Source organism: Nomascus leucogenys, chromosome 9, assembly GCF_006542625.1.
Source record: "Nomascus leucogenys isolate Asia chromosome 9, Asia_NLE_v1, whole genome shotgun sequence".
NCBI lineage: Eukaryota > Metazoa > Chordata > Mammalia > Primates > Hylobatidae > Nomascus > Nomascus leucogenys.
Window position 1 is genome coordinate 65243530 of NC_044389.1, and position 71217 is coordinate 65314746.

General features: G+C 42.8%; 2 protein-coding genes and 1 non-coding gene across 4 annotated transcripts; 1 reads left to right on the forward strand and 2 right to left on the reverse strand.

Annotated features, from left to right (window-relative positions):
• Positions 1 to 20372: 20372 nt before the first annotated feature.
• HNRNPDL (heterogeneous nuclear ribonucleoprotein D like) lies at positions 20373 to 27386 on the reverse strand. The gene is made up of 8 exons (XM_030819066.1): positions 26419 to 27386; positions 25450 to 25618; positions 25190 to 25351; positions 24609 to 24740; positions 24348 to 24462; positions 23628 to 23798; positions 23180 to 23272; positions 20373 to 22031 (listed from the first exon to the last, which is right to left on the reverse strand). Exons 1-7 carry the CDS (start codon positions 26859 to 26861, stop codon positions 23202 to 23204), a joined length of 1263 nt encoding a protein of 420 aa, XP_030674926.1. The 5' UTR covers positions 26862 to 27386; the 3' UTR covers positions 20373 to 22031; positions 23180 to 23201.
• A 261-nt stretch (positions 27387 to 27647) lies between these two features.
• Positions 27648 to 57613, forward strand: ENOPH1 (enolase-phosphatase 1). Of its 2 annotated transcripts, none has more exons than XM_003265815.4 (6): positions 27648 to 28081; positions 44769 to 44870; positions 47510 to 47712; positions 51202 to 51334; positions 53436 to 53559; positions 56509 to 57613. In XM_003265815.4, the coding sequence occupies exons 1-6, from the start codon at positions 27998 to 28000 to the stop codon at positions 56646 to 56648; spliced, it is 786 nt and encodes a 261-aa protein (XP_003265863.1). In that variant the 5' UTR covers positions 27648 to 27997; the 3' UTR covers positions 56649 to 57613. The 2 variants fall into 2 exon arrangements, with proteins under 2 accessions (XP_003265863.1, XP_012354884.1); XM_012499430.2 differs by having other exon boundaries at positions 27733 to 28052.
• Positions 57614 to 69015: 11402 nt separating this feature from the next.
• On the reverse strand, positions 69016 to 69088 carry TRNAK-CUU. Its single transcript has one exon. It is a non-coding gene; the product is annotated as a tRNA-Lys (tRNA).
• Between the last annotated feature and the right edge of the window lie 2129 nt (positions 69089 to 71217).

Genomic DNA, 71217 nt, shown 5'->3' on the forward strand with positions numbered 1-71217 from the left:
TGGCCAGGGGTTCGTGGCTGTAGTGTACTGTAATCACACCTGTGGATAGCCACTGCACTCCAGCCTGGGTAACATAGTGCAACTCTGTCTCTTTAAAAAAAAGAAAGAAAAGAAAAGAAAAAGCAGGAGTCAGCTATAGATACATATACAATTATTGGAGAAAAGCTAACAATCTTTCTGCTCTAAGGAGAGGGAAAACGTTTAGATATAGAAAAACCCATTTCAGGATACACATGCACACACACAAGTTGTTACACCTGGTTGAAACAGTAACTTGGGCCCTTGACAATTTTGCCAACTCATAGAATAAAGCAGCCAATATTTATTAAACCTCTAAGAATGGAAATGAAGGATGTTTGGGGAGGGAGGGAGTCTTTCATTAAACTAAATGATCTCTCTTTCAGAAAGGTAAGACAAAAAAGAAAAAAACATTTAAAAAAGAGAAAAAAAATTTAATAAAAAAGAAAAAGAATAGAGAAGACAGTCCCCTCATGAGACTTGGGGTTTTTTTTTTCCTTTTTCATTCTAAGACATGTCTAAAATGAACAACCTTATTTGAGCCAAAGTTCTCCAGAGTAGCCTCTACAATTCACTGTCCTCTGTGAAGTTATGCCAGGAAATAGTGCAAGTATCTTAGAGGCAAACCACAAGAGATTGGCTGGCGGTCAAAAATAAAAATATTACTTTTATAAATAATATAAAAGAAACTGTTTTTAAATAAATTATCTCTCTTTTTAAAATACACAATATAGAAGAAAAACTCATGAATTTGGGCCCTAACCCCAAGGATAAATTGCTCTGCCTGCTGACTCAAGAAATCAGCATGACTCTAAGGGACCAAAGAGATAATAAAAGTCCAGATTCAATTCAAAACCCATGTAATCAAGGACAGAGAGGCCTAATGCAGGGGAGACTCAAGAAGTCTCAGATGCGCATATTATTACCAAGGTTCTGGTTCATGGCAGCGAGGATCTTGGCCATACCTCCATGATACTGTTCCAGCCCAATCAGCCTCAGACCATCAGGGACAAACCTGTAGTTGAATGAAGTACGGTTTACTGACTTGCTGCAACAAGAGAGACTGCACATCAGAGAAACTATGAGATGCCTCACCAAACAAAAGAAAAGATAAGATAAGGGGCTGGGCACGGTGGCTCAAGCCTATAATCCCAGCACTTTGGGAGGCCAAGGAAGTCTGATCGCGTGAGCCCCAGGAGTTTGAGACCAGCATAGCAACGTGGTGAAACCCTGTCTCTACAGAAAATACAAAAATATTAGCCTGGTGTGCTGGCATGCACCTGTGGTCCCAGCTACTCAGGAGGCTGAGGTGGGAGGATCACTTGAGCCCAGTAGGTGGAGGCTGCAGTGAGCTGTGATTGCACCACTACGCACCACTACACTCCAGCCTGGGCTACAGTGAGACCCTATGTCCAAAAAAAAAGAAGATAGGGACTGGGCATGGTGGCTCGCACCTGTAATCCCAGCACTTTGGGAGGCCAAGGCAGGCAGATCACGAGGTCAAGAGATCGACACCATCCTGGCCAACATGGTGAAACCCTGTCTCTACTAAAAATACAAAAATTAGCAGGGCATGGTGGCACATGCCTGGAGTCCCAGCTACTCGGGAGGCTGAGGCAGGAGGATCACTTGAACCCAGGAGGCAGAGGCTGCAGTGAGCCCAGATCACGCCACTGCACTCCAACCTGGCGACAAGAGTGAGACTCTGTCTCAAAAAAAGAAAAAAAAAAAGATAGGATTTGGGGAAGAGAGACATTTAGGTGAAAATTAAAGCAGTATTTTGATAGGATCAAAGCAAAATAGAGTTGTATGTAATGGGACAACATCAGACCTGGACTGCAAAGGAAAACAGGTTCTTGTTTCTTTTCTTTTTTTTTTTTTTTTTTTTTTTGTTGAGACAGAGTCTCACTCTGTACCCAGGCTGGAGTGCAGTGGCACAATCTCAGCTCACTGCAGCCTCCACCTCCTGGACTCAAGCGATCCTCCTGCCTCAGCCTCCTGAGTAGCTGTGAACACAGGCACCCGCCACCACACCCAGCTAATTTTGTTATTTTTAGTAGAGACAGGATTTTGCCATGTTGGTCTCGAACTCCTGACCTCAGGTGATCTGCCTGCCCCGGCCCCTCAAAGTGCTGGGATTACAGGGGTGAGCCACCACGCCTGGCCATGGTTCCCGTTTCTTCGGGTACTCAAAAGTTAAGGTGGAATGTTGTTTTCAGAAAGTCCTTCTCTGAAGCTTTGCGCCTGGATTGGAAATTAAAGTTGCTTCTTTGTGCCTTAGATGTTCCAAGTAAGAGTGGGATATTTCATTTTTCCTGACATAATTTCAGTGGTTTCTGGTCTATCATTTCAGGGAACCAAGCTTCTCAGTCAGAGAGAAAACAGTAGTCACTCCAGCAAGGGGGTTGTTTTTATGCTTTACAGCTGCAGCATGTTCTTGAGAGAAACATTATTTCTCTTTAACTTTGCAGCTAACTTTATTTGTATGTGTCCTCCCAGATTCATGCATAGCAGGGCATATTTTTATTTTCTCAGTCCCAGCTAATTTATTTTCTCAGTTTTAAAGCCTGCAGAAAGCTGGCTTTAAGCCGCGGCCAGGCACCGCGGCTCACTCCTGTAATGCCAGCACTTTGGGAGGCTGAAGTGGGTGGATCACTTGAGGTTAGGAGTTCGAGACCAGCCTGGCCAACATGGTGAAACCCTGTCTCTACTAAAAATACATAATTAGCTGGGTGTGGTGGCAGGTGCCTGTAGTCCCAGCTTCTCAGGAGGCCGAGGCAGGAGAACCGCTGGGACCCGGGAGGCAGAGGTTGCAGTAAGCTGAGATCATGCCATTGCACTCCAGCCTGGGTGGCAGAGCGAGACTGTCTCAAAAAATAAAATAAAATAGCCTGCAGAAATGGTGAGATAGTGTTCTCTCTGACACCACTCAGGACAGAAAGAAAAAAAAGAAAAAGAAAACGAATAAGCATTGAGATTTTATAGATCAAATCTTACTAGTCTAATATAGTTAAGGGATATGCACTATTATATAGATGGTCTTGATAAACTTTTCCACAGAAATCCAAGCTAGGGAAAACACCTTTGAACACAATACTGGCATGCAGGTTGATGTACAGAAAAGGGCACAGGCTTTCTAGCCAGTCAGGTTTGAATTCTGTCTCTAACAGGACAAGACATGGGCAAATTATTTGTCCTTGCTGATGTTTTCATTAACAGATGTTCATGGAGCAAGTTATTCTGCAAGACTCTAAACTGGATTTCTCTCATCAGGATTATTGTGAGAATTAAGTATGTTAGCAGGCGAATATATTTAGCACTGTTCCTGTCCCCCAAAATATGCTACCCTGAGTTTTGAAATGTAAAGAAAAGTCTGGAGGAGGAGACTGTCGACTCATTGGCGGTCAGGATCCTAACAAATAGGGGCAGAAATGATTGCAGCTTGCACAAAGGGAGCAGGAGTCTAAGGATAATCTTTAAGAACCAGAGACAGCCGGGCGCGGTGGCTCACGCCTGTAATCCCAGCACTTTGGGAGGCTGAGGTGGGTGGATCACAAGGTCAGGAGATCGAGACCATCCTGGCTAAAACAGTGAAACCCCGTCTCTACAAAATATACAAAAAATTAGCTGGGTGTGGTGGCGGGCACCTGTAGTCCCAGCTACTCGGGAGGCTGAGGCAGGAGAATGGCGTGAACCTGGGAGGCGGAGCTTGCAGTGAGCCGAGATTGCGCCACTGCACTCCAGCCTGGGCAACAGAGGGAGACTCCGCCTCAAAAAAAAAAAAAAAAAAAGAACCAGAGACAAGGCCGGGCGTGGTGGCTCACTCCTGTAATCCCAGCACTTTGGGAGGCCAAGGTGAGCAGATCACGAGGTCAGGAGATCGAGACCATCCTGGCTAACATGGTGAGACCCCGTCTCTACTAAAAATAAAAAAAAAATTAGCTGGGCGTGGTGGCGGGCGCCTGTAGTCCCAGCTACTCGGGAGGCTGAGGCAGGCGAACGGCGTGAACCCGGGAGGCGGAGCTTGCAGTGAGCCGAGATGGCGCCACTGCACTCCAGCGTGGGTGACAGAGTGAGACGATGTCTCAAAAAAAAAAAAAAAAAGAAGAACCAGAGACATATGGTATGTTATTTTTCCTAAAATGATCTTTTTCATATATTAATATTCCTGAAATCAGGATACAATTTAAAATCTATTATGTATATTTAATAGGGTATTTCTTTTTCTTTTTTTTGTTTTTGAGATGGAGTCTGGCTCTTTCGCCCAGGCTGGAGTGCAGTGGCGCGATCTCGGCTCACTGCAAGCTCCACCTCCCAGGTTCACGCCATTCTCCTGCCTCAGCCTCTCGAATAGCTGGGACTACAGGCGCCCCCCGCCTCGCCCGGCTAATTTTTTGTATATTTAGTAGAGACGGGGTTTCACTGTTTTAGCCAGGATGGTCTCGATCTCCTGACCTCGTGATCTGCCCGCCTCGGCCTTCCTAAGTGCTGGGATTACAGGCGTGAGCCACCGCGCCCGGCCTAAAATTTCTTTTTTGAGACAAGGTATTGCTTTGTTGCCCAGGCTGAAGTGCAGTGATGTGATCATGGCTCACTGCAGCCTCGACCTCCTGGGCTGAAGCTATCCTCCCGCCTTAGCCTCCAGAATAGCTGAGACTACAGGCACACACCACACACTGAGGCGGGCGAGGCTGAGGCAGGAGGATTGCTTGAGCCCAGGAATTTGCAGCTGCAATGAGTCGTGAATGTACCACCGCACTGTAGCCTGAGAAACAGAGCGAGAACCTGTTAAAAAAATAGATAGGGCCGGGCGTGGTGGCTCACGCCTGTAATCCCAGCACTTTGGGAGGCCGAGGCGGGTGCATCACCTGAGGCCAGGAGTTCGAGATCAGCCTGGCCAAACATGGTGAAGCCCCGTCTCCACTAAAAATACAAAAAAATTAGCCGGACGTGGTGGCAGGCATCTGTATTAGCAGCTACTCGGGAGGCAAGGGAGGAGAATCGCTTGAACCCGGGAGGCGGAGGTTGCAGTGAGCCGAGAACGCGCCAGTGCACTCCAGCCTGGGCAAAAAGAGTGAAACTCCATCTCAAAATAAAACAAAATAAAATAAAATAAAATAAAATAAGTAGATAAATTACAAAAAAACTGATTCTGATTAAATAATTTCAGAGAAATAAAAAGAAAAATTATGGCTGGGTGAGGTGGCTCACGCCTATAATCCCAGCACTTTGGGAGGCCAAGGCAGAAGGATCACTTGAGCCAGGAGGTTCAGACTGCAGTGAGAGAGAAAAGATGTTCATGAGAGAACATGAACCAGAAAAGAAAATAAGTAAGTAAAAATTTAAAAAAGAGATGTTATTTTTAAAATAAAATATGTATATCACCAATTTTACCGTGTGCAGTTTTAGATAAAATCATTTTTATTTGATGCCATTACTAACAGTAATATTCATTTTGAATTTGATAAAAGACTGATAATTTGCATTTTTTCTTTTTCTTTCTTTCCTTTTTTTTTTTTTTAGTGATGGAGTCTTGCTCTGTTGCCCAGGGTGGAGTGCAATGGCGTGATCTCTGCTCACTGCAACTTCTGCCTCCCAGGTTGAAGCCATTCTCCTGCCTCAGCCTCCAGAGTAGCTGGGACTACAGGTGCCCGCCACCACGCCCGGCTAATTTTTTGTATTTTAGTAGAGACGGGGTTTCACCATGTTGCCCAGGCTGGTCTCGAACCCCTGAGTTCAAGCAATCCGCCTGCCTCGGCTTCCCAAAGTGCGTGAGCCACCGCGTGCCCGGCCAATAATTTGCATTTTTTCTTAGAAAATCCATGAGAAATAATGAGTAATTCCTTTTTCATCATTCAGGCTTCATCCATTGTAGTAGATGCTCTAATATATTACTAATCTAATTTTCCCACATACTTAGTCAGTTTCTGTATAAAGTAATAACTGTCCACACTGTGACGATTACAAAGAATAAATCGTGGTATATTAAATATTCTGAATGGTCAAATTGACAGTCAAAATACCCTGCTTCAATGACAAACTTATAAGGCAAATAATCCAAATTTTTTTTTTGCGTTTTGGGAATTACTAATTAGTTCAGTCATATTAAAAGGTAAAGAAAGAAAACTAGGCCGGGCACATTGGCTCACACCTGTAATCCCAGCACTTTGGGAGGCCGAGGTGGGTGGATCATGAGGTCAAGAGATCAAGACCATCCTGGTCAACATGGTGAAACCCCGCCTCTACCAAAAATAGACAAATTAGCCAGGCCTGGTAGCAGGCGCCTGTAATCCTACCAATTCGGGAAGCTAAGGCAGGAGAATCGCTTGAACCTGGGAGGCAGAGGTTGCAGTGAGCCGAGATTGCGCCATTGCACTCCAGCCTGGGCAGCAGAGCAAGACTCCCTCTCAAAAAAAGAAAGAAAGAAAACTAAAGGAATTTTAAGTTACCATTATGTCTGTCTTAAGCTAAAAAAAAAAAAAAGGTAAGACCAATGTTGGCAAATATAACAAAATCAAATTAATTAATACAAAAATTTTGTAAGTAGCTCCGTAGATTATTCAGTCTTTTTGGAGAGCAATATGGCAATAGTGATAAATTATACTACTTTGGGAAATGTACAACAATTACCGCAATCCAAAGGAATAAGGAATATTGTACAATGAGGTTTATAGTCTTCATAACAATAAAACTCTGAAAACTAAATTTTATCCATGATGTTATAAAACTGGTGGCATGTATACAAAAATATATACTCCTCTGTGAACATTTAGTTTTATACAGTAGTCAATGTCATTTACATTTTCCCACGTTTATACCACCTTCTTTCCCTTTCATTCCTTTATGTATCCCTGGGGGATCACTTATCTTCTATAATTAGTACTAGCTTTAGAATTTCCTTTGGTGACAGCTTTCTGGTGATTATGTGTTAATTTTTTTCTTGCAGAAGATTAGAAGATGTCTTTTATCACCCCAAATCTTTTTTTTTTTTTTTTTTTTTTTAGAGACAGGGTCTCACTCTGTCTCCTAGGCTGGAGTGCAGTGGCACCATCATAGCTTACTGCAGCCTTGACCTCCTGGGCTCAAGTGATCCTCCCACCTCAGCCTCCTGAGTAGCTGGGACCATAGGCACACACTACACTCAGCTAATTTTTTAACGTTTTGTTAAAACAGGATCTTGCTATGTTCCCCAGGCTGGTCTTGAACTCCTGAGCTCAAGCAGTCCTCCCCTCTCAACCTTCCAAAGTGCTGGAATTACAGGCATGAGCCATTGCACCTGGAGTCACCTCCAATCTTAAAAGAGTTTTGACTCATTGGCAATTCTCAGTTGTAGTTACCTTCAACACATTGAGCACATCATTCCACTGTTAACTGTTTTTCACAGTTTCTATTCAGAAGTCAAAAGAGTAAAAAATCAGCTGTACTGTTGCTTTTTCTTTTCTTTCTTTCTTTTGTTCTTTCTTTTTTTTTTTTTTTTTTTTTGAGACAGGATCTTGCTCTGTTGCTCAGGCTGGAGTGCAATGCCATGATCACGGCTCACTACAGCCTCGAACTCCTGGGCTCAAGTAATCCTCCCATCTCAGCCTGCAAAGTAGCTGGGACTACAGGTTCGTGGCCACCTTGCCCTGCAATTTTTATTTTTATTTTTTAATAGAGATGAGGTCTCCCCGTGTTGCCCAGGCTGGTATTAAACTCTTGGGCTCAACCAATCCTCCCACTTTGGCCTCCGAAAGTGCTGAGATTACAGGCAGGAGCCACCGCACCCAGCCAGTTGTGGGGCTTTTTTTTAGACAGTCTTTATCAGGTTGTGGAAGTTCCTTCTGCATTAGTCCGCTCAGGCTACCATAAGAAAATACCACAAATTGGGTGGCCTAAACAGCAGACATTTATTTCTCATAGTTCTGGAGACTAAAATCCAAAGATCAAGGTGCCAGCAGGATTGGGTTCTGTTGAGGCCTCTTTTCCTGGCTTATAGATGGCTGCGTTCTCACTGTGTCCTCTCATGGCCTTTTCTCTGCGTTTGTGTTAGTGAAGTGGGGGAGATTTGATGTCTCTTTCTTTTCTTATAATGAGAGTAGGCCGGGCGCAGTGGCTCACGCCTGTAATCCCAGCACTTTGGGAGGCAGAGGTGGGCGGAACACGAGGTCAGGAGATCAAGACCATCCTTGCTAACACGGTTAAATCTGTCTTTACTAAAAATACAAAAAATTAGCCGGGCGCGGTGGCAGGGGCCTGTAGTCCCAGCTATTCGGGAGGCTGAGGGAGGAGAATGGCGTGAACCTGGGAGGCGGAGCTTGCAGCGAGCCGAGATCGCGCCACTGCACTCCAGCCTGGGCGACAGAGGGAGCCTTCGTCTCAAAAAAAAAAAAAAAAAAAAAGAGTAGTCCCCTCAGATTAGGGCCCCACCCATATGACCTCATTTAACCTTTCTTTTCCTTTTTTTTTTTTTTTTTTTGAGAGGGAGTCTCGCTCTGTCGCCCAGGCTGGAGTACAGTGGCGCGATCTCGGCTCACTGCAACCTCCACCTCCTGGGTTCAAGCGATTCTCCTGCCTCACCTCGTGAGTAGCTGGGATTACGGGCATGCGCCACTACGCCTGGATAATTTTTGCTTTTTTTTTTTTTTTGAGACGGAGTCTCGCTCTATCGCCCAGGCTGGAGTGCAGTGGCGCGATCTCGGCTCGCTGCAAGCTCCGCCTCCCAGGTTCACGCCATTCTCCTGCCTCAGCCTCCGGAATAGCTGGGACTACAGGCCCCTGCCACCGCGCCCGGCTAATTTTTTGTATTTTTAGTAAAGACAGATTTAACCGTGTTAGCAAGGATGGTCTCGATCTCCTGGCCTCGTGATCTGCCTGCCTCGGCCTCCCAAAGTGCTGGGATTACAGGCTTGAGCCACTGCGCCTGGCCTAATTTTTGTATTTTTAGTACAGACGAAGCTTCACCGTGTTGGCCAGGCTGGTCTCAAACTCCTGATATCAAGTGATCTGCCCGCCTCAGCCTCTCAAACTGCTGAAATTATAGGCGCGAGCCACTGCGCCCGGCCTCATTTAACCTTCATTACCTCCATAAAGACCCTGTCTCCAAATACAACCACATTGGAGGTTAGGGTTCCAACATATGAATTAGAAGGGGCAACACAATTTACTTGATAACACCTTCTATTTCTAGTTTGTTGTTAGGGTTCCAACATATGAATTTGAAGGGGCAACACAATTTACTTGATAACACCTTCTATTTCTAGTTTGTTGTGTGTATTTGTTTTTATCATGGAAGGGTATTATATTTTGTCAAGTGCTTTTTCTGTATCTGTTAAGGTTAGCATGTGGTTTTCTTTATATTAATACGTGTGGTATATTGATTTTCAGATGTTAAACAAACTTTGCATTCCTGGGATAAATCCCATCTGGTCATCGTGTATAATCCTTTTTATATGTTGCTGGATTCAGTTTCCTAAGTTTTAGGGTTTTTTGCTTTTGTTTTTGTTGAGACAGAGCCTCACTCTGTCACCCAGGCTGGAGTGCAGTGGGTGATTTTGACTCACTGCAACCTCCACCTCCCGGGTTCAAGCAATTCTTGTGTCTCAGCCTCCTGAGTAGCTGGGATTACAGGCATGCGCCAACGTGCCCGGCTAATTTTTGTATATTTAGTAGAGACGGGGGTTTCATCATGTTGGCCAGGCTGGTCTCGAACTGCTGACCTCAAGCAATCCACCCGCCTCAGCCTCCCAAAGTGCTAGGATTATAGGCATAAGCCACCATGCCCAGGCTTGGGGTTTGTTTTGAGAATTTTTGTGTACGTATTCATAAGAAATATTGGTCTGTAGTTTTCTTTTCTTGTTATGTCTATGTCATTCTTTAATATCAGAGTAATACTAGCCTCATAGAATGAATTGCAAAGAGTTCCCTCTTGTTTTTTGGAAGGATTTGTGAAGAATTGGTGTTAATTCTTCCTTAAACATTGTGATAAAATTCACCTTGGAAGCATCTAGTCCTGGACTTTGCTTCATGGAAAGTTTTTCTTTTTAAATTATTAATTCAATCTCATTACTTGGTATATATCCATTCAGATTTTCTTTTTGTTTTAGTTTTTATTTTACTTTATTTTTTTTGAGACAGGGTCTTGCTCTATCACCCAGACTGGAGTTCTTTAGATTTTCTATGTCTTCTTGAGTTAATTTCAATAGTTTTTGCTTTCTAGGAATTTACTCATTTCATTTGGGTTATCTAATTTGTTGCTATACAGTTTTTCATTGTACTTTCTTATATTCCTTTTTATTTCTGTAAGGTCTGTATTGATGTCTCCTCTCTTATTCCTGATTTTAGTTATTTAAGTCTTCTCTCTTTTGTTATGGGCCAATATAACTATTGGTTTGTCAATTTCAATGATTTTTCAAAAACCAATTTTTGGTTTTGTTGATTTCTCTATTGTTTTTATATCCTCTATATCATTAATTTTCACTTTAATACTGTTAGTTCATTTCTCCTGCTGGCTTTGAGTTTGATTTGTTCTTCTTTTCCTAGTTTCTTAAAGTGGAAAATTAGTTATTGATTTCACATCTTACTTTTTATTTTATTTTGTTATTATTATTATTATTTTTTGAGACAGGATCTCACTCTGTTGCCCAGGCTGGAGTGCAGTGGTGCCATCTCAGCTCACTGCAACCTCTACTTCCCAGGGTAAACTGGTCCTCCCACCTCAGCCTCCTGAATAGCTGGGACTATAGGTGCAGGCCACCAAGGCCCTGCTAATTATTGGTATTTTTTGTAGAGACTGGATTTTGCCATGTCACCCAGGCTGGTCTCAAACTCCTGGCCTCAAGTGATCTACCCGCCTTGGCCTCCAAAGTGCTGGGATTACACGTGTAAGCCACCATGCCCAGTCCCAATATTTTATTTAAAAAGCAAGATGTCAGGCCGGGTACAGTGGTTCACACCTGTAATCCCAGCACCTTGGGAGGCCGAGGTGGGTGGATCGCTTGAGGCCAGGAGTTTGAAACCAGCGTGGGCAACATGGCAAAACTCAGTCTCTACAAAAAATACCAAAAATAAGCTCACATAGTGGCATGGTGGAACATACCTGTAATCTCAGCTACTTGGGAGGCTGAGGCAGAAGAATCGCTTGAACCTGGGAGGCGAAGGTTGCAGTGAGCCAAGATTGTGCCACTGCACTCCAGCCTGGGCAACAAAGTGAGACTCTGTTTCAAATAAATACATTAATTAATTTAATTAAATATAGGCACTTACACCTATAAATTTTCCTCCATGAACTAACTTAGCTGGATCCCATAGTTTCATATGCTGTTTTAGTTTTTAATCCATCTCAAATTACTTCTCGGTTTCCCCTGTATTTTTTCTTTGACTTACTATTTTGGAGTTTGTTGTTTAATTTCCACATACTTGTGAATTTCTCAAATTTCCTTTTGTGAAGTCCTTATTTGATTTCATTGTGGTCACAGAAAATACTCTGTATGACTTCAATCTTTCTAAATTTATTCAGGCTTTTTTTTTAAATAATGTATCATACAGCTTATGCTGGAGAATATTCCATGTCCATTTGAAAAGAATATGTGTTCTGCTATTGTTGGGAGAAGTGTTCTATAGATGTCTATTAGGTCTGGTTGTTTTATAGTGTTGTTTGAGTCTTCTGTTTCCTTGTTGATTTTCTGCCTGGTTGTTCTATCCATTATTCAAAATGAAGTTTCATTGTTTACAACTGTTGTTCTTGAATTCTGTGTTTTTCTTAAATGCTTTGAAACAATAAGACTACAAGCCTTTGCCGAGGGACTCTCTGAGTGTATTGGGGAATGACTTTGATGCTCCAACAGGCTGGTAACAACTCTGAGTTAGCTTTCTCTTCCTGCTTGTGCAGACCCTCAAGGTCAGGCAGCAGTGAGAGATTAGCCCTTTTTCAGCTGTTCCCTGGGCATGTGCACAGGTCTGCCTATAAGTATGGCCTTCTAGAGTCTCAAGAATGCGTTGGAGATTTTTAAAGCCCTCAATGGATCATTTATTCCCCAGTTTTTATTTCTTTTTTTTATTTGTCAGTCTCTAATTAGCCCTAACTCATATTGCCACCTCAGATGGGTGTGATGTTAAACAATTGCCATCGAATGTTTTTGAGACTCAATCTAGGGCTATGGCTTTTTGCACAGAGTGAGCTCTGAGATGAGATAAGGACAAATTTGAGTATTTAGCTTGTTTCAGTGAATTACTAGGTAGGTCAAATAGTTGCAATTCTATAGGAATTGGTTTTTGTGGGGTGCTCTAAATCTGTTGTGTCCCAGTTGTTCCTAAGCATCTGGTTTTTGTATTCACTGTAGTTGCAGAGATGTTGGTTTTCAAGGCTACCATGGAGCTGGAGAGAGGAGGATGAGAATACACAGAGCTCCCTATTCTTACTGAAATAAAACCCCCTTTTTTTTAGGGCGGGGGGTGCGGATAGTCTCATTCTGTGGTCCTGGCAGGCTGCAGTGCAGTGGCACGATCATTGCTCACTGCAGCCTCTAACTTCTGGTCTTAAGTGATCCTGCCTCAGCCTCTTGAGTAGCTGGTACTACAGGCACGTGCCACCATTCCCAGCTAATTTTCTTTTTTTAGACGGAGACTCGCTCTGTCACCCAGGCTGGAGTGCAGTGGCACGATCTCGGCTCACTGCAACCTCTGCCTCCCAGGTTCAAGCGATTCTCCTGCCTCAGCCTCCCGAGTAGCTGGAACTACAGGCACGTGCTACCACGCCCGGCTAGTTTTTTGTATTTTTAGTAGAGACGGGGTTTCACCGTGTTAGCCAGGATGGTCTTGATCTCCTTACCTCGTGTTCCTCCCACCTCAGCCTCCCAAAGTGCTGGGATTACAGGCGTGAGCCACTGTGCCGGGCCAATTTTCTTTTTTTAAATTTGTTGTAGAGACAGGATCTCTCTATGTTGCCCAGGATACTCTTGAACTTCTGGCTTCAAGCGATCCTCCTGCCTCAGCCTCCCAAAATGCTGAGATTATAGGCATGAGCTACCACACCCGGCCTTGAAATAAAGCCTTTTAAAAAAAGTACTCCTTGGATTGTTGCAAGACTATTATCCAGAGTTCTGAAAATGTTGATTTTGACCATTTTTGCCACTTCTCCTCATTGCTTTTGACAGGTGAAGCCAGCTGGGCTTCTGGGTGGGGTGGGGACTTGCAGAACTTTTCTGTCTAGCTAAAGGATTGTAAACACACAAATCAGCACTCTGTGTCTAGCTAAAGGTTTGTAAGCGCACCAATCGGCACTGTAAAAACGGACCAATCAGCACTCTGTAAAATGGACCAATCAGGAGGACATGGGCGGGGCCAAATAAGGGAATAAAAGCTGGCCTCCCAGTCAGCAGCCGCAACTCGCTGGGGTCCCCTTCCATGTTGTGGAAGCTTTGTTTTTTCGCTCTTCACAATAAATCTTGCTGCTGCTCACTCTTTGTAACACTGACTGTGAAGGTCTGCAGCTGCACTCCTGAAGTCAGTGAGACCATGAACCCACAGGGAGGAACAAACAACTCTGGACGCCCGTCACCTTTAAGAGCTGTAACACTAGCTGTGCAGGTCTGCAGCTTCACTCCTGAAGTCAAGCGAGACCACGAACCCACCACAAGGAAGAAACTCGACACATGTGAACATTTGAAGGGACACACCGTCTTTAAGAACTGTAACACTCACCACGAGGGTCCGCGGCTTCATTCTTGAAGTCAGCGAGACCAAGAACCCACCGGAAGGAACCAATTCTGGACACACTTTGACAGAGCAGATTTTTGGATGTCCTTACTCTGCTATTGTGGAAGTGCTTCTGATTAATATGTTTGTTAAATATCCATTCTTATTTCCCATGGGTTTTTTGTTTGTTTTAGCTAAGAGTGATTTTAATAATGACTATTTTGGTATCTCAGGCTCTGCAGGGGAGTTGGAAAGCCACACTTGGAAATGCTCATCTGGGAAATATTTCCAAAATCACACAAGAACTGGATTCATAAAGACACCTGTTTCTGCTGCTGCTGCTGCTGCTCTTGCTAAACACAGATGCTGCTCCTTTCACCATTATCAACGCTAGATACTGGATGTTGTTGCTAGAACCACTGCTCCTTCTGAAAAGTCATGGCCACCGTGGCTGCCCCCTGTCCCAGCATTGATTCCACAACATTCCTACCTCTTTTGATTCACCCTTCAGCCTCAAAGTCCAATGCAAGAGAATTCTGATCGATAGAGCTAACATGTCTATGCTCTGGGTATAAGGGAGCCTGGGAAAGTGATTTTTAAATTTCTATATTGGGTGGTACTCTTGGTACACCACGACTCACAGGATGGGAATTCTTCAAACATGGGAAATAACTGTGTATATTCCATAAAACCTGTACAATGTCATAATAAAAATGACGTACTTAATTTTTAAAAAGTTTTACTTGACACAATAATTGTACATATTTATTGGATACAATATGATGTATCAATACCTGTATACATTGTGTAGTGATCAAATCAAGGTAATTAACATATCCATCATCTCAAACATTTATCATTTCTTTCTGGTGGGAACATAAAAATCCTTTCTTCTAGCTATTTTGAGATATACCTTATTTTTGACTATGGTCACCCTACTGTAAAATAGGATACCAGCATTTAATTCTTCCTAATTGTAACTTTGTACCTGTTGACCATTTTCTTCCCATCCCCTCCTTCTCCCTACCCTCCCCAGTCTCTAATAACTGCTATTCCATTAACTATTTTTGTGAAATCAACTTTTTTAGATTCTACATGTAAATGAGAACATGTGATATTCATCTTTCTGTGTATGGTGTATTTCCCTTAACATAGTGTCTTCTAGGTTCATCGATGTTGTCACAGATTTTGGGATTTTCTTATTTTTATCTTTTTTTTTTTTTTTTTTTTTGAGATGGAGTTTCACTCTTGTCATCCAGGCTGGAGTGCACTGGCACGATCTTGGCTCACTGCAACCTCCACCTCCTGGTTTCAAGTGATTCTCCTGCCTCAGCCTCCTGAGTTTCTGGGACTACAGGTGCACACCACCACATCCGGTTATTTTGGCCAGGCTGGTCTCAAACTCCTGACCTCAGGTGATCCACTCCCCTTGGCCTCCCAAGGTGCTGGGATTACAGGTGTGAACCACCTCGCCTAGACCTACCATATTTTTTTTATCCATTCTTCTGATGGTGGACACTTAGGTTGATTCTGTATCTTGACTATTGGGAATAATGTTGCAATAAACATGAGAGTGCAGGTATTTGTTCGACATATTGATTTCATTTCCTTTGGATATATACTCAATAATGGGATTGCTGGATCATATGGTAGCCCTGTTTTTAATTTTTTGAGGAGCCTCTATACGGTTTTCCATAATGGCTGTACTAATTTACATTATCACAAACAGTGTGAAAGGGTTCTCTTTTCTCCACATTCGTTGCCCACACTTATCCTTTTTTGTTTTTTTGAGACAAAGTCTGGCTCTATTGCCCAGACTGGATCCTTTGTCTTTTTGATCATTAATTTGCACTTTATATTCTTGCTTACTATAATAAATGTTGCTTACCATAAGTCTCTTTTAATCTTAGATCCACCTACATTTCCCACTTCTTTTCATGTCATGTACTTGTTGAAGAAATGGGATATTCTTACGAATTTTCCACATTTTAGATTTGGATGGTTGCATCTTCATGGTAGTTTAACACGTGCCTTTATTTCTTTTCCTGATTACTGGTAGTTGGATCTAGATGTGGCTGCTTTTAAGATTTTGTTTGTTGTTGATTTTTTTGGTTTTACCATAGTGCATCTTCATGGAGATTTTTATTTTCCCTAATTGCAATTGCAATTTGCAGGGTATATTGAATTTATAGATTCATTTGTCACTTCTGGAAAATTTTAAGCCATTACCTCTTGAAATGTTGCCTCTTATTCTCACTTCTAAAACTCCTTTGTTTTTTTTTTTTTTGAGACAGAGTCTTGCTCTGTCGCCTAGGGGCTGGAGTGCAGTGGCATGATCTTGGCTCACTGCAACCTCTGCCTCCCAGGTTCATGCGATTCTCCTGCCTCAGCCTCCCGAGTAGCTGGGATTACAGGCATGCACCATCACACCTAATTTTTTGTATTTTTAGTAGAGACAAGGTTTCACCATATTGGCCAGGCTGGTCTTGAATTCCTGGCCTCAAATGATCTGCCCGCCTTGGCCTTCCAAAGTGCTGCGATTACAGGTGTGAGCCACCATGCCCAGCCAGCGTTTTTGATATTTTAAAAGCCTATTAGACATTACATATCATTAAAAGATGTACACAAGTTAACAGAAATATTCTTGATTTGGCTGCCATTAAATTAACTTGGTATGATGCGGATTATCACATTGTAGTTCTGACAGCTATATATCTTTAATAGAAATGTTATTACATAATGAGAGCAATACATTTGACAAGCCATTCAAAACACGTTGTCTATGGGGAGAAGAAATTTAAAGGGTTTCCTGGTGATGAAATATTGAAACTATTCTATAATACCACTTAACCCCCACTGCTCCCACCCTCTTGTCATTCCTCTGCTTGCAGGTTCTATGAAAAACATATATGCCCCAGATGTTTCATGGTTCAAGGGCAATCTAAATAGTGAGTCAATTTCATAGGCCATGTCTTTCATGGGAAAAGTAGTTGCTCCAGATTATCCAGGCTCAAATTCCATTAGAGGAACAAGAATGGATCAATTGTAATATAATCCTACGTTGCTACAATAGATCTCAACACTCAGCAACCAAGTGTATTAAAGATTACTGACCAATCTTAATGCTTAAAGTCAAGTATGCCTGATAGGAGTTTTATAGTTTAATAGACTGCAGAATGTAATCAGCATTGGTGCATTCAATTAGCTGACTTCCCCATTTTAAAATCAGGGGATTAAAGCTAAAGCTGGGCGTGGTGACACATGCTGGTAATCCCAGCACTTTGGGAGGCCTAAGCGGGAGGATCACTGGAGCCCAGGAGTTCCAGACCAGCCTGGGCAATTTAGTGAGTCCCTGTCTCTAAGACAAAAAAAAAAAAAAGCTTTAACTTGGGCAATATAGGAAGACCTCATTTCTACTAAAAATAAAAAAAAATTAGCTAGGTATGATGGCATGTGCCTGTGGCCCCAGCTACATGGGAGGCTGAGGTGGGAGGATTGGTTGAGCCCAGGAGGTTGAGGCTGTAGTGAGACATAATGGCATCACTGCACTCCAGCCTGGGTGACAGAGTGAGACCCTGTCATCAATAAAACAATCCCCTATGAGTGTTCACCAGCCAATACAAATACGCAGGTGGAAGGTGGAGAACATATGAAGAAACTCCCTTTGTGGAACCTCATCAATTACAACAAATTCAATCAATTTTAGTCAGTTTGTTACCATAAAAGCCAAAGCTTCAAGAGCATTTTAAAACAGTTTTCTAAGTCTCTAGTTTTCCTGGAACTACATTGAAAATATTTATAGACATGCATTTTTTGGGTTTGAAGAGAATTAACTTTTGGTCAGACTCCCAAAAGGAGATTACCATTGGAAGAGTATGAGAAAAATTTGCCTGCAAGTAAAGTTTCTCACATTTTCTAGCTTGTGCTGGTCTTTAAGAAACCAAAATTAGCCTTTTGGGTTATTTGGATTTTAAGTGACAAGATTATGTTGAATATACTTTTTTTCTTTTTTTTTTTGAGACGCAGTCTCACTCTGTCGCCCAGGCTGGAGTGCAGTGGCGCTATCTTGGCTCACTGCAACCTCTGCCTCCCGGGTTCACATTCTCCTGCCTCAGCCTCCCGAGTAGCTGGGATTTCAGTCGCCCACCACCACACCCTGCTTTTTTGTATTTTTGGTAGAGATGGGGTTTCACCATATTGGCCAGGTTAGTCTAAAACTCCTGACCTCGTGATCCGCCCGCCTCGGCCTCCCAAAGTGCTGGGATTACAGGCGTTGAGCCACTGCGTCCAGCTGAATATACTTTTTCAAACTACACTTTAGTCTCACTCCTCTCCAAGATTATGATACAGCTCCCCGAATGGGTATATCTCTTTGAGTGGTCTCTTTGAAGTGGTACATCTCTTTAAAGGGTAAAACCAGAGATTAAACTGACGCAAGAATAGCACAATTCCGGCGGGGCAGGGTGGCTCATGCTTGTAATCTCAGGACTTTGGAAGGTCGAGGCGGCTGGATCACCTGAAGTCAGGAGTTCGAGACCAGCCTGACCGACATGGCAAAGCCCTGTCTCTACTAAAAATACAAAAATTCTTGCCAGGCATGGTGGCAGATGCCTGTAATCCCAGCTACTTGGGAGGCTGAGTCAGGAGAATCGCTTGAACCCAGGAGGAGGAGGTTATGGTGAGCCCAGATCACGTCACTGCACTCCAGCCTGGGCAACAAGAGTGAAACTCCGACTCAGGGAAGGAAAACAACAAAAAAAGCACAATTCCAAGCTCATTCTTGTTGGGGCGGGCAAGGGAAGAGCAGCAGAAGTTAAGGTCTTCAGAATGTTCAGCATTACTCTGTAATACCCAGAACATCACTATATCCTTTCCTACCGTTTATAAAAAGTAGTAAAGTCAAAGGTGTATTTTTATTTTTTTGCTATTAACCGACAAATGTAAGACCCCAACCAATCCTAAAAGAACAGCCTATATTTTTATAAACAATATTTTCTAGTGACTATAAAAAATATATAGAATTTAGATAGTTTTTGCTTAAAAGTTGAAACCACAGATTAAATGCCAACTCTATTTGGCTGCAAGTTTAAGGAAAGAGAGGGTTTTCTATAAATGACCCTTTCTAACTACTCAACCCAAGGATCAATTCAAATGGTATACACACATCTATAACTAAAAATTATTCATACACTTACATGTTTTTGAATCACCTTTTAAAAAAATCGAGACAGGGTCTCACTCTGTTGCCTAGGCTAGATAGAGTGCAATGGAGCGACCATAGCCCAACTGCACAGCCCAACACACCTGGCCTTAGTCAACTGTTTTTTTTTGTTTTTTTTTTTGAGAAGTTCTCACTCTGTTGCCCAGGCTGGAGCACCGATCTCACCACAACCTCCACCTCCTGGACTCCAGCGATCCTCTCACCTGAGCACAGCACCACGCCCAGCTAATTTTTGTATTTTTAGTAGAGCTGGGGTTTTGACATATTGGCCAGGATGGTCTTGAACTCCTGGACTCAAGCCATCCACCTGCCTCGGCCTCCCAAAGTACTAGGATTACAGGGATGAGCCACTGCGCGTGGCCAGCTTAGTCAACTTTTTAATCGGTGAAGTTTAGCATCCTGTGATTTTTTGAGACAGGATCTCACTTTGTCGCCCAGGGTGGAGTGCAGTGGCGCGAACATGACTCACTGCACCCTTCACCTCCCTGGCTCAAGCAATCGCCCCGCCTCAGCCCAAGTAGCTGGGACTACAGGTGTGCACCATCACATTGAGCTAATTTTTTAGTTTTTGTAGAGACGGGGTTTTGCCATGTTGCCCAGGCTGGACTCAAGTAATGTACTTGCCTTGGCCTTGCAACGTGCTTGGGATTACAGGCATGATCTACAGCACGCAGCCTAGCATCCTGATAGACATTAAATCAAATCTTGGTACTGGAAAGTAGCTTAATTATTCAGATATGCCCTTGTATTAAGTTTTGTGAAGATTAGTGAGGATCTCTGCCATTATGAAAATAAAGATCCACTGAAGAGTAATGGAATAAGCTCTGCTTATCCATGCTAGCATCCCAACAGACATCTCATTTTAAGTCCTCATCTTATAAAAGTGAGATTACAGATTATCATGTTAACCAAAGAAATTACTAAGGTGTTTTGTTAGGGTAACAGCACACAGAATTTGGTCTAAACAACGCAAAAGGCAAATACGATGTATAAAAACATACACAAACCGAGTATTTGTTATAGGTACTTTAGAATTAATTTCCATCCCCTTCCCGAGGATAACATCACAGAATTTGGTCTAAACAATGTAAAAGGCAAATACGATGTAAAAAACATACACAAAGAGTATTTCTTATAGGTACTTTAGAATTCATTTCTATCCCCTCCCCAATAAACTTGTGCAATTACTTTGTTCTAAATTAATCCTTGGGAACGAGATCTTGATACTAGCTTCACAGTTCATCCAACCTAGGACACTTAGCCTTAGAGTTACCTATTCAAATTTACATCAGTTGGTGAACTGATAGACCCCGACATCTGAATTAAATCTAGAGTTCAAAGCCCCTGCAAGAAAAACCAAGTAAATTCTCACTCTCCCTTCAATTCTTTGTAAGACATCTCCATCATCTCTAGATGTATTTTTTCTCAGTCATACATATCAAGACTTGATTAAAAGTTTGGATTTTGTTTAAAAAGGCTTTATTCATTTTTTGATCAGGGAAAAGGACAATCTCAATGTCAACTTGTCACCTAATCATAAATTTGAACTTACAGGATTCACTACCCTAGACACCACACCTACTGACAACACAACTTAAAAATGAACTTCCTTCCATTCCCTAAAGTTGCATGTTGAATGAACAGAATCCCTTCCAACAGCCAACACTGGTACTTGGCCTAGGTGTAAGAATAGCAAAACAGCAGCAAAAAAAGGCCAAGAGCATTATGTGAAAGCCCAGGAAGTAGAATCATTGTAACAAAGTTGCAGGCACCAAATTAAAAAAAAAAAAAAAGGGAGGGCTCATGAGCGTAACTTACCAGTTTTGACATCACCCGTTGTGAGATCAACTACTCTGCCTGTGAACACATATGCCAATCCCAGTAGCTGACACTGAGGCCAAGGTCCCAAAATCCAACTACACTGAATGCAAAATTCAAAGTTTTTATTTATTCCAGGTCCTCTGAAACCTGGATATAAAACAGATTATCAATGCACCTGGAGGGTCCACTGTAATGACTCAGTCACATTTGTAATGACTTAGTCACACCCAAGATACCTTTTCCACTATTCCTGTGTGAAATATGTAAATGTTTAACTACTCAGTTCATGCAGTGTCAAACACTAGATTTACTATCAAGACTTTTTCTAAACTCACACAGCATTAACAGCTAACTGTAATACAACTTCCTCGGAATGCCCAGAAAATATTTTGTTCAATCTTGTGGTGGCTGTGAGAAAACACCACAACTAAATATTATTTTGCCACTATTTCAAATTTTAATCTTTCGACCAAACTCATATCTTTCTACCAAAATCCTTGAGTTATAACTACTTCCAATGCTCTTATACCATAGCTCCTACCAGTTTTACAGTGCTCCTTTCCATGTGCATCTGAATTTTTATCAAGAATTAAAATCATTCTGTTATGATTACAAAGCTTTTTCTAGGTGACCACTGATTAAAGCCAAGGTAATTAGCAATTCAAAAATGGCTTTCCAGAGACAGGAACAAAGTACTACTACTAACAATTTTATTACAATCCAGAAGAAATATGGTCTACTAGAAAGCTTCTACTAATCACAACACTTAGGTCTTTCTCTCAGGACAGTCTTCAGATAGCCAGAAGGGAAAGAACATTGTTCAAAGGTGTGGTAGAAATCTCAGTTAACAGGGAGATGAAGCCTTAAGAGCATAAAATACACCTACGAATTGGGGAAGAGGGTGACGCTGGCTGGCTATTTATAAAGGACCACAGTTTCTCTGTATGGACCAATACTCTCTACAAAATCAACTGTGCCTTAATTATTGCTTATTTTAAATTACATTTTTACAGAGCTATGTAGTACCTGACGCAGAAAAGCAATCACATAAGGAAGCATTTATTTGAGGTTTAACATGAAATGATACAAATAAAAATGTGTATAAACAAATCCACATTGAGTCATAACACAGATAGCAAAGGACAAAGTAAAAACAAAGAAAACTAATTGGCAGCTATATACAGTTGGACACAATCGTGTCTTGTACACTAGAAAGTCTTTTACAAAATAATCATCTTAGATCAACAGAAGACCAATCTTCAATGTCGTCCTGCAAGATGGGTTACTTTAACATCTCCTCCTAAAAACAAAAACAAAATACCAATTAGATTTGTGCAACTCTGACAAGCTTTTAAAGGTCCACTTTCATGAACTGTTTTAAGTCCTCACTTTATTTTCTTCAATAATTAAAGATCATATGCATATTTATTGGTAAAACACAGTTTGGGTAGTCAATAAACTCACCCGAGTTCCCAAATGATATTAAATTCAATCTATTCAGGAAAGAATCTGGGAATACAATCTTCCCATATTCAGAGGTTCAACTATGTTAGATTAAGGTCTACTAGAAGCATCTCTAGTAACCCAAGTAAAATGCTATCACAAACACCAATTTCTAATAAGATTACAAGAACATAAATTGATTTGTGCATATGATCTTTAATTTATATCCCAGATTTAAAAGTTCTTGTTTTGGTTTGTAGATTTCACTATTAGCTATAAAAAGAAAAAGCAAGCATTAAATCTTAAAAGAATGAACACTTAAAATGAGGCTCCACAATTGAAATACAACACTAAACAGAAGACCAAAATGATTAAGCTGTAAAAAGGCATTTATGTACTTTAACTCCTGTAAAAAACCATTTAAGTTAAGTTTAGACATTTAATCTCCAAAAAGATTAAAAAAGAAGCCAAAGTCTGAAGTTTTCCACTTTAATCTTTACGCTGGTACATGAAGTTGGAAGAGACCATACCACAGGACAGCGTTTTCTGGTGTATGCCTTGCGCTCTGCCCGCAACGTGCGACCCCCAGAGATAGACGTGGTCAGGGTGACACACGGCCTGCAATGAAGTTCCCGCTGGCGGGTACAAACAAGGTATAATGTCAGAGTTAGAAGACAACATTCTTGTTTTCCTTAAGTTGTACCCATTTCAGTACTTTACCTGTTAATAGTTCTAAAATGTTTAATTATTCCTCTAGACCACCTGGTACACAAAAGCAAACAGAAAAACTCTTAAGTTTTTCTGCAATACTAAAGAAAGTGAGATAAGACTTTAAAGTTAAAGATCTATAGACATTTTAGGCAAAACAGGCTCATAAAGCAATTAAAAAAATCAACAATTTAGTAAAAACAGGCTACATAGTATTTTGTTTTTACGTTTCATTTGTCTATTGATCTTTAAATTAAATTAGACATTTCTACTGTTTTCCTGTACTCTTATACACACCTGTTTTTTCCAATGTTCTCCTTTAGTATGGCTGGTAATTGTTTTGGTGATTGCCACCCCCTCGAGATGCCTTGCCGTAAGTGCTCTGTTGGCCTATTTTGAAAACACAGAAATCTCATTAAGATAGTTTTCTACAAAACTGTTTCTTTACAAACACAATGAGAAGCTATTAAATCTACAAATCTTTGCATGCTAAATAAAAAGTATTAAAATATTAAGACATTTTAGCACCCATTATAAGCTACTCATAAATCATACATCCTCGTTCATTTATAACCACCTATATGAGTCTATGTTAGTATAATCATCCTATGATTGTAACATGCCTCAAACACTTAACTCCAAACACTTTAATGGAAAGCCCATACACATAATTTCAGAACAGGATTGTAGGCTAACAATGAATTTTAATACCACTGGTTTATAAAATTAAGTTAAATATTCTTACCACTGTAGTCTGCATATCCCTGTCCATATCCATAGTTCCCATAGTTATACCCAGTATAATCATATCCGCCATAGCCACTATAGTTTTGATCACCACCATAGGCACTATTGTAATTTCCATATCCTTGATCATAATAGTTATTAAATCCTTGGTTCCAGTTTTGGCCCTGACCTGAAACAATGCACAATGATTGTTAGGAAACAACTTCTGACCCCCAATTCTAACATAAAATGATGCGTTCTTGTCTCTCTGCAAATCTTAAAGGGCAGAATGGACATATATATTGCTATCTGCTTGAAAAACTATTTTTCTAGCTGTTATAAAAAAGGGGGCAGAAAGTCCAATTGTGCCAGTGTCAAACTTCCTAAATTTAATGGAAAATCATTCAATTTTCCATTAAAGCTGAAGACAGGTACACCGTTCTGTTTAAAACAAGGACTCCTGCCCAAGAAAACCTATCACGCCATGGTGTATCATGTAATGGTACACTTTTCCTATCAGTGATGACACTAATTGTGAAAGTGGCCATACTTTGCAGTTTTTTTGAAACCAGTGAGCTCACAACAAAAAACCACCACACACAACCCCCATTAAGCTGAACACTCCTCCCGGCTGGAATGGCTTTAAGTTTAAAGTTTTGCTTTCGTACAGAACTATCCATATTTAGCAGTATACAGCTTAAATAAACCACGGAGTCATATTCCAAGAATTAAGTCTCACCTCGGCCACGACCCCTCGTACCACCTCGTCCACCAGCTGCAGCACCTCTTCCACCCTTTTGTTGCTGCTGCTGCTGCCTATATACCTCTTTGGGTTGTGCAACTTTGATTTCACACTATAAACAAATTTAAAAAACATGAAAATATAATTTTTACCAAAGTTCTAAAATTAAGTCACTTTATTTTTCTCAAACACATCAAGAAATTATTTCAAAAAAAGAAAACCTTTAAATTTTCATTTACAGTACTTAAATGGCTTTACCTTCCCAGAACCAATTTGATGGTATCTGCTTTCTAACAATTTTTTTACTGGCTCTTCATCGGTATATGTGATAAAACAAAATCCTCTTCTTTCATTTGTTTTTGTATCCATGGGAAGTTCAATATTTTCAATCTGAAATCGAGATGCACACTCAACGTCATCCCATAATTGTAAAATGCTACCAGAGTGTCAGAATGCCAAAGGTTCTTTTCAGGCTTCAACTTAAACATGTTATTCTTATCAGGTGACTTCTATACAGACATCACTGCTTTATGATCAACATCAGCCTACAGTGATTTGTTGTAGATTTGAAGCATTGAGAGAAATTATTTTGTACCCCAAAGATGCCACTAGTTAACAAGTCCAAACACTGACCACATTTAAGTGCCCATGTTTTAGCTAAATTAGATAATTGGGTTGCCATCAGAGCAGCAATCAAATCAAGGTAGTCACTGGAAGCCACTTGAGCAGCCATTTAATCCTACCCTTACCGAAACATGAACCTGCCCTGCATAAATCGGACGAGGATTGAACATTTTATAAACACATCAAGCTTAACATGTGTAAACATAATCACACACCTCTCCAAAGGCTCCAAAATATTCTTTAATTTGTTCTTCAGAAGTATCAGGGCTCAATCCACCCACAAAAACCTTTTTGGGAGGTTCTTTCCCTTTCAAAGCTTTGGCCCTTTTGGGATCTATCAATTTGCCATCCAGTTTGTGTTCTTTCAGTTCCAAAACCTACAAGACAGATTTATTTAATCTGACAGCACCATATAACCCCCAGAAAAATTTGCAAAACACCACAAAAACAGCACAATGCAAAACACAGTTCCTACCTTATCAACACTAGCAGCATCTTTGAAAAGCACAAATCCAAATCCTCTTGATCTCCCAGTGACTGGATCTGTTTTAATTGTGCAGTCTACAACTTCCCCAAATCGAGACAAGTACTCTGTCAGATCTTTTTTGCTTGTATCCCAGCTCAAGCCTCCAATAAACATTTTACTAGAAATAAAAGGTTTTTTTTAAAAAAATTAGCAATAACTCAAATGATCCTTCAGTTCTGAAATTAAATTGTGAAATAAAAACAGGGACATTTACCCCCCCAATTGTAAGCAATTTAATCCGTGTTTACATTTAATCTATGTCACACAAAAAATCCCCATATCCCAACGAAGTTACTCAAACTAGCGGAGAGCTCACTGTCCGCACTACATAAAGCAAAGCTCAAAAGAGACCAATAAAATATAGTAAAGTTTCTGCCCAGATTCCTTTAGCTAGAAGCCCCAACTTCCTAGATGAATCCCTCACATCTTATCTCTTAGGTCCATCCTCGTTCTCAGCTGTCAAGCCAACGTTCCACCCAGAGAACTCATCAATCAACACGTTTTGTGAATCTGGGTACCAGTCGCCTGCTTGTGCCCGAACTCAGAGTCCTCTAAAACTCTTCCCACGAAAACCGCGCCGAGTGGTAACAGAGACACAATGAAGAGGCGGCGGCAGCTGCAGCGTGCGGCGCTGGGAGGCCGGCCCCTCCCCCCCGGGTCCCACGCGGCGCCTGCGCGCTTGGGACACAGACGCCGCCGCCCTCCTCCTCCAACCCCTCCGCCCTTCCCCCACTCTTCCCGGGTCTCTCGTCACCCCCTCGATCTCTTACTTTCCTCTTCCCTCCAAGCTAGTGGGGCCCAGAGGGCACGCGGGGAATCGACTCCGAGAAAGAATGGGGGCAGCGCGAGGCTCACGAGGGACGAAGGGCGCGTGCGGCGCGCTGGGGGAGGGGGAGCGGGGGAAGAAGCGTGCGGTACCCGTCATCCTGCTGATTCTTGCTCGCGTTGATCTTGGATCCCTCTGCGAATTCCTCTATATTGCTGTACTCGTTCATATCCTCCATAGTGGCGGAGCTGTCGGCAGGGGGGTGCTGGCGCGCAGTCCGGGTCGCGGCAGCAGCGGCGGCGGAGCGTTGTATGGAGCTGGATTTAAAATGGCGGCGGAAGAGATCCGGGCGCCGCCTGCGCCCTCCCTTTATAGCCGCCCCGCCCGCCAATCGGGAGGGCTGCTGGGCGGTGACGTGGCGCTGGGCCCGGCGCGCCCCCTGCCGGGCGGAGCTGGGAGCGAGCGAAGGGAGGAGCGGGGCTAGCTGCCGCGGCGCCCGCGGCCGCCAATGGGAGAGGCTGCGAGAGGCTAAAGTAGCGGGAGCGGAGGGGAACAATGGCGGCGGCACATGGGAAAGCCGGGGCGGGACCTCCATCGCGGCCCTCCCGGCAAGGAGAGAGGCCACGCGTCAGGGGACGCGGGCTTGGGGGAAGAATCAGAAGAGAAAAACGAAGGGGCGTAAATTCCTGGGGTCAGCAGTCCCGAGCAGAGACGACGCAGGGCCACAGTCCCTCTTGCCTTGGGAGCCTTTGTCTCTGGCGTCCGGTCCAGCCCACTCCTACCAAAAAGCCGTCAACCCCGCCTTTTTCTGCCCTCGGTTCGCCAGTGGGGAGCCGCTGCGGCGGCCGCTGCTACCGACTAGCACCGCGGCCAGGCTGCTCCGGAAAAAGGCGGACTGCGCCCGGCGCTGGCGACTGAGGCGGCGAGCGCGCTCGCCCACCGCGCGCACGCGTATTTTGTCCTCGAGCTGGCAGGAACCAGCCAAACAGGAAGCGGGCGCGCGACGGCCCCTCCGGGCAGCGCGGCGTGGGCGCCTCTTCCGCTGTGACCACGGGCGCGCGGGCCGAGGGGGCGCGGCGGGGCCTCCCTGGCTGATCTGCCGAAGCCCGGGCCCCGCGCGGCCTCTCTGGCGGGATGAGGCCGGGAGGAGGGACGGGGGCTGGCCAGATGACTGTATCTATGCAAAGGTGGAGGCGGTGGGCGGGGAGGGGGCTGGATTCAGTAGAGGGCAAGGGGCACTCACATCCCCGGCGCGCCACTCGCGGGGCTCCTTTCTGCACGTGCCCCGGGCCTCTCCCGCTCGCTCAATCTGTCTGCGGAGGGCGCGCTCTCGCGCACTCTGCTGCCGCGTTCGTTTCTTTGTTCCCGCCCACGCGAGGCCCATTTTGACGGATCCAGTTCGAGGCCTGACGGCGGCCAATCGGCGCTCTCGCCTTCACCCTCCCCGCCCCGCCGAACCCGGCAAGGGCCGCCCCTTTTCCTGCCCACGTGGTCTCGGGCTCCTGCCCCGTCCTGCTCACGAGTTCAGGGCTCCTGGGCGGCCGCCTTTTCCAGTTGCAGGTGTGCAGAGGTGTCCTCTCCCCACGCGCGGCGGGCTGCACTTGGTCGCTGGCTCCGAGATCGCGCGGGGCCATCGGAAGCCCAAGACGGTACCGGGGGCCGCAGCCGCAGCCGGCGCCGCCCTCCGCCCTCCCCAACAGCAGGCCGAGTCCCGTAGCATCCGGTAGGGAAATGGTCGTGCTTTCGGTCCCCGCCGAAGTCACCGTGATCCTGTTAGATATCGAAGGTACCACAACCCCGATTGCTTTCGTGAAGGTGAGGGGCGGAAGGGAGCGGGGATGTTACTTCTCCTTAAAAACAGTTATTATTTTTTCTAAGTATTGCAGGCCTTGCATTGGAGACGAGGGTTAGCAGAGGCGGTGTGGCTTTGCCTCTTCTGTGGAATGGGGAGGAAGGAGAGAAAGCCTGCGGCGGGTTGCGGGGATGCTTTTCCTCGCGGCACTAGCTTCTCCCTCCCCCGCCCTTGCGCTTGGTTGGATCCAGATGGGTGGGAAGGGATGGAAGTTGACGCTAAAAATCGCCGAAGGGCAGGTAAACCGGGGCGGGGTGCGACGGTGCGGGCCTTCCCACCAGGCAGGTGTCCACCCGGTCGCTTCCGCAGGTGAGCGCAGCCTTTCTGCTCCGTCGGGCCTGGTGTGGCAGCGGCAGCGATTTAATGGTCTTTGAAGCTTCTGATTTCAAAATGGAAAGACTGAAGTGTCAAGATGACTTTTCAGGTGGCCCTGGTGTCGGGCAATCAAGGTTCCTCTTCGCCCCTTCCCATTCTTGCTGTAAGTGGCCAAACTGCACACTATTATTTTACTCTGTTAGGCTCTGTGGTCCATAGCGCTGATTTTTTGAGCTATAGGACACGTCTAAATTCCGTTCACTTTCCTCAGAAAACCACAGAAGCTTGAAGCTCTTATCCAGAGCATTCCTTCTAGGATGTCACTGTGAACCAGCACTTGTCTGCACCTCAGCTTGCAACTTAGCGGATTCCTTCTTTATTCTTTGTCTGTTAGAATAAGCAAATATGAAATGTTACTTTAATTTTTGAAAGATTCCTCGGGCCTTGTCATTTTATTTGGCTCCCTGAGGTTTAAGAATTCATTGCAGATACAAGTACTTCTTAGAGGTGCTTGCATGCCCAATAATAGTCGAGATATACAAAGTATATTACCAAGTAGGAAAAATCCATCTTCCAAGAAACCGAGCAGCTTGGGTTTTAAATTCTATTTTAGTTTCCATTAAAAAAAAAATTACCTGTGAATAAGGCTTTTTTTTTTCTTTGAGACAGTCTCACTCTGTTGCCCAGGCTGGAGTGGAGTGTAGTGGTGCAATCACAGCTCACTGCAGCCTCGACCTCCCTGGGCTTAGGGCATTCTCCTGCCCCAACCTCTCGAGTAGTTGGGACTGAAGGGAGAGCCACCATGCCTGGCTAATTTTTGTATTTTTTGTAGAGACGGGGTTTCGTCATATTGCCCAGGCTAGTCTGGAATTCTTGGCCTCCCAAAGTGCTGAGATTACAGGCATGAGCCAAGGCGCCTGGCCTGAATGAGTTTCTTGATGTAGGTTATAATATAAAATCCATGTACACTTTCAGGACACCAAACATAACAACCTTTAAAATTCTTTTAGAAGAATCACAGTACCTTGACATCTTAGCATAGGTTCAGAAGAAATCGAGTTTAGCATTTTCTCCATGGTTTTTTTTTTGTTCTGAGGCGGAGTCTCGCTCTGTCGTCCAGGCTGGAGTGCAGTGGTGTGAGCTCAGCTCACTGCAACCTCTGCCTCCCAGCTTCAAGCGATTCTTCTGTCCCAGCCTCTCCAGTAGCTGGGATTACAGACATGTGCCACCACACCCAGCTAATTTTTGTATTTATAGTAGAAAGAGGGTTTCACCAGGCTGGTCTCGAGCTCCCGACCTCAAGTGATCCACCCACCTCAACCTCCCACAGTGCTGGAATTACAGGCGTGAACCATGGCACCCGGCCTCTTCCCCACGTTTTGTTTTGTTTTGTTTGAGACAGTCTTGTTCTGTCTCCCAGGCTGGAATACAGTGGTGTAACCTCCGCCTCCGGGATTCAGGCGATTCTGGTGCCTCAGCCTTCCGAGTAGCTGAGATTACAGACGCGCACCACCATGCCTGGCTAATTTTTGTATTTTTAGTTGGCCAGGCTGATCTGACCTCAGGTGATCCTCTCGTGTCAGCCTCCCAAAGTGTTGGGATTACAGGCGTGAGCCATCGCGCCTGACCTTCCCCCACGTTTTTAATCACACCAGAGACCTCTGCGGAAAATTTTAGGACAAATACTGATGATTGATTAATTTCCTTTTTTTTGGATTATGACAGAGTAAGTGCTTTCTTGGTTTTCAGAGAAAAAAGGAGTCCTCATTTTTGTAATTTATAGTTAACAGCTCATTCCATTCTGGCTCTCTCTTGCTTTCTGCGGTCATCAGGAGACCAAGGATAAGGACAGGAGAGGTAGTGATGTGGCATTAGATCATCAGATACTACCATTATCTGAAGGTAGATTTGGGGAGTAAGAAACCTCATACAAAATCAATTTTGCAACAAAACATAATACCCCTCCCCCACCTTTTTCCCCAAGTGCGTCTTCTGCTAGATGACATTATGAGCCGCTTCTTGGAATCTTTGTGTCTGTGGCAGACTTATTCTGAAATCCGAAAATAAAAATGTCTTAGTTGCCTAAATAAATTTTTCTGAGTTTGACGCTAGGCAATGTGCAATTTCAATGCAGGCTGCAAAAGAATGATTTAGGGATCTTGTTTAAAGGATAATTTCTTGTGCCCTGTCCTGTAATAATACCTATTGTTATTAATATTGTTAATCTATTATAATCTAATCTATTATTATAATTTGTTAGACATGAATTTATCAAAACCATTGTTCCTAAAAGTATGTTTAAAAGAAAGTTGGGTCTGTGTGGATGTTTATGGTAATTATGTAAAAAAGGATTCCATTAAATGCACTTTTGGGAAATGCTAGTTAGAATGAGTTCAAATAGATTTCTTTATTGCATGACTTCTCAGAACCTTCGGTATCATGCATATATACACACATACACACTTTGTGAGATTTCAAGAGAGTGACATTTCACAAATCTACTTGAACAAAAAACTTAGTGTATCTCAGTGACTAATCTTTTAAACACGTTTTAAAGAGATGCTGAGTTACATTCTTGAATCTGAGCACGGAGAGGTTGAGCATGGGAGTTGAAAGATAATCTGCTTGGAGCCTTAAAGTCAGAGTAGGTGTGTGAACTTGTAGCCCTTCCTCCTGTGGAATGATGGAAGGAAACATTGAGTACTGTATACATGCAGTACTCAATCCTTGACTCATTCTAAAAGACCATGAGGTGTGTGTACTGTCTACACTTTACTTAGGATGAAACAAAGGCTCTGAAAAGTTGAACAAGATGCCTGGGATTTGAACTCAGATTGTCCTATTCATAAAAACTCTTATTTTTTCCATTACTGCACTCAGCCTTGGAAATGGGACCCACCCGTTTGTCCTGTCTCCTTTGCTTGGCTGCTGTGTATGTTAAATGACACAGTTAGTATGAGAGTCCTTTAATCGTTGTGAAGTACTGTGCTATAAAAGTATATGGTAACAAGCCGGGTGCGTTGGCTCAGGCATGTAATCCCAGCACTTTGGGATGCCGAAGCAGGTGGATCTCTTGAGGTCAGGAGTTTGAGGCCAGCCTGGCCAACATGGTGAAAGCCAGTCTCTACTAAAAATACAAAAATTAGGCCAGGCGTGGTGGCTCATAATCCCAGCACTTTGGGAGGCCGAGACAGGTGGATCACCTGAGGTCAGGAGTTCGAGACCAGCCTGGTCAACATGGTGAAACCCCGTCTGTACTAAAAATACAAAAATTAGCCGGGCATGGTGGTGGGCACCTGTAATCCCAGCTACTCGGGAAGCTGAGGCAGGAGAATCACTTGAACCCAGGAGATGGAAGTTGCAGTGAGCTGAGATTGTACCACTGCCTTCCAGCCTGGGCAACAGAGGAAGACTCTGTCTCAAAAAAAAGAAAAGAAAAAAAGAAATAATTCAAAAATTAGCTGGGCATGGTGGTGCACACCTGTAATCCCAGCTACTGGGGAGGCTGAGGTGGGATAATCGCTTGAACCTGGGAGGCAGAGGTTGCAGTGAGCCGAGATCATGCCAGTGCACTCCAACCTGGGTGACAGAGCGAGACTCTGTCTTAAAAAAATAAAAAAGTATATGGTAACAAATTTCAGTTTATAGCATGTCCTTGTGTCTTCCCTGAGGATCATCAAAATTTGTTGGGAGTAGAGCTGCAGCAGAGCCCAGTTTTCCTTAGATGTTCCCACTGCATCTAAATCCACCGCCACCATCCCTGCACTTTACCACAGGACACATACCTCTGGTGTTTGTTTTTTTTTGTTTTTGTTTTTCTGAGGCAGGTCAATGTACTCCCAGGCTGGAGTACAGTGGCACGATCACAGCTCACCGCAGCCTCGACCTCCCAGGCTTAAGCAATCCTCCTACCTCAGTCTCCTGAGTAGCTGGGACCACGAGTGTGCACCACCACGCCTAGCTAGCTTATTTTTATTTTTTATAGAGACGGGGTTTCACAATGTTGCCCAGGCTGTTCTCAAACTGCTGGACTCAAGCAGTCCTCCCATCACGGCTTCCTAGAGTGCTGGGATTATAGGCATGTGCCACCATGTCCAGCTAATTTTTAAAATTTTTTGCAGAGATGAGGTCTCACTGGGTTGTTCAGGCTGGTAAAGCATTTTTAGAAATAGTGAATTCATTCTTGATTATTTAACAGTGCTTATAATTTATGTCCTCTTATAATGTATTTTAGAAGATAATAATTGAGGAGTGTTGCAGTTGACATCTTTCTTATGAAAACTGCTATATTAAATTATGGTCTTTCTAGGAAGAAGCTTTGAAGTCTGATAGTTATCTCCCAACTTTGGTTAAACATCCATTTGATAAGTAGTATTACTTCTATTATTGCCAGCATTGAGAAGTGTATGATTCGCACTCTGCCTGCACAATGAAACAGCTGGAAGACAGCCTACAAGGGATGGCACACTGGAAGCATTCTTCTACCTGTGCTATTTATTATTGACACCAGTAACTGTAATAGGGTTTCTTTCCCTGTCTTCATTCAGTCTACGGATTTAGGCTTTTTCATCTGCAAGGATGGGCTACTAGGATATGCTTTGTTTATAAAGGTGGTGATGAAGGTTAAATAAGATGGAATGCAAAAGCCTTTGAAAATTATGAAGTCCTATAGAAACGCTGATTATAATGCAGGAAGTGTCAGACTGGAGGAAATAGAAAGTGCTTATGAAGGAAGGATTGGTAAGGAAAAGAGGGAGCTTACATTTCCTGAAACCCACCATGCTCCCAGTTACGTCTACCATGGTTACTCCCAGTTATTTCTGCTCCTTATTGCCCTACCCAGAAATACGTTAAAAATAAGACGCAGGATATTGTTGATCTCTAAGAATTTGCAGAAGCACTGGAATGGCAGATAAGTAGTTGTTGATGGGTTGATAAACAACTGCCCCCCTCTCCCCAACCTTTTCTACTGCTTAGGGCAGTGTTTCCCAGCTACATTCATGGTAGTACGTGAGAGGATTTTTGTTGACTCAGCTTGAAACAAGGTGAGGAGTCTTTGGAGAATCACTGTCTTGCGTATATCAAGAGGTGGATGGAGGCTAGCCTTAGCCTTGGTGGCTCACTCCTGTAATCCTAGCACTTTGGAAGGCCAAGGTGAGAGGATTGCTTGAGCCTAGGAGTTCAAGACCAGCCTGCGCAACGTAGCATGACCTCTTCTCTACTAAAAATAAAAAGAGTTAGCCAGGTATAGTGGCATGTGCCTGTGATCCCAGCTACTCAGGAGGCTGAGGTAGAAGGATCATTTGAGCCCAGGAGGTCAAGGCTGCAGTAAGCCATGATTGTGCCACTGCAGTCCAGCCTGGATGACAAAGCAAGACCCTGTCTCAAAAAAAAAAAATGGTGGATAGAAAGCACCTCTGGCCTCCTCTGGGAGGAAGCTGTCCCACCTAGCTGGGAGGGACCTCACCTAGGATTCAGGAGACCTGGGCTGCCTACCACATGAGCCTTAGACAATCTGCTCACCCAGCCACCTGTTAGTTCCCTAAAGCTGGGACTGTCATGTTCATCCTGCTCTCACACAGAATATGTCGTCATCGTCATCATCATCATCATCATCATCATCATCATCATCGTCATTGTTGTTGGAACCCAAAGAATCTGCATTAAGTAAATAATTCAGTATGGGCATAGTGGCTCACCCCTGTAATCCAAACACTTTGGGAGGCAAAGGTTGGAGGATCACTTGAGGCTAGGAGTTTGAGACCAGCCTGGGCAACATAGCAAGACCCTGTCTTAAGAAAAATTATAAAAAAAGAAAGCACCTCTCACTTTGATTTCTGGTTCCTTATTTTTCTAGAACCTTCAGTATTGTGGCACTAGCATAATCTTTCCAGCCTAATCAATCCTTCTTTCTTTTCCCTCACATTTAATTGAATACCTATCATGTTCCAGGATATGGTAGGGATCCAGAGTCCTTAAGACCCAGCTGTCACCCTCAGGTTCCTCAGGGAACCTAGAAAGGAAGACAGTTACATAAATAGGTTGCCTTTGCATAATCAAAGTCCTCTGTAGTCTCGCATTGGCTGTGAGATGAGAGTTCAACAAATTGGGTTTTCCAACTTTCTATCCCTCTCTTCCTTTACACTTTACATAGCTGAACGTGCACATTCCAGTCATGCCCTTTCTTGCTGCCACCATTCTTCCAGCTTGGAATGTCATACCTTTTCCTCTCCAAGTGTGGGTTCCATGCACTCATTAACTTAAAAAAAAATTACTTATTGTGCTAAGCTGTGGGAATATGGAAGTAAGAGCTACCTCTTCTTGTAAAGGACCTATTTAAGCAGAAATTTCAAAGTCCTTTCTCTTCGTCCTCTGCACTCATTGCCAGTACCATGTGTAGTATTTGCTACTGGAGCCAATAGCTGACTTGTGATGTTGGATGTGTGTCCTCTTTTTCAAGCTATGTGGAAGGCTTCTCAAGGGCAGGGACCAGAGCCTCACACAGTGCTTACACATCAGGCGTGCTGTACATGCTGGGTGATGGTGATACGCATTCTGGAATGGGTCTGGGAGGGACTGGGATTCAATTTCTTCCATACTCTGCAATCCTTACTATTTCAGATTTCCTCAAGGTGGTACTTTATTAAATTTGAACAATTTAACTGAAAGTGTTTCTAGAGTGGCATTAGAATTCATTGACTCAACATTTCCAAAACCTACAAGTTATAGAGGATGAAACCAGCTGATAATGGAAATTAAATGTCATAAAAGAGAAAATTTTATTAACAAAATTAAGATAAAAAGTGAAATATGTTATTTATAGAAACTTGCATCTGTTAATGTAAGACTAGAGGAAAGGTTTTTCTACCCCCCCCCAAATATTCTTCCTAGAAAATTAGTTCACCCTGATTATGAAATTGCAGACAAAGAAGAGTATGATATAGAGAATGAAAGCCCTGATATGCTCCTACCACCCAGAGGTGACCATTAAGAGTTTGGTGAATATTCCTTCTGTTTTTTTCCCTAGGTACACAGTAAAGTCATACAGATCTTTGAAAGATATGTAGTCAGACTGATTGAGTAAAAGGGGTTGAGCATAGTGGCTCACACCTGTAATCCCAGCACTTTGGAAGGCCGTGGCAAGGAGATTACTTGAGTCCAGGAGTTCAAGACCAGCCTGGGCAACATAGGGAGACCCCATCTCTACAAAAAATAAAAAATTGGCTGGACATGGTGATGTGCACCTGTAATCCCAGCTACTCAGGAGGCTGAGGTGGGAGGATCACTTGAGCCCAGGAGGTAGAGACTGTGGTGAGGCGTGATTGTGCCACTCTGGAATGCAGTGGCGTGATCAAAAAAATAACAATTTTTAAAAGGGGCACCGATTTTAAGCTATAACCCCTGTATTTTAAATACATAGGCTGGATTTTATCTTGCTCATACAGACTTTTAAAATGATACCCTGTGTTTAGCCCTGAAAAGTGCTTACTTCTTGTCTGATGGGTCTTAAGATTTTCTGTCCTTACAGCTTACCCTGTGTTACCACTCCACTAAAGAAAACAAAGTATTCTTTTTTACAATAAAAGGTTATTTTTATATGAAACTTTGAATTTCACATTTATCAACTCATTTGATTTTCAAAACTGGTTTTGTTGGAGGTGCAGGTCAGAAGAGGAGTGGAAACCAACCTGCCCTAATCCTATTGCACCCATTTTCCCATTAGCTCAGTAAAGAGTCGTGTGGAAAGTTGGTAGCTTTATCCTCAGAGGCCCTCCTGGATCCTCTCTGGACCTTTCCCAGGTGACACCATTTCAGGAAAATGGGTTTCTTTTCGAAGACAGAACGTCTTTAGGACAGAAAGGGGTTGTTTGCCTTCTGGGTATGTGCACGAGGGGTTCATTTCTCAGCTTGATTTTCTTTCCAACGATTCATGATGTGACCTTCTAACAAGTTCCTTTTCTTAAGTCTAAAAAGTGTAGACCTGATACCCCTTTACTGAGTAAAGAGAAACTAAGGCATGCGGTTTGGAAACTAATGGGAATTTCAGCATTGAGACCTTGGTGGGACTTTGGAGCTCACAGTCAGACCAGTGTTTGACAGTTAAGCTTGTGTATACTTACTACAACTCCCTGGGCTGGACTCGTATGGGTCCAAGTCGTCGTAAGTTCTGGAAGGTAATTAGATCCCTTTGATGGGGGTAAAGAGTGGGATCTTCACCCCCAATCTGATACGGGGGAGATTCCAGGGATCTGACTCTACAAACTCAGACCTGATTGATAAACTATAATCCCAGTTTGTTAATTTGTACTTAACCTTTATGTGCCTCTGAAAAATGAAGGAAGTAGTAACACCTATTTCACAGGGTTATTATGAAGATTAAAATGACATTATCAGTAAGTTGAGTAAATTTTGAGTGCTTGGTGGTGGCAGTGGTGAGAAATGATTGGATCTGAATATATCTTGAAGGTAGAGCTGATGGGATTTGCTGATGGATTAGTTGGATGTGGAGTTTGAGAGAAAGAGGAGTCAAAGATGACTCCAAGGTTTTTGGCCTGAGCATCTGGAGGATGGTTCTGTCATTTACTGTGATGTGGAGATGTAGTGGGAGGAGGAAGATTAAGGGATCGAATCAAGAGTTTGGTTTCAGACGTGTTTAGTTTGAGATACTGAATAGACATCCAAGTGGGGATATTGGGTACGCATTTGGAAAAGGTCCAAGCTAAAGGTAAGAATTTGGGGATCATTAGTATAAACGGTATTTAAAGTAATGGAATTAGATAAGATCACAAAGGAGTGATTATAGATAGAAAAGAGAAGTGCGTGTCATAGTAAGTGCTCAGTAAATGTTGGCAGTTACTCCCATTACTATAACTACTTGAATCATTATTGCTGATACTTTATAGGAAATGTTACAGAACTACTGGGTGAACCATAATCTCTCATTTTCTTAGTATGAAACCTCTTTGGGGAATCAAAGCTATATTAGAAATTTTCATAGAGAATATGCTGTCAAGATCCAGGGAGTTAGATGATCCTAGTGAATAGTGCTCCTTGAAGTCATTCACCCGTGAGAGCTGGATGGCTTCAGGTGTTGGGATTTGATAGGCCTAGGTTTGAGTCCTGGCTTTACTCTGCACCAGCAGTGAAACCTCTTTGAACCTCAGTGTCTTCATCTATGAAAAAGGGCTTACTTTGCAGGGATATTAGGCAGATTCAAGGAGATGAATGTGAATGCCTTCCTTTCCCCTCCACTGTTAAGGACTAGGACTCTGGGCCAGTCACGTTCCCTCTCTGGAACTCATTGGAGATATTCTGTTTCTTTTGTGCTGCTTCTTAAAACCTTACTCCAATTACTAGCCCTCTTGTACTGATAACAATCCCTTGTTCAGTGTGATTCATTGCACTTAATTAGATAACAGCATATCTTTTGTTAATTATAATTTAATCTCCTTAATGGGATTATCTTTTGTCTTATCAGCACATTGATTATTTCATTTTGAATGCACATGTGAAATCTGATGTTCATTCCTAAGGTTTCAGTTTTCAACCTACATCCCTTGTATGGGTCCAGCCCTGTTTACTCCCATGAATACGAGGACAGTAGGATTTTAATTCCTGAAACCATGTGGCCCCATGTGGCAGCCAGAACACAGAAACTTTTTGATAGCTCCTACTATGGTCTTCAGGAAGCCTATTTGAGGAGCAATTCTAATACCACAACTGCTGAAACTATCTGGCAGATGGCATGGACCACTCCAAGAAGTAACAATTCTCATTGTTAGAAGTATTTAAACAAAGCTTGGTGTATTAGTCTGTTCTCATGCTGCTAATAAAGACATACCTGAGACTGGGTAGTTGATAAAGGAAACAGGTATAATGGACTTACAGTTCCACATGGCTGGGGAGGCCTCACAATCATGATGGAAGAAGAAGGAAGAGCAGAGGGATGTTTTACATGGTGGCAGGCAAGAGGGCATGTTCAAGGGAGCTCCCCTTTATAAAACCATCAGATTGTCGGGCGTGGTGGCTCATGCCTGTAATCCCAGCTCTTTGGGAGGCCAAGGCGGGCGGATCACGAGGTCAGGAGATCATCCTGTTTAACATGGTGAAACCCCATCTCTACTAAAAATACAAAAAATTGGCCGGGTGTGGTGGCGGGCACCTGTAGTCCCAGCTACTCGGGAGGCTGAGGCAGGAGAATGGTGTGAAACCGGGAGGTGGAGCTTGCAGTGAGCCGAGATGGCGCCACTGCACTCCAGCTTGGGCGACAGAGCGAGACTCCTTCTCAAAATAAAATAAAATAAAATAAAATAAAATAAAACCATCAGATCTTGTGGCAGTTATTTACTCCCAGCACTCTGAGAGATTGAGATGGGAGGATCACTTAAGCCCAGGAGTTCACCACCCACCTGGGCAACATAGTGAGACTCTGTCTCTACAACAACAACAACAACAACAACAAAATAAATTTAAAAAACCAAAAAAACCTAATGTATTACATTTTCCTAATATTATTATCACAGACATCTGGCAGTAAACATCTGTGGGAAAACTACAAGGGAAGGCTAACTTTAACAGAGAAAGATGCTAGGTGGCAAGATCATCAAAGTAAGTGACTTTGAGCCAGGGAAGAAAAGTGGCTCAGCACAAATGTGGTCTTTCTTCAGATTGATCATAGTATAGCTGATTCACTACCTATGCTGATATAGCTCTATTCTCTTGAAGTCACAGTCTAGTCATTCTGATTGGAATTTGGATTTTGCTAAATTCTTCAGTCATACTGCCTCAGATAACTAGCTCTTCTTGTCCATTGCATGTAATTTCCCCTAATTTTATTCTCTGGATACAGCCTTTAATTATTTGTCTTTGTAGGGGGTGATTTTATTTAAAACACTGTCAGCAGGCCAGCTTGGTGGTGGCTCCTATAATCCTAGCACTTTGGGAGGCCAAGATGTGGGGGATCATCATAAGTCAGGAGTTCGAGACCAGCCTGGCCAACATGGTGAAACCCCGTCTCTACTAAAAATACAAAAATCAGCTGGGTGTGGTGGCACACACCTGTAATCCCAGCTATTCAGGAGGCCGAGGCAGGAGAATTGCTTGAACTCAGGAGGTGGAGGTTGCAGTGAGCTGAGATCGCACCATTGTATTCCACCCTGGGTGACAGAGCGAGACTCTGTCTCAAAAAAAAAAAAAAAAACCACACTGTGGGCAATCTATGATTTTTTTTTTTAAACACTTAGTTTTGCTAACTTTTAGCACTATTAAGGTTATACATTTTTATTGTAGAAAAGAGATATGCAAAAAGGTTTCTTTTAATGTCATAACCCAGAGAGAACCTTTGTAAACATTTAAGTTCATGTTCTCTCATATTTTGTTCAATGTGTTAAATATCCCCCCAAATAGGATTATGCTGTACATACTGTTTGTAACCTGTTTTATTATTTGTATGATGTGATTTATATTTAGGAACCATCAAGCCACTTAATTTTGTTTGTTGTTGTTGAGACAGAGTCCTGCTTTATTGCCCAGGCTAGCATGCAGTGGCGTGATCTTGGCTTACCGTGACCTCTTCCTCCTGGGTTCAAGCAATTCTCGTGTCTGGGATTACAGGCACGAGCCACCACACCTGGCTAAATTTTTGTTTTTAGTAGAGTGGGGGTTTCACCATGTTGGCCAGGCTGATCTCAAACTTGTGACCTCAAGCGATCACTAGCCTTGGCCTCCCACAATGCTGGGATTACAGGCGGAGCCACCGCGCCCGGGCATATGTCTCTATTAATGTTAGAGAATAAAAAGCAACATAAATTTATGTGGGGCCAGGCATGGTGGCTCATGCCTATAATGCCAGCACTTTGGGAGGCTGCGGTGGGATGATTGCCTGAGTCCAGGAGCTTGAGACCAGCCTGGCTAACATGGCGAAACCCCATCTCTACTAAAAATTCAAAAAATTAGCTGGGTATAGTGGCTCACGCCCGTAGTCCCAGCTACTCAGGAGGCTGAGGTGGGAGGATCACCTGAGCCCAGGAGACGAAGTTGCAGTGAGCCGAGATCATGCCACTTCACTCCAAAAAAAAAAGAAAAAAATAATAGCCCACCAGTGGGGGTCGGACGCAGCGGCTCACGCCTGTAATCCCAGCACTTTGGGAGGCCGAGGCTGGCAGATCACGAGGTCAGGAGATTGAGACCATCCTGGTTAACACGGTGAAACCCCGTCTCTACTAGAAATACAAAAAATTGGCCGGGCGTGGTGTTGAGCGCCTGTAGTCCCAGCTACTCAGGAGGCTGAGGCAGGAAAATGGCATGAAACCGGGAGGTGGAGCTTGCAGTGAGCCGAGATCGCGCCACTGCACTCCAGCCTGGTCAACAGAGCGAGACTCCAGTCTCCAAAAAAAAAAAAAAAAAGGAAATAATAGCCCACAATATTGCTTTTGTGTTGTTTAATTTTTTTCTAAAAAAATTAAGTTCTCAAGTACTATAAATCATTTGCATTGTATAGTTCCCTTGGAGGGCTTTTGTTTTATTTATTATTTATTATTTTTATTATTTTTTGAGACAGTCTCCCTGTATCACAGGCTGGAGTACAGTGGTGATCTCGGCTCACTACAACTTCTGCTTCCGGGTTCAAGTGATTCTCCTGCCTCAGTCTCCCAAGTAGCAGGGATTACAGACTGGCATCACCACATCCAGATAATTTTTGTATTTTTAGTAGAAACAGTGTTTCGCCATGTTGGCCAGGCTGGTCTTGAACTCCTGACTTCAAGTGATCCACCCGCCTCGGCCTCCCAAACTGCAGGATTACAGGCGTGGGCCATGGCGCCCGGCTGGAAAGCTTTTAAAGTAGTTTCTTTATGTAGCTGTACTCTCAGCACTATTCCTTTTTTTTTTTTTTTTTTTGAGACGGAGTCTCACTCTGTCACCCAGGCTGCAGCGCAGTGGCACAATCTCGGCTCACTACAACCTCCGGCTCACTACAACCTCCGCCTCCTGGGTTCAAGAATTTCTCTTGCCTCAGCCTCTGGAGTAGCTGGGACTATAGGCGTGCGCCGCCACGCCCTGACTAATTTTTGTATTTTTAGTAAAGATGGGGTTTCACTATGTTGGCCTGGCCTCTCAGCACTATTTTTAGGAGGTACCTTTTATTACCCGTTTTCTTCAAAGGAGATGAATAAATATTGTAACAACAGTTTGATTTTTATTCTATGAACTTTTCATTAAAACAACCACGTGACCTTAAAGTATATCCATATTTTAACTTCTAAACATTTACAAGGCAACTTTTTAAATTAGATCTTCGAAATTTCATGGCTCTTTCAGTAAGCTATCACTGAGCTTTGAAGAGTAATATAAATTGCTGCTTACACAGTATCCCCCGTAACATCTAGTGGAATTTAATCATATTCCCCTACAAGGCAAATAACTCTAGTTCTATAGCCTTTTGTTGTATGTACTGCTAAATCGTAACAACTCCTTAAGTGCCTGGTGGACCGAAAATATTCGCACATTTATTTGTAGAATCCTGAGTTTATTGTAGCATATTTGTCATACTATAGTATTCTGAAATTATCTGTAAGTGGATTATAACTGAAGTTAAAACATTTATTGTCAATGGGTACTGTGGTTTATGCCTGTAATCCCAGCACTTTGGGAGGCTGAGGCGGGATGATTGCTTAAGCTCAGGAGTTCAAGCAGCCTGAGCAACATAGCGAGATCTTGTCTTTACAAAACATTTTTTAAAAAATTAGCAAGGCTAATTACAGGTGGTGCACACCTGTAATCCCAGCTACTCAGGAGGCTGAGGTGGGATGATCTCTTGAGTCCAGGAGTTCAAGACAGGAGTGAGCTGTAATTGTCACCACTGCATTCCAGCCTGGGCGACAGATCAAGACTCTTTCTCAAAAAAAAAAAAAAAAATCTTATAATGTATGATAGTACATGCCAGGCTATTTTATAAGCAACTTGAAGGCATTGTATTTGTCTTACAGATACTCTCAATAAGTATGTTGAAAGATTGGATAAAATTTTCACAATTTAGTTGATTATTCCATGTACATACTTTTATGCAGTAACACTTTTGCACTAAAATAGTACAGTCTGCTAACATGTTGACTGCAAATAATTTGGGTTTTTTTGTTTTGTTTTTTGTTTGTTTGTTTGTTTGTTTGTTTTGAGTAGGAGTCTCCTTCTGTTACCCAGGCTGGAGTGCAGTGGTGCAATCACAGCTCACTGCAGCTTCAGCCTCCTGGGGTCAAGTAATTCTCCTATCTCAGCCCCTCCAAGTAGCTGAGACCACAGGTGTGCATCACCATGCCCAGCCAGCTTTTTAATTTTTTATGGCGACAGGGTCAGGCTGGTCTTGAACTCCTGGGTTCAAGTGATCTTCCTGTCTTGGCCTCCCAAAGTGCTGGGATTACAGGCATGAGCCACCATGCCCAGCAGCAAATAATATTTATAGTCCAGATGTTATCCTAAATTCTAGCCTCATTGTCTAGCTTTTGTGATGACTTAGTACAGTGGCACATTTTATAGATGAGGAGAGGGGCATATTGGATGATCAGGAACTCTAAAGTAATCTCCAACTTCTAAAGCTGTTCCCGAACATTCAATATTGTTTGAAACCTTGCACCTTTTATTTCCTTGAGCTCTCTGAGAAGAATGGCTTCATAATTCCAGTGTCGTGCTCTCTGTAGGCCCTCAGGAAAGTTGAATGAATAAGTTGGTTGTGCTTGTGATTTATCCTCTGGGAACTTCTCTGCTATTATTTATCATGAAATCTGGGTGATCCTTGCTCGGTTTAACTGCGTGTGCTGGAGAATATGTTAAGAATATATTGCCAGGCACAGTGATTCACGCCTGTAATCCCAGCACTTTGGGAGGCTGAGGCCGGTGGATCATTTGAGGTCAGGAGTTCAAGACCAGCCTGGCCAACATGGTGAAACTCTGTGTCTACTAAAAATACAAAAATTAGCTGGGTGTGGTGGCAGGTGCCTGTAATCCCAGCTACTTGGGAGGCTGAGGCAGGACAATCTCTTGAAGCTGGGAGGTGGAGGGAGGTTGCAGTGAGCCAAGATCTGCAGTGAGCCGAGATCTCACCACTGCACTCCAGCCTGGGCAATAAAGGAAGACTCCATCTCAAAAAAAAAAAAAAAAAAAAAAAAAGAACATATTAAGTGGTAAGATGCCAGGTGCTTTCCATTAGACAGTCCAATCCTCCGATGACTTTGCCTCATATTAGTCCTATGTAGCAAATGAGAAAACTGTGGCTTAGGAGCATAAGTTATTTGAACACAGCTAGTAAAAAGCGGAGGTAGAAGCCTGACTGGGAAAGAAATTCCTAATGCATGGATTACTGACAGGTTATTTATTACTGAATTGTTTTGCATATCACTTTTTTTTTTTTTTTTTTTTTTTTTTTTAGACGGAATCTTGTTCTCTCCCCCAGGCTGGAATACAATGGTGGGATCTCAGCTCACTGCAACCTCTGCCTCCCAGGTTCAAGCCATTCTCCTGCCTCAGCCTCCTGAGTACCTGAGATTACAGGCGCCCTCCACCACACCTGGCTAATTTTTGTATTTTTAATAGAGACAGGGTTTTACCATGTTGGCCAGGCTGGTCTCAAACTCCTGACCTCAGGTGATCTGCCTGCCTCAGCCTCCCAAAGTGCTAGGATTACAAGTGTGAGTTACTATGCCCGGCTGCATAACACTTTCTTAGGATGCTCCAAAGGTAGTCTGGTTACCAAGAAAGAGTCATGGTGATCAAGTTTTTTTTTTTTTTTTTTTTTTAAATACTTGTCATGCATGGACACCATTATTTTCAGCAGATTATTTGAGTGATGTGTACAATAATGTGGTATGCATGGGGGATAAAGCTGTGAGCAAGACACACTTAATCCATGTCTTCAAGGACCTTTGGTCTAGCCATCTAGTTCCGTAGTTGGGAGACTTTTTCTGTAAAGGACCAGAGAGTGAATATTTTAGGCTTTGCAGGCCCTATGGTCTTGGTTGCAAATACTGAATTCTGCCACTGTGATGCGAAAGTAGCCACAGACATTATTTAAATAAATGAGTGTGGCTATGTTCCAATAAAACTTCATTTACAAAAATAGGCGGTGGACTTGATTTGGCCTGCAGGTTGTAGTTTGCCGACTCTCGGTCTAGTTTATTTGTTTCTTGGCCCCTGTCTGTCTTTCTTGCTCATATTCACAGCAGCAATTTTCATAAAGAGTTCCATTGATTTATTTGTTACAGTTATGTAGGTAAGATTGTGGAAGAACTGGATCTTGTATAACTGATAAAAGCTAACTCTTGTATTTTCTTTTACTCTTTTATCCAGGACATTTTATTTCCTTACATCGAAGAAAATGTTAAAGAGTATCTGCAGACACATTGGGAAGAAGAGGAGTGCCAGCAGGATGTCAGTCTTTTGAGGAAACAGGTTGGGACATTTCTGTCTTAAATTCCCAAGTGTCTTAGAAATGAGGGTACCTGGAGATTTAGAACATGCTCTGAGCATTTTGTAAAATAAGTGCCCTCGTTTGATAGGGGATGGAAGTTGCAGTGACTTAGTGAGTTGCCTGCTTAGGAATTCACAGTACATAATTAAAGGCTGGATCATGTCAGTTTGCTGTTTCTGGAGTTGCTCTTTGGTTTTTTTTTTTCAGATGGAGTCTCACTTGGTTGCCTAGGCTGGAGTGTGGTGGTGCGATCTTAGCTCACTGCAACCTCTGCTTACTGGGTTCAAGCAATTCTCTTGCCTCAGCCTCCCAAGTAGCTGGGACTACAGGCACCTGCCACCATGCCTAGCTAATTTTTTGTATTTTTAGTTGAGATTGGGTTTCACCGCATTGGACAGACTGGTCTAGAACTCCTGATTTCAAGTGATCCACCCTCCTCGGGATTACAGGCATGAGCTTACCACCCCCAGCCCACCCAGAAAGGGCTTAAGTTTGCGACTATATGATATTTTTAGGCAATTTAAATAGCTCTAGGAAAAGGCAACTCTAGGCTGGGCACAGTGGCTCACACCTGTAATCTCAGCACTTTGGGAGGCCGAGGTGGGTGGATCACTCATGGTCAGGAGTTTGAGACCAGCCTGGCTAAAATGGTGAAACGCTGCCTCTACTAAAAATACAAAAAATTAGCCGGACGTGGTGGCGGGCACCTGTAGTCACAACTCCTTGGGAGGCTGAGGCAGGAGAATTGCTTGAACGTGGGAGGCAAAGGTTGTAGTGAGCCGAGATGGTGCCACTGCACTCTAGCCTGGGCTACAGAACAAGACTGTCTCAAAAAAAAAAAAAAAAAAAAAGTCCTTTCTGTGTAGAATGCAAAAGGTTTTGAGCAGTCTCTACATTTTTTATTAACGTGTCTATATTAGTCTGTTCTCACATTGCTGTAAAGAAATACCTGAGAGTGAGTAATTTTTAAGAAAAGAAGTTTAATTGGCTCACAGGTCTGTAGGCTATACAGGAAACCATAGTGGCATCTGCTTCTGGGGAGACCTCAGGAAGCTTCTGATCATGATGGAAGGCAAAGCGGGAGCAGGCGTCTCACATGGTGAAAGTCAGGAGCAAGAGAGTGGGGAGGGGAGGTGCTACACACTTTAAAATAACCAGAACTCATTATTGCAAGGACAGCATCAAGGGAGAAGTCTATCCCCGCAATCCAGTCACCTCCCATTAGGACTCACCTCCAGCATTGAGGATTACATTTCATTGTGCAGTTTGGGTGGGGACACACATCCAAGCTATGTCATTCTCCATATGACAGTACTTCATCATTCTGCACTCCCTCCTTCCTTACTGCAAGCCCCTGCTGCCCCCTGTGTAGTGCTCCTGGGTCCTCACACCCACAATCCCCTTCCAGACTCCTCACCCCAGCTCACTCTGGCCCAGCCCTCATACCTCCTTTGGTCTCCTGTGCTTTATTCTGCCCTCTTCTCCCCACCAGTCATCAGTCTGTCTTTTCCTTCCACATTGTGTGCTATGGAACTCCTGCTCTGTTGTTTTTCTTGTTAAAATTCCTTCAATGGCAAAGATCTTACATGGTCTGCAGAGCTAACTCACTGGCAGTTATTTTCTAGTTAGTTCTATATTGGATACTGTGGAATGCTCTCTGTATGTGTTTTACTGTTAGGAATTAGGATTCAAAATGTAGTTATGTCCTTTGGGCATGGAATATTTGGGATTTTAATTTTCTGGATAACTCAGGGTTAATCTGAAATACAGTGAGTCCTTAATGTTGTTTTTAGGTTCTTGGAAACTGACTTTAAGTGAAATGACACTTAAATTTCAATTTTCAATTTTAAACCAACTGTAACAAAACCGATTTTTTTCCACATAAATGTTATAACAAAATGATGTTGAAGGAAATGACATTATTTGAGAAGGTCATGTCACTTGAAGTCGTAGTTTCCAAGAACCTTTAGATGATGTTAAATGAGGACTTACTTTACTTTCCTCCTTTACCTTTTTTTGTTGTCGAAACCTTGTTGAAACATACATACATAGTCCCCCATTATTGTATATAGATATGTACACATGTATCTTTAGAAATTGGACTGCTTTGTCACAAGGTCATTGTTCTAAGTGGCTACCAGGATTTTTGCAAGATGTGGGAGATTATAGGAGACTGAATGTGAACCAACCTTATTACTTCATTAGCTTCTTTTCGCTGAATTCCAGGCATAAACTAATTTATGAGATTTTCTTTGTTTCTTTCTCAATTAGTTATAGTGCAGAGAAAATGATCAGATTGAGTTAAAGTCCTGGTTTGTTGATCCCAGTAGTGAATCAACAAATCAAGTCTTAATTCTATCATTATATGCTCTCTCTTCTCATATACAACATGCCTCTCTGTTTAAATTTCAGCTTTTAGCAAAAGGAAAGGTAATGTAAATTTACTAATCCAGGTTCTTTTAGGAATCATTTGTATCAGCTCCAAAGTATATGATGTTTCAATTTGCAGCCATACTAGGGCTAATGATGGAGAAAGTTGTTCTGCTGGGTTTTTGGGTCTCGTTTTAAATGACTCTTTTTTGAACAAGCATAAAACAAACATGTTGTTTCTGACTTAAAGGCTGAAGAGGACGCCCACCTGGATGGGGCTGTTCCTATCCCTGCAGCGTCTGGGAATGGAGTGGATGATCTGCAACAGATGATCCAGGCCGTGGTAGATAATGTGTGCTGGCAGATGTCCCTGGATCGAAAGACCACTGCACTCAAACAGCTGCAGGGCCACATGTGGAGGGCAGCATTCACAGCTGGGCGCATGAAAGCAGAGTATGTGCTTGAGTCAGCCTAAACATTTCACCAGTCCCAAATCCAAATATGTTTTTTCACCAGTCCTCTCTTTCCAGCGTAAGTCACAAGATTGGTAAAACAGATAAAAATCCACATTCTTTTTAGTCTAACAAGTGAGCTTTGTTTCATTTTCTCAAAACTGGGCTAAAATATTTCAGCTGACTAGATTACCTGGACCTGCCTGTCTGGTCTTGTGGGTTGATTGAAGGACTTGTCAAAGTCTCCGTTTAAAATAGCTTCCTAGAAAATGGTGACTTCCTTGAACTAAGTCATATTTGATTCTTAGCACATGAGTGACAGCTCCGTTGGGCTGCTTCCCTGGACTGTTAATTACCTGCTTTTTGCTCTGTGAGACATAGGAAATTTTGTGCCCCATCATGTTGAGGTTACTCAGAGGATGTCGGCACTACCGTGTTCTTCTTTGCTCTTTTGAGCAACTTCCACAGATTCTTTGAGTCTTGGTTATGGAGTTCCTAATAGCACTCCTGCCTGAGGAGACTGTTGAGTATTATACTACTGAGAAATTCTTGATCGATTCAGACAGGGTCCTACTCTGTTGGCTGGAGTGCAGTGGCATGATCATGGCTCACTGCAGCCTTGACCTCCCCCAGTTCAGGTGATCCTCCCACCTCAGCCTACCGAGTAGCTGGGACCAGGCATGTGCCACCATGCCCAGCTAGTTTTTGTATTTTTAGTACAGATGGGGTTTTACCATGTTGCCCAGGTTAGTCTCAAACTTCTGGGCTTGAGCGATCTGCCTGCCTTGGCCTCCCAAAATGCTGGGGTTACAGGCGTAAGCCACAATACCTGGCCTATTTTTTTTTTTTTTTTAGAACTGGGGTCTTGCTCTGTGATCCACACTTGAGTGCAGTGGTGCCATCATAGCTCACTGTAGCCTTCAAGTGATCCTCCCACCTCAGCCTCCTGATTAGCTGGGACCACAGGCACGCACCACCACACCTGGCTATTCAAAAAACATTTTTGTAGAGGTGTGGTCTTGCTATGTTGTCCATACCATATTGCTGATAAATTCTTTTCGTTTGTTTGTTTCTGTTTTTGCTTTGAGACCGTCTTGCTCTTTGCCCAGGCTGGAGTGCAGGGGCACAATCTCAGCTCACTGCAACTTCCACCTCCTGGGTTCAAGCGATTCTCTTGCCTCAGCCTCTGGAGTAGCTGGGATTACAGGCGCCTACCACCATGCTAATTTTTATATTTTTAGTAGAGATGGGGTTTCACCATAATGGCCAGGCTGGTGTTGAATGCCTGACCTCAAGTGGTCCACCCCACCTCAGCCTCCCAAACTGCTAGGATTACAGGTATGAGCCACCCCTCCCGGCCTATTTTTGTTTTTGGAGATAGTCTCGCTCTGTTGTCCAGGATGGAGCGCATTGACACAATCTCAGCTTACTGCAACCTCTGCCTCCTGGGTTCAAGCAATTCTTGTACCTCAGCCTCCCAAACAGCGGGGACTACAGGTGCGTGCCACCACACCTGGCTAATTTTTTGTATTTTAGTAGAGACAGGGTTTTATCATGTTGTCCAGGCTGGTCTTAAGCTCCTGTGCTCAGGGCAGTCCACCTACCTTGGCCTCCCAAAGTGCTAGGATTACAGGCGTGAGCCACCGTGCCAGGCCTGCTGAGAAATTCTTTTTTTTTTTTTTTTTTTGAGACGGAGTCTTGCTCTGTCGCCCAGGCTGGAGTGCAGTGGCGTGATCTCCGCTCACTGCAAGCTCCGCCTCCCAGGTTCACGCCATTCTCCTGCCTCAGCCTTGCGAGTAGCTGCCACCTCGCCCAGCTAATTTTTTGTATTTTTAGTAGAGACGGTGTTTCACCATATTAGCCAGGATGGTCTCAATCTCCCGACCTTGTGATCCGCCCCCCTCGGCCTCCCAAAATGTTGGGATTACAGGTGTGAGCTACTGCACCCGGCCGTGAAATTCTTAATAAGACTTTGCCTCTAAGGATTTTAGGCCACTGCCTGCTGTAAACCCTAAGATCCAAGATTGTTTCCAGCTGCATATATTTCTTTTGTGTTTCTGTCAAATGAGATGTTGTTTCTTTGTTTATGTACTTTACGAGGAGCTTCTACCTTTTAAATGATGGACTGGAATTTCAGGATATGCCAGTGATCTGGGAATGTCAGCCAGGTTCACTTTGTAAAGCACTCAAAAAAGTGGAGACAGGAGACTGTGCACCCGGTAGTTAGACCATACTTCTCTTGGTCTTGGTTCCTTAATTATACAGCTAACTGCTGAAGACAGGAAAAATCCTGCCTCCATGGGTATGGACTAGTACTCAGAATAACATACTTATATGTGTACTGGTTTTGAATACGTTGATCTCTTTCCTTCAATTAGTGCAACATATTAAGCATGTTAATACATATAAAGCGGAAGACTCCTGACATTTTCCGGGTAATCTTTTAGAGATGACTGGTTCTACACCCCAAGTTGTTTGTGCTTCTCTTTTCACCTTTCTCCTGTGATGTTAATTTCCTCCATGAATGTGGAAAACACTGTAGAATTGGTAAAAGAGACTGAGTGTCAGAAGTCAGAAAAAGACATCTTTATTTGCTGACTGGTTAATGTGAGTTGGTACAAGTCTCAACTGATTTGTTATGTAATTTTTTCCCCATATAATAAAACATTGTTTTCTTAGTTCTCAAGAAATGCAGGCCAGGTGCAGTGGCTCACGCCTGTAATCTCAGCACTTTGGGAGGCTGAAGTGGGTGGATCACTTTGAGTCCAGGAGTTTGAGACCAGCCTGGGTGACATGGCGAAGCACCATCTCTACAAAAAATTTAAAAAAAAAAAATAGCTGGGGGTGGTAGCCCATGCTTGTAGTCCCAACTACCTGGGAGGCTGAGGTGGGAGGATCACTTGAGCCCAGGAGGTGGAGGTTGCAGTGAGCTGAAATCATGCCACTGCACTCCAGCCTAGGCAACAGAGCAAGACCCTGTCTCAAAAAAAAGTAATTCCATTTTCTAGCTAATCATAAGTTTATAGCTTTGAGCCTTCAAACTTTGTTTTGAATATTTTGGGTGCAGATCTTTCTAAAAACATTTCCATGCTTTCTTAAAGCACAGTGGACATAATTTAACCTTTTCTTGTCATGAAGAACATCAAAGATTATATTATATTATTGCTGTTGTTTGCTTTTTTGAGTTCTTTGGGAATTTAAAAAACACTTTCCCATTTCATCCTTTTATCTGTAGTCCCTTTTTACTGTCACTAGTGGCTATCTGTTCAAAACTATCCTCCTTTCCACATAGATTGTTGCTTCTAATCTGCTGTGAGCCTGGAACTCGGGCAGTACATTTATTAGAACTGCAGGAGTTTGTAGTCTCAGGGAGTGCTTCTCAGGTTACCATTTGGGCACAAAGAGAGAAACATATGGCATCTGTTTTGACAGGTTTTCATCTGGCTAGATGAGGTGTTCCTGTATTTTAACTTAGTGGTCTTCCCTCTAGGTTCTTTGCAGATGTAGTTCCAGCAGTCAGGAAGTGGAGAGAGGCCGGAATGAAGGTGTACATCTATTCCTCAGGGAGTGTGGAGGCACAGAAACTGTTATTCGGGCATTCTACGGAGGGAGATATCCTTGAGGTAGGTTACCTAGTTTACTTTGTTTTTTTGATGCTATCAAAGCATAAACTAATGAATGTTAATGGAAAACTAATTGGAACTAATAGAATGCTTTCTTTTTTGGTTGTTTAAAATTAGGTAAGAAGAAAATAATCACTTTTAATTATATTGTTTTTATAGTTTCTTCTATATAAGGTTGTTATATAAAGTTTATTCTGTGTCTTGAAAAATAAAATCAGTTAGGATGCAAAATAGGATTGTGCACAGTCCTGAGAAATATATAAAGACTTCTTGAATACAGCAGAGAACAAGGTACACTCATTTGTTTTTGGCTCTTTGAAGAAATATAGATTTTATTTAAGAAGAAACAGCATTATTATAGGAGAACCAGGCACATTTTTAAATAAAATAAGTTAAGGTGGTCACCTGTTGCATTTCGTGTACGTGAGAAAATTCTTGCTAGCCCCTCTGTGCCGTCATCCCTGCGCCCCCTGGAGGATTGGGTGATCAGTGAAAGAAGTGACTACATTCAGGGTTTTAAAAAGAAGTGCTGATTAGCTGAATATAGACCAAACTTACAGTAGGTAACTTGGAATATAGACTTAATTTAAAATAGGTTACTTACAGTAGGTAACTTGACCAGATACTTTTTAAAAATAAATATTTACCGGCCGGGCACGGTGGCTCACGCCTGTAATCCCAGCACTTTCAGAGGCCAAGGTGGGCGGATCATGAGGTCAGGATATCGAGACCATCCTGGCTAACATGGTGAAACCCCGTCTTTACTAAATAAAAAAATAAAAAAATTAGCCAGGCGTGGTGGCGGGCGCCTGTAGTCCCAGCTACTCGGGAGGCTGAGGCAGGAGAATGGCTTGAACCCAGGAGGCGGAACTTACAGTGAGCCGAGATCGCGCCACTGCACTCCAGCCTGGGCGATAGAGTGAGACTCCATCTCAAAAAAAAAATTTTTACTTATTTTAACTTACAATAGGTAACTTAAATATAGACTGAACTTATAATTTTAACTTACAATAGGTAACTTGAATATAGACTGAACTTATAATAGGTTACTTACAATAGGTAACTTGGCCAGACAAGTTTTTAAAATAAATATTTATTGAGCCCCTACCATGTTCAAAGAACACTTTGGCTTTGGAGGTTGTCGTATTCTAATTTTAGTATTTTCCTACTTTCTGTCTTATTTTTAAATCAAATATTAATAATGAAACCCTTTAATCATTGGTGACTGTTCTCTTAATACAGATACAATTTCTCTTCTGCTCTCTCTGACAACCATGACAGGCCAAAAGTACCTACTGAGTTCACTGATAAGAATTTTACTCTCTAGTTACCAAGTGAGGCAAACGGCGAGAAAAAGAAAATAAGCAAAATCAATCTTAACTTAAAAAAAAAAACCTTAAAATTACTTTTTTTTTTTTTAGCTTCCCATTGGCCAAACCCAGTTTGAGTGCTTACTATGCTTGTTTTTAGTTTGTGAAAAGTTCTGAAAACATTCAAAAGATCACATCTTAGTAACTGATCCTAAATATGGACTTATTTTAATTACTGTTGGTCAAATTAGCAAGTTACACATTTGACTCCAATTGTTTCCAAGAGGGCAGAGATATAGACGAGCCCTTGGGCAGAATTTCAAAATGTTTTAACTAGAAAATGAGAATTTCTTGTAAGTAAAATAATAGCTTTTTCATGAGGCAGGTTAGAGAAATTTTTTCATCGTAAGATTAAAGGACAGTGTTCAGAATCTTTCATCAGGAGTAAAATTCAATCCAGTAAGTAGTTTGAGTGCAAATCATCTTTAAGGGTAGGATGTAGGGCATGTTTATTTTAAACTATTTCAGATGTAAAATGAATGGTAGTGAAAACTAGGTAGATGATAAAATGATCTTATGTATGTTGAGCTGGTAGTTTTCTTCTTCCAAATGTCTGTTGCTATAAAATCTTTATTTTTACTTTGTATACCCTCCATAAATTCCCTATTAAGTAGATTTTCAGTAAATACTGAACGAATGAAGTAACTGTGCTTGTCACGTATTTCAGAGAAAGGTATGAGGGCACTGCAAGTGTATTTGTATTGCCAGTCTTTCCCCTTCTCTTTGTTCAGCTTGTTGATGGTCACTTTGATACCAAGATTGGACACAAAGTAGAGAGTGAAAGTTACCGAAAGATTGCAGACAGCATTGGGTGCTCAACCAACAACATTTTGTTTCTGACAGATGTTACTCGAGGTGAGTAATAGACTTATATACTCCAAGATATGAACTGAGCCTGGCACTACAAATACATTGCCTCTTTAAAGAAAGTTCATATGGGGATCCTTGAAAAATAAAAGTTTTACAGTTTTATATGAAGAAACAGTGTCTGGTTCAAGTTCATGTTTGAATTTAAAAAAAAAAAAACAGCAGTGAAGGCAGGCATGGTGGCTCATGCCTGTAATCCCAGCACTTTCGTGGGCTGAGGCGGGAGGATTGCTTGAACCCAGGAGTTCGACACTAGCCTAGGCAACAATGTAAGACCTCTGTCTCTACAAAAAAATTCAGAAAGTTAGTTGGGTGTGATGGCTCACTCCTGTGGTCCCAGCTGTGTGGGAGGCTGAGGCAGGGGCATCAGTTGAGCCCAGGAGGCCGAGGCTGCAGTGAGCCGTGTTTGCGCCACTGCACTCCAGCCTGGGTGACAGAGCAAGACTGTCTCAAAAAAGAATGAACCAACTCTGGGGGTTGCATGTGGGGAAGTGGCATTGAAAAGACTAACTCTTCTCGTTTAACTCCTTGGCCGTGATTTCCCACCCATCGCTATGTACACACACATACACACTATGACACAGGAAATTAACAGGAAGACTTAGAGGAATTGTCATGGGAAGGAGCATGCATGTGGGGGTGTGAGTATAAGGGGTGGTTAGTTGAGCCAGCCAGTTCTGGGATTAAATGCACAGTTCAATTTGTGATCCCTGGACCTTTGCTCTATCTCCATATTAAGAATTATAACCCCTGTCTTTAGACCACTTACAGTTTCTTCATATTCTTGTGTTTAGCCACTTAGTTTTTGTATTTGGGATCACATAGTACATCTATAATTTCAGATCTTTCTCTTCTCACTTAAGCCATTTCCTCAGTTGCAATTGTAGAAATTATTCCTAATTTTGGAGAATAGAAATAATCACTAAATTGGCTTCAAAATGAAATTAGCTCCCTTTGATTCTCTGTAAGGCGGTTTTATTCCTGCCCTTCATCTTCTGCTGGCCCCATACACACTTAGGCGGTGGGGCCAGAACTTGGGTCATTGGCAGCTGGGATGAGGCAGGGAGCTGTCTGCCTGCTTGCTCTTTTCTCTCTCTGGTCCTGTTTTGGTACTACATGCCCAGACTTCCACTGCTGAGGCAGAATGAAAAACTAAGTTAATATCCCAAATAATGGCTGGGTGCAGCAGCTCACACCTGTAATCCTAGCACTTTGGGAGGCCAAGGTGGGTGGATCATTTGAGGTCAGGAATTCAAGACCAGCCTGGCCAGCGTGGTGAAACCTTGTGTCTACTAAAATACAAAAATTAGCCAGGCAGTAGTGGTACACTCCTGTAATCCTGGCTACTCGGTTGGGGGCTGAGGCAGGAGAATTGCTTGAGCCTGGGAGGCGGAGGTTAGGATGAGCCGAGATCGTGCCACTGCACTCCAGCCTGCGCGACAGAGAGAGACCCTGTCTGAAAAAATACAATAAAATAAAAAATAAAATCCCAAGTAATACCCAAGTAGGAAAAAATGTCTCAGTATTACAACAGTAGAGCAAATAGATGCTTAGGGATAAAACTTGCCCTGCGGTGAATTAGATAAGAAGCCTGAATATGGAACGGCCACTTGTAGTGTCAAGTCCCATGTGGATTGTGATGGCTTAACTTGGTCATATTCCTGGGTTGCCAGTCACGATGAAAACTTTGCTCAGGGCAGTCAGGCTAGGAAGTAGGGGTGAGTGGAAGGTAGCTGCCTTTCTCCAGTGGCATCTGTAGAGGTGGTCTGAAGAAGACATTCCCACACAGAGAGGGGAGTCTTGAGTACTGTTTGCTCTGGGAAGGTGACAGGCCCTTTCACAGGCAGAACAGAAAACAGGCACTTGAGGAGGTGGGTGGGTGGAAGAAACAGCTCAGCCCCAGTGTGTCTCCTGGGAACTTCTTAACTCTCTCAGCACGACTGCCCTTCAGTTAATCTATTCAGGTGCTGTGACTCTTCTCCAAAGGCTGAGAAACTATTGGCGATTACTCTTATACCAAATCTAAATTCCACGGGATTTATATATATATATATATTCCAGATTTCTCACCAGTTTTGTTCTGTCTGTCCTAGTAAGCGCCATGTCTCTTGTCACAGACCTATATCCCATTTCCCACTCTAACTTGCTCCATTATAGGCAGGGAGTATGACATGTTTAGGGTCTGGAGGTAAGAGCAGATATCTTGGGCTGATTAGACCATAGGATTCCATTTGTCCCATTATCTTCTTTGTGTTTTTATTTTTTTGATACAGGGTGTCACTCTGTCACCCAGGCTGGAGTGCAGTAGTGCGATCTTGGCTCGCTGCAGCCTTGACCTCCTGGGCTCAAGCAATCCTCCCACCTCAGCACTCTGGAGTAGCTGGGACTACAGGCACACGCCACCACGCCCAGCTAATTTTTGTATTGTTTTGTAGAGATAGAGTTTCACCATGTTGCCCAGGCTGGTCTTGAACTCTTGGACTCAAGTCTGGCGTTCAAGTGAACTCCTGGGTCCACCGTGCCCAGCCCCATATCATTTTAATTGGTGTTACCAACAGCCTGTCCTTTGGGAAACAGCTCAGTTCTCGGTACGGGCTGATGGGAGGCAGTGGAGGAAAGGTGTAGGACAGAACATGGCTCCATCCTTCTGCATTCATAAGTACTTAATAAAGCTCAGAAGTGTAGGATACACTGCCATTCTCTTCTGTCAAGTACAGTTGCGTATTTTTAAAAATTTTATCATGGAAAAATTAAAACATACCTAAAAGAGATAATATAGTCAACCCCAGCATGCCCATCTTTTAGCTTCAACAGTTATCAAATCCGGGCCAAATTCATTTCTTCCATCCCCACATCCCCCTGCTGACTTTGATGCAAATCTCAGACATCATTTTTCGGTGTTTCTGACACACACACATCGTTTGATTTTTTTCACAGAGGCCAGTGCTGCTGAGGAAGCAGATGTGCACGTAGCTGTGGTGGTGAGACCAGGCAACGCAGGATTAACAGATGATGAGAAGACTTACTACAGCCTCATCACATCCTTCAGCGAACTCTACCTGCCTTCCTCAACCTAGAGAAGGGTTGCTAAGGCAGACCACACTGTTCCCCAGAGTTGTCCCTGCAGTGTCTAGGTTTATTCTAATGGTAAAAGTAACTTACTTAAAAAACATATGTACACATATGTATGCAAGTATGTATATATGTGTATGCTCAGATTAACTTCCACAGGTACATAAGTGAAAGAAGTCTCAGTTCAGTGAACACAAAACTTATTTAAAGATGCTTTATATGTAGAAATTGTTTCAAATCATACTCTAACGCTTAGTGAGGGCAAAGTGTAGTTGATAGAAGAAATTGCTAAATACCTATCTAATGTGCTATGTTTATCAAGTCGTGTACTAAAATGGAAAGCTAGTTTTGAGAAATTATTCAGAAGCCTTGTTATTTTAAAAATGAAATATTTCAAAGACTTATTTCTAATAATAATTCATTGCCCTCGTTGTGATTTAGAAGATTATAACAGCTGTATTTCATATTTGCCTCCTTACATATATCAGAGACCAAGGTATTTCCTTCTGCTTCAAAAGAGCAAAGTTGGGAAAGAAAACTCACTTGAGTCTTGATCAAACAAGTGTCTTTTACTTAAGAAGAAACTTTGGTAATCATTGTGGCACCCACAGCAAGCAGTTGCCTTACCAGTGAAAAAGGTGCACTGATGTAACATCTAAAACAGAGATGTGGTTCTTAATGTTTAACAGAACAGTTCTAATCCTGCCAGTTGTTATTATTATAGATTTTATAGTTGCCTTTCTAACTACTTAGCACAGTTTGAGAATATGTTAATTGCTATTTACTATTTAAAAAGTTTTACTGAAATCAGTCCATAAGATTAAGATGAGCCCTAATATGTAAGATTTTCCTCTGGAATGGATGTGAGAAATGTAAATTTTATAACAGCAGTATTTATCCTGGTTTAATTCTAATAGGATGTCATGTTAATTTCATGTTGTGATTAATAAAAGCATTTTTTCTTCACTCAGTTTTATATAGGTTCCTGAACTCTATCCACATGCCGTCATAGCAAAAGAGAAACTGAAAAACAAGAATATTTAGCTCTTATCTTAATCGTGTATGATGTGTGTGTTTTAATGGAGTGCCAGTGGCAATTCGTGGTTATTATTTGAGTTATGTATACATATAAGGTTACTATTCCATTTGGATAGTAAGCATTCAGGATATGAGTGAAGTTCCTTATATTTTTGAGAATCTTAACTTTGAGGTCTATAAGGTAATGCTTGAAGGAGGGAGTTACTCTCCTAACTAATCAAGAAAAACTCATGAATCCTGGAGGAGCAATTTTAGAAATGCTTTGAATAAGGAAAAATAAGTCTTAGAACTATGAGAGGACAGGGGATACAAAAGATTTTATGTTGATAATTTTGATCTAGTAGCCAATTAAGAAATCTAGGGACTATGAAAATATATGAATAAAAAAGAAAGGAAATGAGTTTAGGTACATCTTAGAAATGGGAATAATTTGTAAATGATGATAAAACCACAAATGGTAATAAAAGGATGAACTTAATACCCTTTTTGGAAAGCTCATAGGCAGATGGCAGAAAGGGGTATATCTTAATGATATTTAAGGAGTAGTTGGAAAATGAAGAAATGAGAAGATTAGGCACTAGGATCTAGATTAGAAAGGAATTGAATAAAAAGAAAGGCACGCAGCATCTAGCCAGCAAAGGTTTGAGGTGGAGAGGCATTTTACTGCCCATGTACACTGAGTAGGGAGGACAGAAAATAGATTTCAGGAATTAAGAGAAAGTTGAAGTATCAGATTTATTTTGCAAAGTAAGAGAAAAACTAGTTGAATGGAATCATTTTTAGATCCTAGGAAAACCATTCACAAATGATGGAGAAAGGTCTTGGGAAGAATTTGAAAGATAAAGTAGATTGGCAAGAGAGGAAAAATACCTATCTAAGAATGTAAGCAGTGATACACAATGTATACATGTATTGAAACACCACAGTGTACCCCATAAATATGCACAGTTATGCATCATTAAAAAATGTTTTTAATGTGGATAATGAGCTAGAAGGTGAATTCAGATGAATTCATAGTCCTTACGAGGGGAAGGAAGGAAAAAAACCTCTGGAACTTCCAAAAAGAGGACAAAGGCACTAAATTTCCTCAGCCTCTTGTTTGCAGAGAATACGGGGGACAAAAGCCTCTTAAAGTTGTGGCTCTTTTTATTCCTGTTTATTAATCCAGATGTACTTCTCTTTCCTACAGTGGCACTGATTTCCAATCTTGGGTCAAAGCCCAGGTTGGTTTTTCAGAAGAGAAGCCCTTGACAGAAGATTCTCTAATCTTATCAACATTTCTGGAGTAGCAGGACTTCCTTTTGGTCTGGAAAGCTGGTTTTAGTTGCTACGCAGAATGTCAAATGTGTAGTTGCACAAGGAAAGGTTGAAAGCCACTGGCTTATTGCCAGGGCAGATGCACGGCAGCCTTTCCCCAGCAGATGGTGCTGTTTCTCCAGACTTGCTATCAAGTGTGAGGCTCCACACCCCCCACACTCCCCCACTCCCCACCCCCCGCCCCGTCGCCTGCCAAATACAGCAGATGGAGCTAAGAGAGAGAAAACTATATTTTGTTTATCCTTACAAGCCAAAAGTTTGATGTTGAAAGAGTTGGAGTAGTTTGGAAAAAATGGCAGTAATCCGGAATGAAATCCAACTATCTAATATTCCTTTTCCTCAATAAAAAATTAGTGATTTTTAGATAGCCCCTTTTTCCAGCGGCAGTGTTAAAAAGGGATTGTTTTCAGGGCTTTTTTTATTCCCACGAGTACAAAGTTGAGTATAGTATATTCCAAAAGTTTGTTAACCTACCACCTGTGCCCAAATGGCAAAGTGATATTATCCTCAACCTAATATTTAAGAATAATGTGGAGTTTTTACTAAGACACTTGGAGTAACTAACAGAAGTAAAATTTCTACCTTACAAATTCAACCCAAATTTATTCCTTAAATATTTATTAAGCATTTACCTTGCATCCCAGATCTGCTATGAGGGGACAAAGCTCCTCTCTACTCCCATGGTGCATACATTCTTGGAGGAGAGACAATGGTGACTAATGACAAGAAAAAATTAGATACTAGTAAGTGCTCTGCAGAGAACATAGGGTAGAATAACTTTACGGGGGGGTGATGAGAAGGTGACATCTAATCTAAATGACATGGAAGACATGTAGGAAACTAGGAGAACTGGTGTTCCATGCAGATGGAACAGCATAGCACAGATCTAGGGCAAAGCTTGGCCTGTTTCAGGAATTGAGAGCCCAGTGGCTGGATACCATCAGAGAAGTGGGCCGAAGCCAGATGATAGGGCTTTGTACTCCAGTAAGAAGTTTGAATTGTATTCTAAGTATGGTAAAAAGCCACTGGAGGATTTTGAGCAGAAGATAACCTGAGTGGTTTACATATATAAGGAATTCTGTATGGAATGGAGAATGGTTTATAAGTGAGCATGAGTGGATGCAGGAAGGTGAGTTAAGTATATCAGGGTTGAGTGCTGCAGGCAAAAATCACAAGGAGTTAGGTGTATACAACATCAGTGGAAGAACTGGCAGAAGAGTCAGGGCAACTACCACTGGACTGTGAAGTTAGAGGACACCTCACAGTGGTTAGCTCAGGAAGCCTGCTACCATTGCCACTGCAGCTCATGCCCACGACGCTGGCCAGACTCTGGAATGCCAGGCCCCATTGCTGCAACCTCTCCAAACAGAACACTTCCATCTCTGACTTTGCTTACCAGCAGCGATAGCAATAGGAAGATTGCCTCTGTCTTGCTTCTCTTGACAAACTTTGTGCTAGTGCATTTAATTGACAATATCTAATTCCAACCCCAAACTACATGTAAGGGTGTCTAGGGAGGGCTTTTAATTTTCCAACTTCTGGCCGGGTGCGGTGGCTCATGCCTGTAATCCCAGCACTTTGAGAGGCTGAGATGGGCAGATCACTTGAGGTCAGGAGTTCAAGACCAGCCTGGCCAACATGGCAAAACCCCATCTCTACCAAAAACACAAAAAATTAGCCGGGCATGGTGGTGGGCACCTGCAATCCCAGCTACTCGGGAGGCTGAGGTGGGAGAATTGCTTGTACCCAGGGGGTATAGGTTGCAGTGAGCTGACATTGTGCCACTGCACTCCAGCCTGGGCGACAGAATGAGACCCTGCCTCAAAGAAAAAAGTGATAATTTTCCAACTTCTCCAGTTGGGGGTAAAATTGGCACTTGAGAGAGTCAATCTGCTGGGTCTAAGAAGGCTGTCGTAATGAAGGTAAGGGATGGTGGTGGCTTGCCTTAGGGTGGTAAAAGCAGAAATAGAAGTGGAAAGATTCAGAATAGGTTTTAGACATGACAGTGACCACTTATTGATTGATTGGATTTAAAAGGGTAACTCTTACATTTTTAGCTTAAGCAACTGGATAGATGATACTACTGGAAAAATAGCAGTGCTGCTGATAATAACGTAAAGCCGATGTAGATCCTGATGTCAACATGACCGAAGAGCAGTTGGATATAAGTCTAGAGTTCAGAATGCTGGCCTGGCTGGAGATCAGATTTGAGAGTTCACTGGCATAGGGATGCTATTAAAAGCCATGGGATGGGGTCGCTTAGGAAGAGTCTGTTGATAGAGAAGACAGCCTAAACAGCCCGTAGGCTCCAACACTAGAGGTCAAGCCAAGCACAGAAGCCGGCAAAGGAGATGGGAAAGTATTGGGCATTGAGGAAGGAAAACCAGGAGAGTGGCAGGGGAGCCCATTAAAGAAGGAGCTACTCAAATTTATCAATTGCTGCTAAGAATTCAGTTGAGAATAGCAGTGGCCCTGCAGTCTAAGTGGAGTTGTGGGAACAGAAGTAAGATTAAGTTGAGGAGGTGAGGAGGGCCCATGAGGTCTAGCTAAAGATTTATGCTTTTTGTTGATCTTTTTAAAGAAGAACATTTGGTTTTGTTGATTCTCTATTTTGTTTATTTCCACTCTAATCGTATTTCCTTCTGCTCGCTTTGGGTTTAATTTGTGTTTCTTTTTCTAGTTCCTTAATGTGGAAATTTATGTAACTGCTTTGTGAGTTTTTTTTTTTTTCTTTTTTTTTTTTGAGACGGAGTCTCGCTCTGTTGCCCAGGCTGGAGTGCAGTGGCGCAATCTCAGCTCACTGCAACCTCCGCCTCCTGGGTTCAAGCGATTCTCCTGCCTCAGCCTTCCAAGTAGCTGGAACTACAGGCACCTGTCACCACGCCTGGCCAATTTTTGTATTTTTAGTAGAGACAGGGTTTTGCCATGTTGGCCAGGCTGGTCTTGAACTCCTCACCTCAGGTGATCCGCTCGCCTCGGCCTCCCAAAGTGCTAACATTACAGGCGTGAGCGACTGTGCCTGGCCATTTTCTTTCTTTTTTTTTTAATGTAGGCATTTACAGCTCTGAATTTCCCTCCTTGCATTATTTTCACTGTATGCCATAGGCTGAGGTATGTTGTGTTTTTGTTTTCATGTGTCTCAATATATTTTCTAATTTCTCTTGTGATTTCTTCCTTCACGCGTTTGTTGGTTAAGTGTATAATTTCCACATATTTGTGAATTTTCCAAATTTCCTTCTGTTACTAATTTCTAATATCATTCCCCTTGAAGAACATACTTTGTATGATTTTGATCTTTTAAAATTTAACAAGACTTTTCATGGCCTAACATGTAGTCTATCCTGGAGAATATTCTTTGTGCACTGGAGAAGAATTTAAATTCTGCTGTTATTGGGTGGAGTGTTCTACGTGTATGTCTGTTAGGTCTAGTTGGTTTATAGTGTTGTTTGAATCTTCTGTTTCCTTGTTTATATTCTGTCCAGTTGCTCTATTATTGAATGTGAAGTATTGAATGCTCCCTCTCTTATTGTTAAATTGTCTATTCTTTTCTTCAATTCTCTTTAACTTCATCTATTTTGCTGCCCTATTGTAAGGTGTGTATATGTTTATAATTGTTATAGCTTCTTGCTAGCTTCTTTAACATTATAATGTCCTTCTTTGTCTCTTGTAATGGTTTTTGTCTCAAAGTCTATTTTGTCTGGTATTACTGTAGCCACTTCACCCTCTGTTTACATGGAATATCTTTTTTTTTTTTTTTTTTGAGACACAGTCTCACTCTGGGACCCCAGGCTGGAGTGCAGCGGCAAGATCATAGCTTACTGCCTCAATCTCTCAGGCTCGAGCAATCCTCCCACCTTAGCCTCCTGAGTAGCTGGGACCACAGGTGTGCGACCTCGCACCTAGCTAATTTTTGTATTTTTGTAGAGTTGAGGTCTCACTCTATTGCCCCGGCTGGTCTCAAACTCCTGGGCTCAAGCTATCTGCCTGCCTTCGTCTCCCAAAGTGTTAGGATTACAGCCCGGCCGAATTTCTTTTACCATCCTCTTTCTATTTATTTCTGTCCTGAATCCAAAATATGTCTTTTATAGATAGTATGTAATGGATTACGTTTTTAATTCATTATGCCAGCCTCTGCCTTTTAATTGAAGAGTTTAAGCCATTGACATATAATTACTGACAAGCACTTAATTCTGCCATTTTGCTATTTGATTTCTATATTTTGTATATCTTTTTTGTTCCTCAGTTCTTTCATTGCTGCCATTTTCTGTGTTAACTAGATATTTTCTAGCATACTGCTTTAATTTCCTTGTCATTTCTTTTTTGAGACAGAGTCTCACTCTGTCACCCAGGCTGGAGTGCAGTGGTGCAATCTCGGCTCACTGCAACCTCCACCTCCCAGGTTCAGGCGATTCTCGTGCTTCAATCTCCCAAGTAGCTGGGGCTACAGGTGTGCACCACCACACCTGACTAATTTTTGTAATTTTAGTAGAGATGGGGTTTTGCCATGTTGGCCAGGCTGGTCTCAAACTCCTGACCTCAGGTGATCTGCCTGCCTTGGCCTCCCAAAGTGCTGGGATTACAGGCGTGAGCTACCGCGCCCAGCATTGTCATCTCTTTTAATATATATATTTGAATTATTTTCTTAGTGATTTCCCCTGAGGGTACAATTAACATATATTTATAACATTCTAGTTCTGATTAATACCACCTTAGTTTTTGTTTGTTTGTTTGTTTGTTTTGAGATGGAGTCTCACTCTGTCCCCCAGGCTGGAGCACAGTGGCGTGATCTCAGCTCACTGCAGCCTCCGCCTCCCGGGTTCAGGCCATTCTTGTGCCTCAGCCTCCCTAGTAGCTGAGATTACAGGCGGGAGCCACCATGCCTGGCCAGTACCACTTTAGTTTGAATAGTATACAAAACTGCTCCCACATAACTCCATTCTCCACCATTTAAGTTGTTATTGTCACAAATTACATCTGTATATATTGTGTACCCATCAACATAGATTTATTACTATCGCTTTATGCAGTTGTATTTTAAATCAGATAGGAGAAAACGGAGTAGCAAACAACAAATACATTTATACTGTCTTTTAATATTTAACTATTGTATTAGTTTCCTAGGGCTACAAAGTACTGCAAATTGAGTGGCTTAAAGCAACAGAAACTTAGCCTCCCAAAGTTCTAGATGCTACAAGTCTGAAATCAAGGTGTTGGCAGAGTTGGTGCCTTATGGAGACACTGAGCGAGAATCTGTTCCATTCCACCTAGCTTCTGGTGACAGCTGACAATCCATGCCATTGCTTGGGTCATAAATGCATGACTCCAGTTTCTACTTCTATCTTCACGTGGCATTTTTTCCTGTGTGTCTATGTCTTCACAAGGCTATCTTATGAGCACAGCAGTCATAGTAGAGGAAGGGCCTACCCTAAATCAGTATGATCTCAGCTAATTACATCTGCAGTGATTCTATTTCCAAATAAGGTTGCATTCTGATGTACTGGGAATTAGGATGCAGCATATCTTTGGGGTGGTGGGGGGGACATATTTCAACCCGTAACACCAAGAATGTCAGAGCTTTTCAAAGCCCTTGTTCACCAAAGCGTAACTAGCCTTTTCTGTCAAGTGTTTTGGTTAGACTGCTGTTTGCTCCAACTGTTATCCATTGTTCCAGAGTTGTGATTAATACATTTGCCTTTAACTGTTTTCATCAAAGGACCCGGGTAGCTGCCTCAGAACTGGCAGAGTTCCAAGTTAGGCAAGATAATGGTAAGCCCATTCAGCTAAGGAGCCACCAGATAAGTTGCTATGGACTTAATTGTGTTCCCACAAATTCATATATTGAGGCCCTAGCTAAGCCCCAGTGTTTGGAGATAAGGCCTTTGGGAGGCAATGAAGATTAAATGAGGTCATAAGGGTGGGCCCTAATCCAATGGATTGGTGGCCTTATAAAAGGAGGAGGAGACACCAGAGAACTCTCCGCCATGTGAGGACACACTGAGAAGGTGGCATCTACAAGCCAGGAGGAGACTTCACTAAAAGCCAAATCTGCCAGAACCTTGATCTTGGACTTTTAGCTTCCAGAACTGTGAGAGAATACATTTCTGTCATTTAAGCCACCCAGTCTGTAGCATTTTGTTACAGCAGCCCAAGCAGACAAATGCACAGCTCAAAACGAATGACCACAATTCTTTGTGAATGAGATCTATTATTCTGCTCCCTCTGGCATTCTTACCTGTACTAGAAACCTGGGCTCTTGCCTTCAAGGCCATCATCAATGAGCACAGGAGTTGGGAGGTAGAAGGAGGGTAACTTAAAACACCACAGAGCTTCCTGAGCTTTTGCTGAGATTCAGGTAGTTTTGTAATTGCCCGGCTGGGTTCTTCTTGCCCACTGCCCAGAAAAGCTGATGCACTAAGAGCAGCAGGAGTGTTGCAGCAAATAAATTTCATTATCACAGGACCCACCAAGCAGATGGACAGCAAATAATTCTCAAATCCACCTCCCTGAGAATTTGGGGACTAGGGTTTTTCAAGGATAGTTTGGTGGGCACGAGGCTAGGGAATGAGTAATGCTGATGGGTTGGGTCAAGGATGAAATCATAGGGGGTTGCTATTTTGCTGAGTTGATATCTGGGTGCAACTTTTTTTAATGGGTGGTGCCAGTTGGTCCATACAGAATTCAAATCTGAAAAATATCTCAAACATCAGTCTTAGGTTTTATAACAGTGATGTTATCCACAGGGGCATTTGGGGAAGTTACAAATCTTGTGACCAGTGGCTATGTGACTTCTGAGTAGTAAAGAGTTTTTTGTTTTTTTTTTTAGATGGAGTCTCACTCTATAGCCCAGGCTGGAGTGCAGTGGCGCCATCTTGGCTCACCGCAACCTCCACCTCCCAGGTTCAAGCAATTCTCTGCCTCAGCCTCCTGAGTAGCTGGGATTACAGGTGCCCACCGCCACACCCGGCTAATTTTTTAATATTTTTAGTAGAGATGGGGTTTCACCATCTTGGCCAGGCTGGTTTTGAACTCCTGACCTCTTGATCCACCCGCCTTGGTTTCCCAAAGTGCTGAGATTATAGGCGTGAGCCACCACGCCAGGCCAAGTAGTTTTAAAAAGGCAAGTTATAAAACAATGACTGGTTAGAGTTTAACTATGCCTACATCTTAGCAGAAGAAACAATGACTGATTAGAGTTTGTACCTACGTCTTAGCGGAATTCAGGGCCCTATCACATTTCTAAGCTTGAGGCCTTTGATTAGTTTTACAAAGGCAGTTTTGGTCCTGAGCAAGGAGGGGGTTAGTTATGAGAAGGAATTATTTTCATCTTTGTTTTAAAATTAAACTATGAATTCGTAGGCCGGGTACGGTGGCTCACACCTGTAATCCCAGCACTTTGGGAGGCCAAGGTGGGAGGATCACTCAAGACCAGGAGTTCAAGACCAGCCTGGGCAACATGATGAAACCCCATCTACCAAAACAAAATAAAACAAAAATTAGCTGGGCATGGTGGTTATGTTCCTGTAGTCCCAGCTACTCAGGAGGCTGAGACAGTAGGATTGCTTGAGGTTGGGAGGTCAAAGCTGCAGTGAGCCATGAGTGTGTCACTGCCCTCCAGCCTGGGTGACAGAGTGAAACCCCGTCTCAAAAAATAAAAATAAAAGTAAATACAAAATTCCTCTTATAGTTAGCCTGGAATGAGCAATGACAGCTTGTGAGGTTAGAAGGAAGATGGAGTCAGTTATGTTAGATTTCCCTCACTGTCAGAATTTTTGCAAAAGTAGTTTCAGTCTTTCTTGATTAAGTCCTCCTGGTTGCTGTAAGCTTTTGCTTAGGTTCTAGAATTCTAAAAAAAGTTGTTTCTGGCAGTTTTTGCCAGTTTATTTGTTGCTTTTTTGGAGGGACTTTTGATGTTCCTTATTCTTCCATTTTCACAGATTGTCACCCCTACATGCTTTTCTTACAATGTGACTTACACTCCTCTCACCAAGAGGTGGGGCATATGTTCCATTCCATGAGACTGGGTGGGACTTATGACTGCTTCAACCAAAAAAGGACAACAGAGGCCATGCTTTGTAACTTTCTAAGCTAGGTTATGATACAGCTTCTAGCTGACTCACTTTTTTCAAGAGCTGGGGTTAGACAATTGCTCTGGGGAAGTCAGCTACCACGCTGTGAGAAGCCCAGATTCACCCATGTGGAGAAAAACTAAGGCCTCAAGCTGACAGCCAGCCGTGACCTCCAGACACAAGCATAGGCTGGTCTTCAGATGCTTCCAGCGTCCAGCCTTCAAACTCTCTAGTAGAGACCCCAGACTTCAGAGAAAAGCTGTCCCTGCTGTGCCCTGTCTGAATTCCTGACCCGCAGAATCTGTGAGTGTAATAAATGGTGGCTTTATGCCACTCCATTTTGTGATAATCTGTTTGGAAGCCAACGTGAATCAAATAGTACTAAGCAGTGGACAGGCTTTTTCATCCCCTTCAGCACAGCGAGGCTTTTAAAAGGCCTCTGCTGGGGTATGCAGTTAGGAACATTGAGATTGTATCATCATTCTCCCCTCTCTCCTTCCAAATGGTGGCATCTCTTATCTTCCTACATTTTGCAAGTGTCCCCATCTTCCCAGTCATGCAGGCTTGAACCTTTAGAATGTCTTTGACGCTTTCTTCCCCTTCACCCTCCTCCACAGGCGGCAAGTCACACCTGTTGTCTTTTGCACAGTGGCTCTCAAATTCGTTTTCTTCCCATTCCTAGCAGCCTGTGCTTCCAGTAGTTATTCCTACAAAATAAAATGCCACAATAGAAAAAGACTGCCGATAATAAGCATAGTGCTTTCAGGCTTTATACTAGAAAAGGGTACTGCTTAAAGCCTTCCAAGGGCAAGTAATGATAATGTTTATGGATATGATAAGGAAGTCAAATGTATTTTGAGAAAGCTATCTCCTAGGACAATGCAAAAGGCAAATCACCAGCTAGTCTCTATCTGGAGTACTTCTAGTCACTGAATCCACTTGTTCCTGTGTTTAGTCAAAGCCCTTTCCCCCCAGTGCTCTTAATTATTGTGGGGAAAAGAAAGAGACATCAGATTGTTACTGTGTCTGTGTAGAAAGAAGTAGACATAGGAGACTCCATTTTGTTCTGTACTAAGAAAAATTCTTCTGCCTTGAGATGCTGTTAATCTATAACCTTACCCCCAACCCCGTGCTCTCTGAAACATGTGCTGTGTCAAATTCAGGGTTAAATGGATTAAGGGCTGTGCAAGATGTGCTTTGTTAAACAGATGCTTGAAGGCAGCATGCTCGTTAAGAGTCATCACCACTCCCTAATCTCAAATACCCAGGGACACAAACACTGCCGAAGGCTGCAGGGACCTCTGCCTAGGAAAGCCAGGTATTGTCCAAGGTTTCTCCCCATGTGATAGTCTGAAATATGGCCTCGTGGGAAAGACCTGACCGTCTCCCAGCCCAACACCCATGAAGGGTCTGTGCTGAGGAGGATTAGTATAAGAGGAAGGAATGCCTCTTTGCAGTTGAGACAAGAGGAAGGCATCTGTCTCCTGCCCGTCCCTGGGCAATGGAATGTCTTGGTATAAAACCCGATTGTATGTTCCATCTACTGAGATAGGGGAAAACCACCTTAGGGCTGGAGGTGGGACATGCAGGCAGCGATACTGCTCTGTAAGGCATTGAGATGTTTATGTATATGCATATCTAAAGCACAGCACTTGATTCTTTACCTTGTCTATGATGCAGAGACCTTTGTTCACGTGTTTATCTGCTGACCTTCTCCCCACTATTATCCTATGACCCTGACACATCCCCCTCTCCGAGAAACACCCAAGAATGATCAATCAATACTAAGAGAACTCAGAGACTGGCGGGATCCTCCGTATGCTGAACGCTGGTCCCCTGGGCCCCCTTATTTCTTTCTCTATACTTTGTGTCTTTTTCTTTTCCAAGTCTCTCATTCCACCTAACAAGAAACACCCACAGGTGTGGAGGGGCAACCCACCCCTTCACCTGGTGCCCAACATGGGGCTCGAACCCACGACCCTGAGATTAAGAGTCTCATGGTCTACCGACTGAGCTAGCCGGGCTTCTTACCCATTTAAAGTTTGAGAATATGTTGAGATCGTTTTGGCCCCAAGACCTCTAATCATTCCACCAGTGAGCCGGGCTTCTTACCCATTTAGGGTACACCTGTAGACTAACAATTATCCCTGGCTACAAATCTAAATATAGTTTACAAAAATGTAGTCATCTTAAATGTTATTCTAATATTGACTGGTAAATAAATCTCTTAGTTCTGCTTTATACAGAAATATTCATTGAATACCATACATCTTTTCTTTATTCTGACCCAGATAGTATTTGTGGGTGGAGTTGTTGTTGTTGCTGTTGTTATCGTTCTTGTTGTTGTTGTGATGGAGTCTCACTCTGTCGCCCAGGCTGGAGCACAGTGGCACGATCTCGGCTCACCACAACCTCCACCTCAAGCAATTCTCCTGCCTCAGCCTCCCAAGTAGCTGGGATTACAAGCGTGCACCACCATCCCTGGCTAATTTTTATATTTTTAGTAGAGATGAGGTTTCACTATGTTGGCCAGGCTGGTCTTGAACTCCTGACCTCAAGTGATCTACCCACCTCAGCCTTTCAAAGTGCTGGGATTACAGGCATGAGCCACCGTGCCTGGCCTGACAGTTTTTGATGAGTTAAATTTTAAAATCTGAGTATGACCTACAGAGTCAGCTCAGCTTCTTATTTATTTATTTATTTATTTATTAAGACAGGGTCTCACTTTTTCACCCAGGCTGGAGTACAGTGGCACAATCTTGGCTCACTGCAACCTTGACCTCCCAGGCTCAAGCGATCCTCCTGCCTCAGCTTCCCAAGCAGCTGGGACTACAGGTGGGCACCACCATACCCAGCTAATTTTTTTTGTATTTTAATAGAGACGGGGTTTTGCCGTGTTGCCCAGGCTGGTCTCAAATTCCTGGGCTTGACTGATCCACCTGCCTTGGCCTCCCAAAGTGCTGGCATTACAGGCAGGAGCTACTCTGTGCCCAGCAGCTTCTTGTCTTAAAAACATGAAACACATTTAATTTTTCTCAGGAAAGGACTTAATTGTCCTTAATATTTTATTTTGAAGCTACATGAGAGGCAATCAGGTACTAACACAGGGTTTGCATAAGGATTTTTCAAGTCTTATTTAGAATTTGGGTATTTAACATGCACTACTTGCTGCAGACATCATAAAAAATAACTATAATCGGCTGGGCACGGTGGCTCATGCCTGTAATCCCAGCACTTTGGGAGGCCAAGGTGGGTGGATCACAAGGTCAGGAGATCAAGACCTTCCTGGCAAACACGGTGAAACCCCGTCTCTACTAAAAATACAAAAATTAGCTGGGTGTGGTGGTGGTCACCTGTAGTCCTAGCTACTTGGGATAGAGTGTACACAGGTGGGCTTGCGGGGATTGAATTTTAGAGAGGTCAGGAGCGTCAGTGAGAATGTAACATTTGAGTAGGTGAAGAAGGTGAGAGATTTAAATATATAGGGGAAGATTGCCCAGGGCAGAGGTCACAGCAAGTGCAAAGGCCCTGTATTAGTTCCTTCTCACACTGCTATAAAGAATTGCCTGAGACTGGCTAATTTATAAAGGAAATAGGTTTAATTGACTCACAGTTCCACATGGCAGGGAAGGCCTCAGGAAACTTACAATCATGGCAGAAGGGGAAGCAAATACATCCTTCTTCACATGGTAGCAGCAAGGAGAAGTGCAGAGCGAAGGTGGGGAAAAGCCCTTTATAAAACCATCGGTGCTTCTGAGAACTCACTATCATGAGAACAGCATGAGAGTAACCACTCCCATTGAGAGACAGGACTAGCTGGATTTCCTAGGCCAACTAAGAATCCGTAAGCCTAGCTGGGAAGGTGACAGCATGCACCTTTAAACACAGGGCTTGCAATTTAGCTCACACCTGACCAATCAGGTAGTAAAGAGAGCTCACTAAAATGCTAATTAGGCTAAAACAGGAGGTGAAGAAATAGCCAATCATCTATCGCTTGAGAGCACAGGGGGAGGGACAATGGTTGGGATATAACCCCAGGCATTTGAGCTGGCAAAGGCAACCCCCTTTGGGTTCCCTCTTGTTGTATGAGAGCTCTGTTTTCATTCTATTAAATCTTGCAGTTGCACACTCTCTGGTCCATGTTTGTTCCAGT

What these genes read in the sequence shown, in the direction of transcription:
- HNRNPDL (XM_030819066.1), bottom strand. Translation starts at nt 26,861, where the DNA reads ATGGAGGTCCCGCCCCGGCTTTCCCATGTGCCGCCGCCATTGTTCCCC. An exon ending in AAGAATCAGCAGGATGACGG is followed by an intron (nt 25,619 to 26,418) that starts GTACCGCACGCT and finishes TTTTATTTCTAG; the next exon opens with TAAAATGTTTATTGGAGGCT. An exon ending in TACGAGGGGTCGTGGCCGAG is followed by an intron (nt 23,799 to 24,347) that starts GTGAGACTTAAT and finishes GCATTGTTTCAG; the next exon opens with GTCAGGGCCAAAACTGGAAC.
- ENOPH1 (XM_003265815.4), top strand. Translation starts at nt 27,998, where the DNA reads ATGGTCGTGCTTTCGGTCCCCGCCGAAGTCACCGTGATCCTGTTAGAT. An exon ending in CCCCGATTGCTTTCGTGAAG is followed by an intron (nt 28,082 to 44,768) that starts GTGAGGGGCGGA and finishes TCTTTTATCCAG; the next exon opens with GACATTTTATTTCCTTACAT. An exon ending in TCAGTCTTTTGAGGAAACAG is followed by an intron (nt 44,871 to 47,509) that starts GTTGGGACATTT and finishes TCTGACTTAAAG; the next exon opens with GCTGAAGAGGACGCCCACCT.